Genomic DNA, 72089 nt, shown 5'->3' on the forward strand with positions numbered 1-72089 from the left:
ATAACATACGTAACTGATAACTACACGCTATGGTTAAGCAAACCTGAAATTGGACTATGATACTAATCTGATTTCTAAACTGGTGCTGAGGCTGACACTATATCTAAGACTGTAGCTGAGACTTCAACTAAATCTGTAATTGAGACTCATACTAGGACTGAATGATAGTTTATGATAATTGAGGTTTAGACTGGTACTGAAGTAGTGAATTATGATGTCTAAGTAATTGATAACTTAAAGCCATGGTCCTATAGGACTATCTGAGTCCCTTATTGAATACCAATTACTAAACTGACCCTGCAACTAAGGCCTGAGGGATGGAATATCGACACCACGGATTCACCGAGGGATCTAAACTGAGGGTGTACATGACATAACCTGAGTTTGGCTGATCACTACGAGTGGAATATGAGTAATGTGGGATGAGTATACTGTAAAGTATGACATGAGTACATGAGTCATGAGCTGCATCACCTAAGTCTGAAGGTTTTGTATTCATGGGACATGATCTGTACTATTGAGTAAACTGGAACTCCTTATACTAGGAACTGGAAACATATATGATTTTCACTAATGTGCATGAGTATGTGCACAAATGTTCAATAATTACTAATGTACACAAATATATGCGATAATCATAGAGCTGACAGGTAGGACATGAATATATATCATGATACTTGATGAGTTTTGATGATCTGTAATACTATTCTGAGATGGTCTGCATTATTATCTTCACTACGGGAATAGATGAGGATGTCATCTATAAAGACTATGATAAACATGTCCAAGTACTACTTGAACACATGGTTCATCAAGTCCATGAAGGCTGCTGGGGCATTGGTAAGACCAAAGGACATGACTAAGAATTCAAAGTGACCGTACCGAATTTGAAAAGCTGTCCTAGAATGTTATATTCTCTAACTCTGGGTTAATGATAGCCTGATCTAATGTCTATCTTAGAGAAATAGCTGGAACCCTGAAGTTGTCCAAATAAGTCATTGATTCTGGGAAGTGGATACTTGTTCATAACCGTGACTTTAATGAGATGACGGTAGACTATGTACATTCTAAGAGAGCCATCTCTCTTTCATACGAGCATAACTAGTGCACCCCACGGGGAAATACTGGGCCTGAGGAATCCCTTATTTAAGAGATCATTCAACTGTTCTTTTAGTTCTCTGAGTTTCGCTCGTGCCATTCTGTATGACGGAATAGATAAAGGCTCACTATCTGAAAGAAGATCAACGTCAAAGTCTATTTCCCTTTTAGGAAGAACTCTAAGAAAATCTTTGGAAAATACATCTGAATATTCATTCACTATTGAGACTGATTCAAGACTGGGAGTTTTATAACTAGAATCCTTAACTCGAACAAGATGATAGACATATCCCTTAGATATAATTTTCTTGGGACGTAGATAGGAAATAAGATGACCTCTGAATGCAAAAGTACTACCCTCCACTCTAGGATGGGTTCATTTAGAAATTGAAACTGGACTGTATTTGACTATGGCATAGAAGGAATGAATCCAATCCATGCCGAGAATGACATCAAAATACATCATCTCTAATTTGACTAAGTCTTCTGAAGTGACTTTCTCAGTTACCATGACCGGAAAGTTCCTGTATACTCATTGGTCTATGATGGTTTTACCTACTGGGATAAAGACTGAAAAGGGCTCTGCTAGAATTTTAGGACTGACTCCAAAATCAACTGCTATATAAGGAGTAACAAAAGACAAGGAAGCTCCTGCATCTAGCAAAGTGTAAACATGCAAGTGAAAGATTTGTAATGTACTAGTAATCATATCAGGAGAATTTTACTGATCCTGCCAGGACTAGAAAGCATAGAGTCTATTTAGGCGTTGCCTACTGGTAGCACTTGAGGTGGTATCCTACTGATTCAGGCGACTGGACTGAGCTGACGAATGGTTATGCTGACCTTGGAAACCTGACTAGGGATAATCTCTGACTCTATGCCCTGGTTTACCATATCCTAAATAGATATCGTTTCCAGCTCTGTAAATAGCCTGATAGTTTTTACCACATGTATGACAAAAGGGATGGGTTCGGGCATTACTAACACTGCCCTGAGGTTTAGGGCCTGGCGCCCTATCCCTGTTGCCGTCTATAAATTTCGGGACTGGAGCACTGGCTAAAGAAGGGGCTGGGACAACAACCTGCTAATTGCTATGAGCTACTACTGAGTAAGATAAAGTGAGGGATTCAGTTCTGAATTCACCATGAAAGGCATGCTCGTCCATGGAATCTGCCTGAACGAGCGAAGGTACTGACTGATTTTTGGTTCTCCTTTTGTTAGCCCTTTTGGGATACATATTCTATAAATGAAATGGAAAAACGAATTTAGACTAGGAGTCTACATTTGAGCTTATGCTCACTGGCATGATATGAATACTGAAAGAAGGGAAACTATTCCTAAAATATCTCAAACCTTCTGTCCATAAGTGTGGTCCATAACACATCCATGCACAAGACTCTACTAGATGCGACTTTTCAAACTTCATAGGACACTGTTAAATAGGCTCTGATACCAGTTTGTAAAGCTCCAAATCTGGTACCTAGAATGCTACATGATGCTCGTGACCCCAAAGGACCACAAGCTAACTCATGACTGATATCTGTACCTTTACACTGCATAATATACTGTATAAATGCCAAATAAAATGCTAAAAGGCCATAAGGTTCAAATATCTGATAAAACACAACATCTAAAAATATGGTATATCAATACAAAAACAACTGAAATATTTGTCTGAACATATTATAGTCTAAAAGCCTCGAACACTGTACTACTTGAATAAGGAGTTAATGGGACATGTCCCCAACTAACTCCAACTACTATAATAAACTAAGTACTATAAAAGTGAAGTAATCAAATGATAACATCCTCGAATGATGAGGACTCACTGCGACTCTGACTGCTGAAACTGGAATGCTACTGATGTTTTGGAGCTCGTACTTCTGAATCTATGGTATAAAATACCATAGCGCAAATGCGTCAGTACAATTAAATGTAATAGTATGCTAGTAAGGTAGGCTAAATGCAAAGGGTTCTTATGTATGAACAACGCTAACTGACTGTATAAGATGAACGTGAGAATACATGTATAAATAAGTAACTGTTACTGAATTCGTGATAATGCTGACTACTGAGTCTGAATACTGATATCATGAGTAACTAATAACTGATGTAACTGATACTGAGTTTTTGTATATTACAGTCTAGATTCTGATGGAATTAGCTGAGTTTCGTACTGTACTGGGTGACTATATCTGACAGTACTGAATTATGTAGAACTGTCTGAGTTCTATTACTAAGACCTGAGACTGAGACTGTGGGAAGTAGTCCTTTAACTGACATGCCCCTAATAAGATATTATAGATGAGTTAGGGTCCAATCATAATATAATGCAAAATACATGGAACTGTAAGGCCATAAGGTTCAACTGATTACAATCATGTGGGAAAAAATACCCAAAACAACTAAATTTGAACGTAAATCTAAAAGTAAATCCGAAAGCCTCTAAACTGTTTGAATAAAGAGTTGAAGGAACATGTCTCCAACTAACTCCATAAAACTAAAATAAAGAATAAATAAATGAATCAAATCATATTATCCTCGAATCAACGAGGACTCACTGTGTCTCTGCGACTGGAATGCTACCGCTACTTCTGGGCTGGAGCTCATGTCTCAGAACCTATGGTGTAACATGAAAAGAAAGAACCGTAGCGCAAATGCATCAGTACAACTAGAGTACTGAGTATACGAAGAATGTAGGCTGAACATAAAGGGTTTCATGCATGAACAACACTGACTTACTAATATGAACGTGGGAGTGCGAACACACATATATAGAAACTGGGACCATGAATACATAATAGCATGACTTGTAAGCTAATATATGGTTTACTGATAACTGTCCTGACTGATACTGAACTAATAACATGGATGACTTTATCTGACAGTCCTGTATATACTAAAATCTAAAGAACTATCTTAGTTCTTTTACTGAGACTGATATTGAAATTGTGGGAAGTAGTGTTTAACCGATATGCCCTATGTATGCTGTTATGGCTAAGCTGGGGTCCAATCTCTGCCCCGACTGGAGGGGTGTCAATACCGCGCCACTGGTAAGGACAACTGTGAGACCCTATACTGGCAGATACTCAAAAGAGAATGGTGGGAACCCTAAACTGATGCGTTAAGCCACCTCATCAATCCTAAGTTGACGGATTAAGATATCTCAACCTACGCTAGCTACGTAATTCTGAAACACAAGGATTGCTACTAAGAATCACACCCTAAACTGGCGGGTGAGTTCCCATCCTTGGGTTCACTCGGTGCTAACCTCTACTCCCATCTGGAGGGACTGGACATAAATAACTGACTGTGCATGGCTTGATCTTACTAAATTCTGTTGACTGGCGGAATGTTACTGATATCTGACAACTGACTAAGATCATGAGGTTTTTCTGAGTCACATGAATGACTGAAGTCTATGGAATCATTGCTTGAGTTCAGATATCGTGAAACATAACATGGATCTGGGCACACAACTATAGTTTTCGGGTACAAGTACCCTCAAGACTCGATGGAAGGAAACTGACACACATGACTGACTTAATCATAAGAGTAGAGTCCATAATTTATAATATCATAAGTAGGGATCTCAGACTAAGCATGGTTATCAATAATTTATTGCATGGAAAGGATTTCATATCACATGGAAGTACTTGCACAATCTTAATATCATGTTCATTGCATAATCATATTGGTAACACATACCAATAACATGGAAGTTCATGTGGATTTCATGGTTATCATGCATTTTGTTCATAAGTAGGATTTGCAAGTAAACATAGCATAATCTTATAAGAATAGTTCATGAGTATTTCAACAACATTTACAAGGCACATTAACAACATAGAAGTCATTGAAATATAAGGGCATATCATGAATCCTTCACTTAGTCACAATTTAGCTATATTGCATGATTTCTAGTTCCTTAGGCATTTTATAAAACACCTTACATGCACATCTTAAGCATAGGTGAATTCATCAAATTATACATCATGAACAACCAGATTTACATGTTTCCAACTCATATGATATCATGAATTCACAAAAACATATAAAGATTCCATCTTGGGAATCACCCAATATCAACAACATGATCATCAACACCCAACAATATAGAAATCATACTTTATAATGAAAGAGAGGAAAACAAACAAGCATCAATATGGGTATGATCATATCACCATAATCAACCAAGCTTTTGTATTTTAAATATTGATTCTTGAACTCCATGGACGAAAGAAATTCATGGATAAATACTATGCATACATTAGAGGGAAGATTCTTGATGATTGACGAAGAAATTTCCTTGAAATCGAATCTTCAAGCTTAATTATGCAACCCTAGTTGTTTTTCTCCTTTAGTGCTCTTGAATGATGAGCTTTGAGATGAAAATAGGGTTGCAGTATGTTTAGAAGATATATATTTTGTAGAGTTAAGTTTAGGGATGTGTAAGGAGTATTTAAAGACTTAATTACCTTTAAAATAACTCAAGACGGAGTGTTATTGAAACCTGGAGTTTACTTAGGCGGCGCCCAAGTGATCGCCTATACTTGGGTTGGGCGGCGCCTAACCAATCGCCTATGCTTGGGTTAGGCGGCACTTAACCAATCGCCTATGCTTACTGTCTCTCACGAAAATGGGCATAACTTTTCATTTGTGTATTGGACTAACGCGAAATTGGTATCGTTGGAAAGCTAATTCGATTCTCTGCAATTTGGTGGGCCTAAATCAGCCAAAATACCATATTAACATTGAGTTATACTTGTTCAAAGATGACCCTTGCAAAATCAAACACCAAAACTTCATGGATTCAAAAACTCTTAGCTTGTATTACCTTAAGTGACTCATATGAATATGCTTAATGGATCATAAACTATCCTATCTCTAGGATATTCATGGTAAGTCATGTACTCAAGTATGAGTCACAAGATAGGAGATTTCATACATAGGAATACTTATTCACTTCCTAGCTTATAAACATGCGGGGTATTACAATATCTCCCCCTTGGGAACATTCGTCCTCGAATAAGAATTTACTGAGAAGGGATATAAGACAATAGAACCTAAACTGAACATGAAGAACTGAAACTTGATTTCATGACTGACCTGCTAAACATACTGAACTCGTGCATATCTGATGCACGGATAACTGATACATAAATGCATGACTGAGTATAAAAAGGTTAATAGGTACCAAGTTTATACTGGAAACATGAACATGAAACTTAATAAGCTTAAGGAGAACTGTTACCTAGAGCTTGATCTAAATTGGCGGGGAAGAGGTGAGGATACTTGGTATGCATATCTGGTTCTGCTTCCCAAGTAGCTCCCTTGTGAGACTGATTTTGCCAAAGAACCTTGACTAGAGGGACTACTTTGTTCCTCAATCTACGAGCCTGATAATATAAGATTTCAACTGGAATCTCTTCATAAGAGAGGCTGTTCTGAATGTCGAAGCTCTGAAGAGGGACAATAACTGCTGGGTTACCTATGCACTTCTTTAGCAAAGAGACATGGCAGACTGGATGGGCTGAGGCTAGATCTGAAGGCAACTCAAGCTCATAAGCTACCTTGCCAAAGAGACAAAGAATTCTAAAGGGACCGACATATCAGGGACTGAGTTTCCCTTTCTTGCCGAACTTCTTCACTCCCTTCATGGGAGAGATCTTATGATAGACATAGTCATTGACCTTGAACTCGAGATCCTTTCTATGAACATCTGCATAAGACTTCTGTCGGCTCTAAGCAGCCCGGAGTCTCTCTCTGATCAACTGAACATTCTCTAAGGCGTCGAATACTAAGTCAGGACCTATGATTGAGTCTTACTAACTTTGAACCAACCAATCGGAGATCTATATCTCCTACCATAGAGAGCTTTGAATGGAGCCATCTGAATACTAGAATGATAGCTATTGTTGTATGCAAACTCAATCAAAGAAAAGTGGTCGTCCCAACTTTCCTTGAAGTCAATTGCACACGCCCTTAGCATATCTTCAAGAGTCTGAATGGTCCTCTCTGCTTGACCATCTGTCTGAGGACAAAATGTTGTGCTGAGATGGACTTGGGTACCGAGACCCTTTTGGAATGCTTTCCAAAAGTGAGAAGTGAATTAGATACCTCTGAGATGATAGATAGTGGAACACCGTATAATCTAACTAACTCCCTGATATAGAGTTTGGCATAATCCTCGGCGTAATAAGAAGTACAAATAGGAAGGAAATGAGCTGACTTGGTCATTCTATCTATAATGACCCAGACTGAATCATGCTGATGATGAGTTCTAGGCAAACCTATCATGAAGTCCATGTTAACTTCTTTCCACTTGGTGAACTCTTGCATGGAATTACTAGGTTTTTGATGCTCTATCTTAACCTGCTGACATGTAGAGCACTTAGCCACATACTCTGCAATATCTCTCTTCATCCCACTCCACCAATAGATCTCCCGCATATCGCGGTACATCTTAGTGGCCCCTGGATGAATAGAGTATTGCGCACCATGCGCTTCTTCAAGTATTCACTGCCTCAATTCATCTACACCTGGAACACATAAATGACCCTGACAATGAAGAACACCATCTCCCCCTTGGGAGAAAACCTCAACTTTCTGATTCTGAACTGACTCTTTGAGATTGATAAGGCTAGGATCCCTGTCTTGTTTCTCTTTCACCTCAGAAACTAGAGATGACTCTGAACTACTATGAACACATACACCTCCCTCTGAAGAATCGACTAAGCAAACTCCTAGTTTGGCAAGCTGATAGATCGCCTGAGCCATCTTTTTCTTACTATCCTCAACGTGAGAAATACTACCCATGGAGAGTCGACTGAGAGCGTCGGCCACACCATTGGCCTTGCCCGAATGATAAAGAACACTCATGTTGTAATCCTTCAAGAGCTCTAACCACCTTCTTTGGCGAATATTGAGATCTTTCTGGGAAAAGACATACTGGAGGCTTTTATGGTCTGTGAAGACATCTACATAAACTCCATAGAGATAATGCCTCCAAATCTTCAAGGCAAAAACTACCACTGCTAACTCAAGATCATGAGTAGGATGATTCATCTCATGTGGCTTTAATTGTCTGGAGGCGTAGGCTGTGACCTTACCATGCTACATGAGGACACAACGTGGACCCACTCTGGATGTATCACAATAGACTACAAAACCATCTGAACCATCTGGAATAGCTAGAACTGGAGCTGAGGTGAGTCGAGTCTTCAACTCTTGAAAGCTCTTCTCGTATGAATCTGACCACTGAAACTTAATCTTCTTCTGAGTCAATCTGGACATGGGAGATGCAATAGAAGAAAATCCTTCAACAGACCATTTATAATAGCCATCCAAACCCAAGAAACTACTAATATCTGATGGAGATACGGGTCTAGGCTAGTTTTTTACAGCCTCGATTTTCTGAGGATCTACTCTAATGCCATCACCGGAAACAATATGGCTAAGGAATGCTACAGATCTTAGCCAAAATTCACACTTGCTGAACTGAGCGAATAATTGGTGATCCCTGAGAGTTTGAAGAACAATCCTTAGATGGTCTGCATGATCACGCTCTGTACAAGAATAAACCAGAATATCATCTATGAAGACTATGACAAACATGTCCAAGTACTTCTTGAACACACGGTTCATCAAATCCATAAAAGCTGCAGGGGCATTGGTAAGACCAAATGATATGACTAAAAATTTGAAGTCACATTCTCTAACTCTGAGCTGATGATAGCCTGATCTGAGGTCTATCTTGGAGAAGTAACTGGCACCCTGAAGTTGATTGAATAGATCATCAATCCTGGGAAGTGGATATCTGTTCTTGACCGTGACCTTGTTGAGTTGACGGTAATCAATACACATCCTGAGAGAACCATCTTTCTTGCACACGAATAATATTGGCACACCCCATGGGGAAACGCTGGGTCTGATGAATCCCTTATCTAAGAGATCTTTCAACTGATCTTTCAGTTCCTTGAGTTCTGCTAGTGCCATTCTGTATGGCAGAATAGAAATAAGTTGAGTATCTTTAAGAAAGTCTATGCTGAAGTCTATTTCCTTTTCTGGAGGAATGCCTGAAAGATTTTCGGGAAAGACATTTGAGTATTCATTAGCAATCGGGACTTTTTCAAGGCTGGGATATTCAGAACTATAATCTTTAACATGCACGAAATGAGACACACACCCCTTAGAAATCATTTTTCTTGCCCGAAGGTAGGAAATAAGTTGACCCTTGACCGTTGAAACTCTACCCTTCCACTCTAGGACGGGCTCATTCGGGAACTAAAACTAAACTACCCTGTTTTGACAGTCGACTGTGGCATAGTAGGAATGAAGCCAATCAATGATGAGAATAACATCAAAATCAGTCATCTCTAGCTCCACTAAATTTGCTGACATGGATTTTTGAGATATCATAACCAGGCAGTTCCTGTATACCCGCCGAGATATGATGGTTTTACCCACTGGGGTAGAGATTGAGAAGGGCTCTGCTAGGACTTCGGGACTGATTCCAAAATTGATTACTATGTATGGAGTAACAAAAGACAAAAAAGCACCTGGATCTAGTAAAGCATAAACATGAACATGGAAAATCCGTAACGTACCAGTAACGACATCAGGAGACTTTTCCTGATCTTGTCGGGACTGAAGAGCATAGAGTCTATTTGGGCGTTACCCACTGGTAGCACTGTAAATGGCACCCTGCTGGTTCGGGCAACCGGACTGAGCTGTAGAATAATTTTGCTGACCCTGAAGACTTGACTGCAGACACTCCCTAATCCTGTGGCCTGGCTTGCCACAACAAAAACAGATATCACTACCGGCTCTGCAAATGCCCTTGTGGTTCTTACCATAAGTCTGACAAAGGGGATTCGTTTGGGCACTGCTAACACTGCCTTGAGATTTAGAGCCAGGCGCTTTGTTTCTAATGTCGTCTCTGAAATTCGGCACTGGAACGCTAGCAGAGGAAGGAGCTGGAACGGCTGACTTGGAGCAAAACTGTGAACGGTTTCCTCCACCTGACTTGGGGTGAGCAAAGTTAAAATTACCTGACCTTTCTCTCTTGTTCTGCCTCTCCCTTATCTTAAACTTCTGCTCTTCTACTTTCTAGGCATGGGTCATGAGTCTTGCTAAGGTCATATCACCGATCAGCATCGTAGACCTACACTCATTTATCATGCTATCATTGACCCCTGACACGAACTTGCTCATCTTAACTCTATTGTTTGCAACCACATGAGGAGCATACCTGGCTAGCTGAGTGAATCTGAGAGAATATTCCCTAACCGTCATATTCCCCTGCCTAAGGTTGATGAACTCAAGAACTTTAGCTTCTCTCAGCTCTTAGGGGAAAAATTTATTTAAGAAGGCCGTGACAAATTCCTCCCACTCGATAGGGCCTGTATCATCTAACCTTTCAGACTTCCACTGTTTGTACCAATCATGAGCAAAATCCTGTAACTGGTAGGTGGCTAACTCAGCACTCTCAATAGAAGTAGCACCCATGATGTCAATGACCTTCTGGACTTGGTCAATGAACTCCTGAGGGTCCTCATCAGACTTAAGACCTATGGAAAGATGGAGGGTACATCCGGGTGAAGTCCCGAACCCTAGCTACTTTGGGAGTGGCCACTAGATTGGCTGAAATGACTGGTGGCCATTTATTCTATGCATAAGTGGATTGAGCAAGTGTGGTAAATGCGGCTCTAAACTCCGCATGGGAAACATGTTTGCCCAAAGGATCTTTGGGCTGAGGAGCTGGCTGGTTTCTTCTCTTTGGGGCCATGGTCTGGAATAAGAGAAGAATGGATTAGAATGAGAGTTTAACTTGTGATTATACTCACTAGCATGACATGAATAATTAAGAAAGGGGACTGTTCCTAAAACATCTTATAGCCTCCCGCACATAAATGTGGCGCGCAACACACCCATGTACAAAACTCTACTAGATGCAGCTTTCAGACTTCCTAGGAATCTATTGAACCATAGGCTCTTATACCAAGTTTGTAACACCCCGTTTTGCTGAACCAGAATGTTACACCATGCTCATGACCCCGAGGGACCACAACCTAACCCATGATTGATATTTGTACCTATATACTACAAATCATAATATAATAATGCGGAATGCATGGAACTGTAAGGTCATAAGGTTCAACTGAATACAATCATGTGGCCGAAAATACCCAAAACAATTAAATCTAAATGTAAATCTAAAAGTAAATTCGAAAGCCTCTAAATTATCTGAATAAGGAGTTGAAGGAACATGTTTCCAACTAACTCCGTAAAACTGAACTGAAGAATAAATAAATGAATCAAATCATATTGTCCTCGAATCAATGAGGACTCACTGTGTCTCTGCGAATGGAATACTACCACTGCTGCCAGGATGGAGCTCGTGTCTCAAAACCTATGGTGTAACATGAAAAGAAAGCACCATAGTGAAAATGCGTCAGTACAACTGGAGTACTGAGTATACGAGAAAGGTAGGCTGAACATAAAGGGTTTCATGCATGAACAACACTGACTGACTAATATGAATGTAGGAGTGCGAACACACATATATAGAAACTGGGACCAAGAATACGTGATAGCATGACTTGTAAGCTAATACATGGTTTACTGATAATTGTCCTGACTGATACTGAAACTGATAACATGGATGACTGTATCTGACAGTCCTGTATATACTAAAATCTAAAGAACTATCTGAGTTCTTTTACTGAGACTAATACTGAAACTGTGGGAAGTAGTGTTTAACTGACATGCCCCATGTATGTCGTTATGGCTAAGCTGGGGTCCAATCTCTACCCCGACTAGAGGGGTGTCAATACCGCACCACTGGTAAGGACAACTGTGAGACCCTATACTGGCAGGTACTCAAATGAAAATGGTGGGAACCCTAAACTGACGGGTTAAGCCACCTCATCAACCCTAAGCTGACGGGTTAAGATGTCTCAACCTACGCTGGCTACGTAGTTCTAGAACACAAGGATTGCTACTAAGAATCACACCCTGAACTGGCGGGTGAGTTCCCATCCTTGGGTTCACTCGATGCTAACCTCTACTCCCATCTGGAGGGACTGGACATAAATAACTGACTGTGCATGACTTGATCTTACTGAATTCCGTTGACTGGCAGAATATTACAGATATCTGACAACTGACTAAGATCATGAGATTTTCCTGAGTCACATAATTGACTGAAGTCTATGGAATCATAGATTGAGTTCGGATATCATGAAACATAACATGGATCTAGGCACACAGCTATAGTTTTCGGGTACAAGTACCCCCAAGACTTGATGGAAGGAAACTGACACACATGACTGACTTGTTCATAAGAGTAGAGTCCATAATTTATAATATCATAAGTAGGGATCTCATACTAAGCATGGTTATCAACAATGTATTGCATGGAAAGGATTTCATATCACATGGAAGTACTTGCACAATCTTAATATCATGTTCATTGCATAATCATATTGGTAACACATACCAATAACATGGAAGTTCATGTGGATTTCATGATTATCATGCATTTTGTTCATAAGTAGGATTTGCAAGTAAACATAGCATAATCTCATAAGAATAGTTCATGAGTATTCCAACAACATTTACAAGGCACATTAACAACATAGAAGTTATTGGAAAGTAAGGGCATATCATGAATCCTTTACTTAGTCACAATTTAGCTATATTACATGACTTTTAGTTCCTTAGGCATTTTATCAAACACCTTACATGCACATCTTAAGCATAGGTGAATTCATCAAATTATACATCATGAACAACCAAATTTACATGTTTCCAACTCATATGATATCATGAATTCACAAAAACATATAAAGATTACATCTTGAGAATCAGCCAATATCAACAACGTGATCATCAACACCCAACAATATAGAAATCATACTTTATAATGAAAGAGAGGAAATCAAACAAGAATCAATATGGGTATGATCATATCACCACAATCAACCAAGCTTTTGTATTTTAAAGATTGATTCTTGAACTCCACGGATGAAATAAATCTGTGGATGAACACTACGCATACCTTAGAGGGAAGATTCTTGATGATTGACGGAGGAATTTCCTTGAACTTGGATCTTCAAGCTTAATTATGCAACCCTAGTTATTTTGCTCCTTTAGTGCTCTTGGATGATTAGCTTTGAGATGAAAATAGGGTTGCAGTATGTTTAGAAGATATATATTTCGTAGGGTTAAGTTTAGGGACGTGTAAGGAGTATTTAAAGACTTAATTACCTTTAAAATAACTCAAGACAGAGTGTTTTTGACACCTGGAATTTACTTAGGTGGCGCCCAAGTGATCTCCTATGCTTGGGTTGGGCGGCACCTAACAAATTGCCTATGCTTGGGTTAGTTGGCGCCTAACCAATCGTCTATGCTTACTGTCTCTCATGAAAATGGGCATAACTTTTTGATCGGGTATTGGATTAAGGCGAAATTGGTATCGTTGGAAAGCTAATTCGATTATCTACAATTTAGTGGGTATAAATCATCCAAAATATCACATTAACATCGAGTTATACTCGTTCAAATGTTAACCTTTCAAAATTAAACACTAAAACTTGATGGATTCAAAAACTCTTAGCTTATATTACCTTAAGTGACTTATATGAACATGCTTAATGGATCATAAGCTATACTATCACTAGGATATTCATGGTAAGTCATGTACTCAAGTATGAGTCACAGGATAGGAGATTTCATACGTAGGAATACTTATTCACTTCCTAGTGTAGAAACATGTGGGGCATTACAGCTTCACTAGTAAGTACAAGTTGTAAGTGATCCCTCATCTAACAGGTACTCTAAGAAAAACGGTGGGACCCTCATCTAATAGGTTAAGCCACCTCATCAACCCTTATCTAACAGGTTAGATGTCTCAACCTATGCTAGATATGTAGTTCTAGAGTGCAAGGATTGCTTCTAAGAATCACACACTCTACTCGCAGGTGAGTTCCCATTCTTGGGCTCACTCGGTGTTGAATCCTACTCTCATCTGATTAGACACTGAATTAATTATACTGAACTGACTGCACTGAGTTTACTGAGTCTTGTTAACTGACGGAGTATCACGGAGATCTGATAAATGACTGAGATTACTAAATTTACTAAGTTTTCCTGAGTCATGAGACTGATTGAATTCTACTGAACATGGCTTGAAAGTGAGTATCTTGAAAATATGACACTGGCTCTAGGCACACAGCTAAATTATCGGGTACAAGTACCCCCAGGTCTCAATAGCATGAAACTGACAAGACTTGACATTTCTCGACACATGACCATAGTCAACAATTCATAGTACAATCATCAAGGATTTTCATGAAGTATTTGCATGCCATAAGCTCACACATGAATAGAAGTGCATGTAAATATGTCATAATTTCATAAGCCTAATCTCATGAGCATTACATCAATACATCACAAAGCATAACAATAACATGAGAGTCATTTGAACTTAAGGGTGAAACATAGGTTCATCATTTTGATCATAAGTGAGTCATAAGGCATGTATCCTATTCTCTTAGGCATTTTATCAAACACCTTGCATGTATAATTATAAGCTTAGGCGTGGACATTAAATTAATTCATCATGGTTGCATAAATCAACACAATTTAGTATATTTCAATCCACATGCTAGCATAAATTAATGAAAAAATATTTAACGATTCCAACTTGGGTATCATATACAACATCAACATGATTGTAATCAATCCACAACATAAACATCACAATTTATAATTTAAAATTGGATTCTTGGGCTTCATGGATGAAAGAAATCCATGAATGAACACTTATCATACCTGGGTGGATTATTTCTTGAAGATTCACGGAAGAAATCTTCAATTCTTGAATTGGAATTAATCACCTAGGGCTTTTTGTTCTTGGGGATGGATTTTTGAGAGAAACCCTAGTTGGATCTTATGAATGAATAATAAAGCTATGAGCTATTGTCTTGTATAAGTCAGGGTTAAAACGGGTATAAAAGACACAAATACCCATTTAGAAATGGCTTTAAATTTCTAAATGGGATCTTCAATGGCCATCGTTCTGACCATCGCACTTGCGCCAGAATAGGGACTCACTGCCTTAGTAGCGATGGCTTGGGCGATAGTCCGTCACTAGATCGACGGTCTGTCAACCTGTCTTTCACACCTCAGCCAGAAGATTGACTTACTTCCTTAGCTGCAGTGATTTAGGTGACGGTCTATCGCTTGCTCGACGGTCCGTCAACCTGCCCGTCACAGCTGGGCAGTTTTAACAGCTCTTAGTAAAACATCCATAACTTTCTACTCAAATACCAGATTTGGATGAAACTTGTATCGTTGGAAAGATAATTAAATTTTCCACATGATAAAAGTTAAAATTGTGGAAATGCTATCTGGTTTAAACATTAATCATATAGGAAGTCATCAATAACTCTTTTGGAGACTAGATTGGACTTAAAGAAAGTTCGGGGTATTACAATATCTCCCTTTCTAATCACAAGAACTTGAACTCCCTTCCAAAGAGGTAACAACTTGTCCATCCACATATGTGTGACAAAAAACAAGAGACAAGAGTTGTTTGTCAAGTTTAATCCATAAACTCTTCATGGAATGACAAATAGGCTTGTAAACCGAAATAGGAAGATCATACATTCTATACACATTCAAGTTATCATCATAAGCAAAAAGATAGTAAAGAAAAGTGTTAAAGGCATCATTCTCATCAAAATTACCCTTAAACATGAATTCAAAATAAAATGAGACAAGACATTTGAATTACATTACATCTTTTCTCTTCAAGCAACTTCCCTCAAGAAGTGCATTCTCCAAAGGAATAATGCTATTAGAGGAATTAGAGAATCTATGAGAAACCGAATCACTCCTAGCCAAATTGTATACCTAAGAAGTTGCGTAACTTCTTTTCATGGCACTTAGCATGCTCCTAACAATCCTTCCTATTAGTTCAACTTGTCCAACTATACAAGTGTGACAAGGATTAGGAAACCAAAGTTGTACGTCAAGAACACACCAAGGACTCTTCCCTAAGCAACAAATAGATTGGGCATTAAGAATGTAAGGCCCACACAATTCAAGCACCAAAGGCAAATGCCATAAAGGATTCATGAAGACACTAATACTACCAACATAATTTCAATCATCCTCAATGATCTATTCAATATAAGAAAAATATCATCATGTCTCCAAGGATCACTAGGAATAGGAGGGGGTAGATACATACCTTGGGAGAAATAGGTTTGATCCTTTTGCCTCTTTGTAGGAATTCCTTTGGTAGAGAACTCCTTTCTTCGATCCATGGGGTTAGATGCTTTACTCCTTGTCTTAAAGTACCTATCGAACCAGAGGAGTTTGGTTTGGGTCCTTTTTCGAGTCAAGTCTTCATCACCTTTGGATTCCTTGAATAAGAACGTATCTAGGCCATCAATCTTATACTCATGAGGGGTCCTCGTTGAGTCCTCCTTTGGAAGTGTTATCTTATGAACCTGCATGAGAGAAGTATTGGTACTAGGCAAAATGCTAGTTTTGTGGACTGGATGTAACAATGAATTAGGTTTGACAAGTTCCACAACTAGGTGTTCCTTGTCACCCATATTTAGTTTATCCCTTGTCTCAATAATCGCACACAATTCTCCTACTTGAGCCAAGTTCTTCTCCTCATTCTTAGCTTCTTCTTTCCTTATGGCCTCAACTTGATTAGGTTGACCTCCCCTCACGAAAGATCGGTTAGAAAAGCTTGGATGTTCTATCAACATTTCAAATCTTCTTGAAAGAGAGCTTTCCATCCCTTTCAATTTCCCTTCCATCCTTGCTATTGTACTTTCATGAGATTCAAATCAGCTATCTATGGCATCAAACCTTCCCATGATTGATTTAACCTAACTAGGCATTTAAATTTTATCCGCCATTTTACCTATCAAAAAATACTAAACAAAACAACACAAAACATCAAAAACGTTAATGGTTAGAGTAGATTCATGTTTATGACGACTTAAGAAATATTGTTCGAACTAGAATTAAGAATGGCTATGATTCATAAACAAGAAAAGCATAAAAATAATGCTAACACGAAAAGCGTATTCAAAAACTAATTCACAATCTAGTAGGTATTTACTAGTTTGCTAATTAGTAAGAAAGTCAACAAAATGGAAACCAATTGGAAACAATGAAAAGAAACTAAGAATTCCAAGATTTTGAGCCTTTGATGACATGGCACTCAACTATTGCTGTTGAAGTGTTATGAAAGTTGATAATTTTTCTTGTTCCTAAACTTAGTTGTTCAATCTTCACAAGAATGAAGGAATTTTCTATTTTGGTAGGTAGACAAACAAGGTTTTTAGGCTTTATTTTCAAGATTCAAAGAGGTTGACCTACTTTCACTCTTTTGGCAAGACAACCTTTTTGCAAGTCTTGTCTCCTTTCCTCTGTTAGCCAACCTAGAAAATTGCTCTCCTTTCCTCTGTTAGCCAACCTAGAAAATTGCTCTTACTCCTTTTTTGTAATAAGGCCTTATGGGAGCCTTTTGTTCTTTTACCACATTGGTGATGTCTTTAAAGTTTTTCCAAGACAAACAAGGAGCCTTGATCTTCTTCCTTTTCAAGATCAAACCATTTCTTTTGAAAATAATTCTTCAACACAACATGAAAAACAACAACATTAGCAGTCCACAACCTTCAACAATAAATTGTAAAATAGCTCAATACTTGGATTTAGACCCTAAGTGTTGGTGAGAAAGAAACCAACACTAGAAATAGCCTAGATAGACAAAAGAAGCCTAGATCTACACCCAAACTTTTGTCCAAGACAACAACAACAAGAACACACTTCTCGGCCAAGAACACCAACACGTAGTACACCCTTTTTTTAATTTTCATCTAACCAAGCCTAAGACTGATCTTGTGGGAACAAAATCAGCCTTATCTTTGATACCAAATGATACTAGACACACTAAGAACATATCAAAAGTGGCAAAAAATAGTCCACAAAACAAGACACAAACCGAGGACCAAGTTAGAGCTTGTCTCAGCCAATAACAACAACACAAGAATAGCAAGACAACAAGGTGTTCAACACCTGTTTCAGCCACCACAAACTAGATTAACAACAAGAATACAAAAAAAAAGATGAACAATAATAAAAATGGAACAACAATACATGGGTTTACTACAAACAAGAACAAATGAGTATAAGAAAGTAAGATAGGTAACTTGACATACAAATGCATAAACCCTATGAACCTAAGCGTGTATCAAACACAAAGACCCAAAAATTCATACAAGATAACACCAAGTTCTTACGAGACCTCAAGGGAACTGGAATTCCCAAGGAACCACCATTTCTAAGCTAATTACCAACACAAGTGATGTCCACACTTGTCACAAGTGAAATCCATACTTGCAAGAAACTCTCAAGAGCTCTCAAAATATACCATAAAAGTTGTGGAAAAATGACCTAAAAGGTTCTACTTATAGTCTAGGTTAAACTTATTACACAAAATAACCAAAAGGCCCTTAATGAGCCCATCGCATGGGTCGGCCTTGTAGTGTGCCATTGGGATGGCTTTGAAGTTTTAGAAGGCCTCCTTCACACTTCAAAGATGGTTCTCTTGATTGGGCAGCCCCCCAAGCTCGAGTCTTTACTTATTGACTTCCAATCATGTCCTCAAAAGCTAAGGTACTTCTTTTACCCGTATCAATGACCTACGTACGTAGGTGACCAATGCAGATCATTTCAAATTCACGATAAGGTGACTTGCGAAGGCCACACGTGCCAGCAGATTCCACATGCGGCCACATCTCGCTTGGACGCACCCCAAACACTCCAAAATTAATTTTGTTCAAATTCCAACTTTATAATTTCTTTTAATGATTCTTAAATACTAATTAACAACTAGTAATCGATCTATTAGTTGATTAATTAGTTTTAGATCCTATTTTCTTTCTTTGTTCATTTCTTGTGTGCTTTTCTTTTTTGTTTGGTTGTTATTTGTTTGTTCAAGTCCTTATTTATTTATTCTTTAGTCAGCGAACAATAATCTATTCTAACCAAGAATAATAATTAATACTTCATCAATCACTGGAGTCACTCCAATTGTGAGGCATATAAAGGTCAGATTCTTTTGAGTGTTGGTGAGGACCTTTACTACTAACCTTGTTTGTTCATTTTGTGGGTACTTGGAGTTATAAGGAGGTATATCTTTGATAGCCTCGAATACTTGTGACTATGACATAGGAGACTATAATTGTAGTAATAAGGACTATGGCTATTATGGAGATGACACTTATGAAGGCTTGGAATATAGCCATGATCAAGAGTAGATTAGGAAGGGAAGCTATTATTATGAATAAGAAAATGATGAATATAGATCTTATGGTGAATTTATAGAGGATGAAGAGTCTATTGATGGTTCTTATGAAAAAGATAGGGAATGTGAAGAGCCTTCCCTTTCCCACTCTAAGCATAAAGATGACAAGAGTTATACTACCTACTCCTATGCACCTTGTCCAACTTCTAGAGGAAATAATGGGAATCATAACCTCCCTAGAACCTCTTATCCTTCTAGTCCTAACACTCAAACATTTGGAAATGGGAACCAAAGTGGATATAAAGGATATAGTAAGAGTCATGATGTTTCTAAAGTACCCCTTCCCATTTTTAAAGAAGAGAGAGATCCCTAGCCTTATCTTTATTAGAAATGACAATTTGATACTTTTTTCAAGAGTTATGATATAAGTGAGGTTCAACAAGTCACATATGCAATTAAGAACCTTCAAGGTCAAGCATTGAGATGGTGGTAACTTGCAAAAGAATCCACTTGAGTATGAAGTGCCTTGAAGAGGTACATGAAGGCTATCTATGTGCCGGAAGGGTATAAGAAGCTCTATAATGTTAATCCAAGAAGGAGAGTCTTCAAATAGGAGGTGGAAATTTATGGGATTCTGGGATTAATGCATGTTCTAGACAATTAGTGCTATGCAAACTATATCAATCCTTCTACGGTGAAGTATTTGGGGATACCTCAAGTAGTAAAGCGTCATCCATATACCATGGAGGGATTCCAATTTACTAAAAATATGAAGGTTCAGTTTAGGAACTATATTCAAAAGATTACTGTGATTAGTTGTGAGCAGGATAATTGTAAGGACAAATTAATATCAGCAAAATCTGCAGGGATCTAATTGTTTTAAGAATCCAATTGCCATCTTTTGCATTTTTATAAATTTAACTTTCTTATTGTTGGACAGGAGTGGCAAGTTGTTTTTATCCTCTTTTTGATGTTTGTTTTAAGGAAAAAGGGTCAAAAATACACCTCTACTTTCATTTATGGCTACATTTACCTTTCGTTATACTATGTGGCTATTTATACCATCTCCATTATACTATGTGGTGAATTATACCCTCACCATCACTAAACTTAAAACATGGACCCCTCACATAAATAATTCTCACCCAATCTACCCAAAATTAACCAATTTCAATCAAAATTATTCATTTTAAACAAATTCTTAAATAAACCCGACCTGCAACCCACTAAATTAAAACCCAAACTAAATTAAATCAAAAGATCCATGACCATTATAAACAAAAAGAAAATATGATTTTCAATTTCATCAAAACCCACCAAAGTACTCTCTAACTTCAACCTTAAGACAAACAAATCAATTTCTCTAACTTCCTCAAAAACCACCAAGTTAATCTCTGATCCAAATGAAAATTCAACCCCATTATCTACAACAAAAACTCTTTGATTTTTGTAGTTGGGTTTTTCAAATAAGCAAATAAGAAGGTTGGAAATTTTTTGTAGTTGTTATTCCTTGTGTAAATGTCTTTGAATAAAAGCATTTAAGTGTGTTAGTTACTTAATTGGAGCTTAAAACTTGAAGAACCAGACTAGAGAACTCCATTGACAGTCATTAATGGAGCCTGAAGCTTCAGTTCGAATTTTGGGTTTTTACCAACACGCATTGTTTAAAATGAGTATGTAACCCATGAGGTGAAGAAGAACAAATTGAAAATGCACCTTTTTTGGTCGATCCAGTGCCTCGGTTATAACAATTTTGGATGAACACTGATCTAGAACTAGACTAGATAGTTTAAAGGTGGTCATGATGCATCTTACAATTAGAAGGGATCGATGAATTCTTGGAAACAAAGAACTTTTCTGAAGAGCTAATAGACCATTTAGTATTTTTATTCAGTATATAGGAGCTAGAGTTATAAATCATGGTATTACTTGCCAGATAGAGAGTGATGCGGTAAATATTATAGCATGTGGAGGCTAGTAGCTTTTCCATAATTACAACAACGTTACATTCAATAGCGTGAAGGGGGAAATTTAAAAGTGTATCTACTTCAGTTTATAATGGTGGTGGTTCTTTTGATTTAATTTTGTTTGAGTTTTAATTTGGTTGGTTGCGCGGTCAGGTTTATTTGAGAATTTTTTATTAAAATAGATAATTTTGATTGAAATTGGTTAATCTTGAGTAGATTAGAGAAAACCCTTAAATTGAGGGGTACATGTGATAAGTTTCATAATGGCAAGGGAGGGTATAAATAGCTACATAGTATAACGGCGAGGGTATAAATAGCCACATAGTATAGTGAAGGGTAAATGTAGCCAATAAATAAAGGGGTAGTTTGGACCCTTTTCCCTTGTTTTAATTATTTTACCTCTTTATTCTTCTGCGTGTGTTAAGACTGAGAAAGGAACAAGCCATACAATTATGTGAAAGGTTATGAGCATATTTGTTTCATGAACTTGTATTATGTACTTCCATGTTTTATGCTCCGGATCTATTAGATAAAGACATTATTTTAAGTGCTGAAATAATCCCAGGCACACCTTCCAAAGAAAACTTTTGGAAGTCCCTTCTAGGATTCTGAATCCTCTCTAATTTTCTTCCATTGGAGATAACCCTATATGCATAATTTTATTTTCTTCCTTCTCACAGAAATGGATAACTAACTTTTTTTTCAGAATGGGGAGCAAGTCCTATGATAGCATAGTTTCCTTCTAAAGTTTAGGGACTCGGTTTGACTGGGTGGAGGGCTCTAAACTCTTAATGAGAAGGATAACTATTAGCAGGGGAGTTTTTTTATAGTTGTCTAAAGGGTTGCAAGAATTCTTTAACCACGAGGGGGAAATCTTTAACTCTTGGGGATGCAGAGACTTTCAACTTACATTTATTTCTCTCAAAAGTTTAATAAATATGGTTGCTTAATGTTGATAATATAAGTCAAGGGTCAGAATAGGACAATTAATTATAGAATAAAACCAACTTAATAAGGTTTGGGGGAGATTGGCTTGGTAAATTAAAGACCTCATCAATAAAGTGTCAAGTACACATGGTGGATTTATTACAAAAGGGGCTGCGAACATTAATAGACTTGTTTGGTGGGTCAGTGGTGGTGTCGGGGGAGTGGCTACGAGGAAGCTATTTCAAAGAGCAAATGGAATAAGAACAAGATCAAAATCCTACAAGACACCATAAATATGGCGAAAGCTTCCATCCAGGAGGAAAGAAAATGCTCTGCTACAAAAGATGTCATGTTGGTAGATTCATTGGTAGTGAATAGGAACCCATTCATAACGACGTTAGAAGGTTGGCAATTAAGACGTAGGAGAGGCGTCTCGAAAATTCATGTCTATGAAGTGAATGTCTTCCATTTACTCATTGAATTTAATCAAGAAGAGTTGCTGAATATCTTCTTATGGCTAGATGGAGACGACAAGGCTAAACTCTCAAGCTAGATTGGTGGACTCCAACAAAAGGTGATACAATAAGATTTGAGTGGTACTGGATCAGAGTTTTAGGTCTTCCACTTCAACTTTGGAATTTCGAAACAATGAGGAAAATAGGGGATGAATATGCAGGATGGCTGGAGAATAAAGAAAAATAGAGCTTATAGATCATCTAGGTGGACCAAAATTAGACAAAAATCAGGGTTGAATGTCGTAGGGGAAAAATTCCTTCTTCCATGGAAATCACCGATGAAGATTTGATATATTCTCTCCCGATATGGTGTGAAGAGCCAATAACCTACCAGAAAAAAGAATAGGAGGAGAACATAAAAAGAGATGATTGATTTGGCTCTAGGTTAGTTGTCAGTATTTATATGCCGTCAAAGGAAAAGAGGTCTTAGCCAGTAGATGGTAGTATATTGAATATCGACAATCAACATTTACAAAAAAAAAAGGGGAATGTATTTCTGACAAGGGGCACATGCCTACAGATTGGGTTTTCTAAGAGAGTGGTTGATTTCCTATAGGGGCTATCAATATCTAGCTAAAGAATGGAAGCACGAGAAGGGGATAAATCAAAGACTTGTATTTAAAATGGTGGGCCTATTGGGGAAAAGCCCGTTTCTTTAGATTCAAGTTTGCTGATGATCAATTCAGAAGAAACTACAGGAATAACCCAAAATAAGATAGCTTTCAAGTTTTGACCTCAAATAAAAAAACTTCATAAAAATAACCTTCAACTATTAAGTGATATAATTTCAAACAAAATTGTCCCTAACCAATGGAGTAAATTACATAAATATCTTCATAATGGATAACAACTCCATACTTATTTATTTTTCTCTTTTTAATTTTACTTTGATTCTTATTTTGCCTTTTCTCTTTTTATTTTTGATTTTTCTTGATCCTTACTTTTGTCCTCTCATCTTTTTTTTCTTTTATATTTTACTTTGATTTTTTATTTTTTCTTTCCTCATTTTTTTTTAAATTTTTTTTATTTTTCTCAACCCTTACTATTTTTTCCTTTCCTCCTCTCAATGTCTAATTTTTTGTAAAAAAAGAAAAAATTTCTTTGATCTTTATTTTTTCTTTTCTTTTTAAATTTTTCATGGCCTTTATTTTTATTTTATCTTTTTTATCCACCTTTATTGTTTCCCGTTTCTCTTATTTCTACATTTTCTTTGATTTTTATTTTTTAAATATTTTTCTTTATTTTCTTCTTTTTTCGTAATTTTTAGTGTTTTGTTCTTTTCTTTAATTTCTTCCAATTAAGTTACATCTCATGAGCAAGAGTTGACACTATCACATTATAAAAGCAAGACTTATGACTTTCAAACGATAAGCTATGTTTCATGGGCAAAAGTTGACACTACCACATTGTTGAGGCAAGACTTATGACTTTCAAACAACGAGTAATGTTTTACAGGTAAGAGTTGACATTGCCACATTGTGTTTTGATTTATAAAATGTTCTATAACTCTTACCTTAGAGGCAAGACTTAGCTCAAATACTTTCAAACAACAAATTATGTCGCACGGGCAAAAGTTGACTCTACTATGTTATATTTTTATTTATGAGATGTTATACAACTATTGTCTTAGAGGCAAGACTTAACTCAAGGACTTTCAAACTAAAAATTATGTCCCACAGGCAAGAGTTGACACTACTTCTTTATTTATGAGATGTTCTACAACTCTTGCCTTAGAGGCAAAACTTAGCTTAAGGACTTTCAAACTATAAATTATGCCCCACGAGTAACAGTTGACACTGCCACATTATGTCATTGTTAATGAGATGTTCTACAACACTTGCCTTAGAGGAAAGACACATCTCAAGGATTTTCAAACAACAAATTCTGCCCCACGGACAAGAGTTGACACTGCCACGTTATGTCTTTATTTATGAGATATTCTACAACTCTCACTTTAGAGGCACGACTTATCCCAAGAATTTTCAAACAAGTTACGTATATTGGGCAAGGGTTAACACTAACATATTTTTTTTTTAACTTATGAAATGCTTTATAACTCTTGTCTTAGAGGTAAGACTCAGCCTAAGGACTATCAAATAACAAGTTATGCCCCATGGGCATGAGTTGACATTAGTACATTATGTATTGGTTTATGAGATGTTTTATAACTCTTCCCTTCGCAGCAAGACTAAGACCAAAGACTTTCAATTAACAAGTTGTGCCCTATGGGAAAGATTTGACATTACCACATTGTGTTTTGATTTATGAGATATTCTATAACTCTTGCCTTAGTGGCAAAACTTAACCCAAGGACTTTCAAATAACAAGTTATGCCTCATGGTAAGAGTTGACACTATCACATTATGTTTTTATTTATGAGATGTTCTATAACTCTTGCTTTAAAGGCAAGACATAGACCATGGACTTTTTTTTAAACAACAAGTTACACTCCACGAACAACATTTGAGACTACCACATTGTGTCTTGATTTATGAGATGCTTTATAAATCAAGGACTTTTAAACAAGTTGTTCCCCATAGGTAAGAGTGGACACTACCAGATTATTTCTTGATTTGTGAGGTGTTCTATAACTCTTGTCTTACAGGCTCGAATTAGTCCAAGGACTTTTAAACAACAATTTATGCCCCATGGGTAAGAGTTGACACTACCACATCATGTCTTGATTTATGAAATATTCTATAACTCTTGCCTTAGAGACAAGACTTAGTAGATAAGTTATGCCCTATGGACAAGAGTTGACACTATCATATTGTGTCTTGATTTATGTATGTTGTAATAGTCTTACCTATAAGAAAAAACTTAGCCCAAGAACCTCCCAAAAGAACAAGTCATGCCCAATGGACAAGTGTTAACACTAGCACATTATTTTTTGATTTATAAGATATTCTATAACTCTTGACTTAGAAGCAACACTTAACTCAAGGATTTTCAAACAACAAGTTATGTTCCACAAGCAAGACTTGACAGTACCACATGGTGTATTGATTTATGAGTTGTTCTATAATTTTGCCTTAGAGGCAAAACTTATCCCAAAGATCTTACTAATAACAATTCATGCTCTTAAATTTGCTTTGATGTCAAAAAAAGAAGATTTCTTTGTGGATTATCCAATTTTTATTTATTAGCAAAATATAATAGAAGTTGAGAAAAAAGAAAAAGGAGAGAAAACAAAATAGAGAAATAAAAAAAGAGATTGAGAAAATAAAGGCAGGAAAAAAATAAAGATTAAGAAAAAAGCGAAGAAATAAAAAAAATGAGAAAAACAAAAATGAGAGGAAAAAATAAAAATAAAGTTTAAGAAAAATTGAGGAAAGAAAGATAAATGATAAAAACAAAAAATAAAATAAAAATTAAGATTGAGATAAATTAATTAAAATAAGAAATGAAGAAATAAATAATGTTTGAGACAAAAGAAAAAAGAGAAAAAAATAAAGGTTGAGACTAATGAATTAAAACAACAACAACAACAAACCCAGTGTATTCCTACAGTGTTGGATCTGGGGAGGGTAAGATGTACGCAGTCCATACCACTACCTCCTAAGAAGTAGAGAGGTTTCTGAATTAAAACATGAAAATAAAATTAAAGAAAAATTAAAAAAGTGAAAATAATAAAAATAAAAATAGAATTCGAGAGAAAAATGAGTATGGAAAGTTTAAAAATATTGAGATGTAGAGGGGCAAAATTGTACTTGTAATATACTTAAAAAGGATGAAAAACTAATTTGTAAAGATTTTTTTTTTACTGGGGTCAAAAATCCTAAGGCACCTACTATTAGTGCTATAGCATGTAATTTCCTGAACAATTCATGCCTTGGAATAAATTTGGGCCCAAGTAAAAAATCACAGCCTTTTACAGGATCCGTCACTGAACAAATTACATTGTCAAGGACAGAGGCGTTCAGCAACTCGAATTTTGTTAACTTTAAAAGGGAGAGGGCTTCGTGAGAGAAGAAAAAAGAAGGAAAGGTGGGAAAAAGTGCAGGATGTCTGTGCACAATGAGACATGCAAAACCAAGGGGATGTTTTATTATTAGTGAAGAAAAATTTAGCTCAGAATTAGTATGAAGGGGAGGTGGATTTTTCAGCTCTCTTGGTTATGTATTCTAAGCTGGAGCAATTACTAATTAATAATAGCGCAGAAGAGGAAAATATAGCTTCAAAAATTACTATTGAGTACAAGCAAATAGATTAAACTAAGCCTCCAGTTTGGAGTTGACCTTAAAGTTTGCAAGAATGAAGCCTATACTCTGTTGATGAATTTGGATCAAAGGAGCAAAAAGGAAAAGGTACAAAGGGAAAGTTTGGAGGCAACTAACTCAACCAATACAGTCCCAAAAAAAGTGAGGAATTTATTTTTTATATGAGCTTCAAAGATGGAAAACCAAGGGCCAATGGAAGGACTTTAGCTCCTACCTATCACTGAGAGTGAAGATTTTATCCTGCAACTTTAGGGGTTTGAATGGTGTTAGCAAAAGGGATGTTGGTAGTGAACTTTCATCCTATTGGAGGGAGACGTTTATGTATTAATTGAGACAAAGTTAGATGGGCAATTGATGGAACAATGCAGAACATATGGAGGAACATATGGATGAGGGGGATCTACAAGGGGCAAGGGGGTAGCGGAGGAATACTAATTCTATGGGATAAAAACGTCTGGATATCATTGTATCACTAGAAAATTCATAGGAGCAGATGAAGAATTTAGCTGGTGCCTCAGTGCAGTTTATGCAGATTGTAACAGAACCATTAGGAAAATGCTATCGAAAAAATTTACATCCACAAGAAGCAGGGTTAATGGCCTAATGAGCCATGGGTATTTTGCGGTGATTTTAATTTGAACAAGCACCCATCAAAGAGATCAAATTGCCACAAGCTTAGTAGTGCTATGACAAAGTTCGCTTCTTGTATTGATTAATGAGGATGGTGGTTTTCTATGGTATGGTATAGTATGGTCACTAAGAGAACCATGTTTGTTTTGATTGTTTCTTAAAATTTATGGTATAATATGGTTTAATTTCATGGTTTGGTATCCATGAAAACACTCACTTTATGTAACCACCGATTTGGTAGTATCCCATGGTTTACTAATTTTTCCTAATTATGTTCTTATTTAATATTATATAATCCTAATTTACCCTTTACCCTATATTATTTAACCCCACCTCCTAACCCCCCCCCCCCCCCACACACACACACACCAAAAAAATATTATTTTAATTTTTTTAAAAAAAAATTGAAATTTTTCTCTTATCCCGCCACCTACCTTGACCTCAATCCCCACCCCATATTTCTTTAAAAAGAAACTAAAAAAATTTCAAAACTTTTTCTTACCCCAACCTTACCCACCCTCCCCCTCTCCCAACTGCCAGCTTCTTTCTCGCACCATATTTTTATTTTTTAAATTTGTATTATAAAAAGCTTCAATAAAAAATTTTTAACCCACCACCCCCTCCTACCACTACCCAACACACACAAAAACAAAATATATTTTTTAATTTCTTTTTCGAAACTTTTTTCTTACCCCACCAAATATTTTTTAAAAAAAAATCATAATTTATTTCATACGTCACCTCTCTTATCCTAATCATTCTCATTGTTTTGTGTTAAATATATACAAATATTTTTAGAAAATATTTTCCTATTTGCGTAACAAACAAAATAAAATAAGTAAGAAACAATTTATTTTCCCAAAAAATTTTCTTTGTATTTGATACCGAATACATTCGTAGCATACACAAAAGATACATTCAAACTTTGTACTTTTCGTTGGTGGTCACGTTTTAGAACACCAAAAAGTAATGAAATTTTTTACTATAAAAATTGAATTCGATTACATTTATTTTGATCTACTCTTGCATTAATTTTGTTAAAATTTATATGAATTTAACAACTTAATATATTTACATGGAATAATTTGTGAAAAATTAGTAGGAAGAAAATTATTTTATGAACAATTATTCATACATTTATTATTTATAATAATTAAGGGGCATTTAGTAGACTTACCAATTATGATATAGTATCATACCATCAAACCAAATAATAAAACTGTTATTAAATAATAGTGAAAGATACAATCCATTCAAACATTGTATTGTACTATACTATACAGTACCATATCATACCATACAGTACTGTATATTATGTGTTAGAATATATGTAGAAATAGGAATAGTAAATACAAAATCCTACTTAAAAAAGGATAGTACTATAGTTTCTATAAAAGGGGTCTTGATGTAATTATGTCAACACATCATTCAATAATATTTTTCAATTCTCACATGGTATCAAAGAGTTGGTGAGAACTATCAAGAAAAAACCTCAATCACGCTAATTCTGGTGACTGATTTGCATCATATTTAATTTTGTGGGTTGTGTGAACAATACAACACCATTAACAGGATCAAAACAATCAGGCAACAAAAAACCAACTAAAATCACCAAAAAAAGAACCATCCACGCGCCCCCACGCACCAGTCGGAATTCCAATATTTCGGTGAGATCTACTTCAGTGCCAGCGCGTGAGCACATCTCCGGTTGAATTTTAGTTTTTCTTTTTTCTGTTGGGGTTACCGATCTATTTCGACTCCAACCACATACTCTTTTCTAGATTCCGTCAAGTATTTGGAGATTCCGATCGCCAAACATTAAAATTCAGCAACTTCATAATTTTGGTAACTGTTTTCCGTTTCCAGCAACTTGTTTTTGGGAGTTTTAATGTTAAATTACCAAGATGTCTTTTGGGCATGATATTTTTGGCTCAAAAAATATATGAATTGAAAGTTCAAGTCCTATGATCACTTTCGAACCTTTAATGAAAAGTTCAAATTATATAGCTTGGGTTTCCTTAGTTGAGTTGTGGTGCAAAGGTCAAGGTATCCAAGATCATTTAACGAGCAAGGATAGTGTGGTAAATGAAAAGGGAAATTCTAGCATGGAACATGCAAAAGATAAAGAGCAATGGGAGAAAGTTGACGCTCAACTATGTTGTCTCTTATGGCAATCTATTGATTCCAAGTTGATGCCCTTGTTTTGTCCATTCCAGACGTGTTATTTAGTTTGGGAAAAGGCTCGTGCTTTATACACTAATGATATATCTCATTTTTATGATATGATAGCTCGAATAACCAACTTGAAGAAATAGGAATCCGATATGTCTACTTACTTGGGACAAGTGGAAGCAGTCATGAAAGAATTTGGTACATTGATGCCCACCATTGCAGATGTAGAAAAACAACATGAGCACAAACATATATTGTTTTTAGTTCTTACACTTGTTGGACTTTCTACTGACCATGATGATGTACGTGATCAGATTTTAGCTAGTCCTACGGTTCCTACAATTAGTGAGTTATCCTCTCGTCTACTTCATCTTGCCGTATTTCCTAGTCATGAAGTAGTTTCATCACCAACTATTGACACTTTTATTCTTGCATCTCAAACTATAGAAAAACGAACATAGCAGCATATCGAAAAGCAGAGAGGAGGAGGTTATTTTGGAAAATCTCGATCACAGTGTAGTTATTATCATAAAGTTAGACACACTCGGGATATATATCATAGTTTGCATGGTCCACCACCTAGTTATAATCTTTTTGCTGTAAAGGAATATAATGAGTTCTTTCAGAATTTATCAAGTAAGCAGACATGTCCACAACCTAATCGACCATCTAATAATGCTCATATTGCCCAAACAGAATATGATGAGTTCCTCCGGTATAGAGCAAGTAAGCAGACATCTCCACAAGTAGCCTCAGTTGCCTAGCCTGATGTTTTTGTTGCTGGTAATCATTTTTCTTGTGTTTAACGGTCTAGTACTCTTGGATCATGGGTTGTAGACTCAGGTGCTTATGATTATATTTCTAGTAACGAATCTGTTTTGTTTGATATTATTTATTAACAATCTCTTCCTGCTATTACATTAGCCAATGGGATTCGAACAAAACCAAAAGGAATTGGACAAGCCAAACCCCTATCTTTTATCACTCAAGAATCTATTCTTTATGTCTTTGGTTGTCCTTTTAATCTTGCATCTATTAGTCGTTTGACACGTGCCCTTAATTATAGCATAACTTTTCTTGATGACTCTTTTCTAATACAGGACCACAATACGGGATAGACGATTGGCGTAGGAGATGAATCATAAGGACTTTACCATCTCACCTCTTTAAATTCCTTCACAACATGCTCCGTTACAAACCCTCCAGACCTAATTCACAAATGTTTGGGATATCCGAGTCTATCCAAGCTACAAAAGATGGTGCCTAGTTTGCCTAGTTTATCCACATTAGATTATGAGTCATGTCAACTTAGGAAACACGCCCGTGCTACTTTCCCACATAGTGTTGAGAGTCGTTCAAAGTCTATTTTCTCCTTAGTACATTCTGATGTTTGGAATCCTAGTAGAGTCAGTTCACCTTTAGGTTTTTGTTATTTTGTTAGTTTCATCGATAAGTTTTCAAGACGTACTTAGGTTTTCTTTTCTATATTCCAAAGTTTTTGTGCAAGAAAATACAAACTCAATTTGGTATTTTTATTCGTATTTTTTCGTAGTGATAATGCCTTAGAATACTTATCCTCTCAGTTTCAAGAGTTTATGACTCATCAAGGAATTTTTCACCAGACATCTTTTCCATACACCCCTCAATAAAATGGTGTAGCATAAACAAAAAATAGGCATTTACTTGAGACTGAATCCCATGTTCCACTGTAATTTTGGGGTGATGCAGTCCTACGTCTTGTTATCTAATTAATAGAATGCCATCATCTTCCCTTTAGAGTAAGGATCCCTATTCTATATTGTTTCCACTATCACATCTCTACTCTATCCCCCCTCGTGTCTTTGGAAGCACATGTTTAATTCATAACATAGCCTTTGGAAAAGATAAATTAGCCCACCGTGCTCTCAAGTGTGTCTTCCTTGGTTACTCTTGAGTTCAAAAAGGGTATCACTATTATTCACCAGATCTTTATCGCTACTTTATGTCTATCGATATCACTTTTTTTAATCTCGATCTTACTATATATCTTTTGATCATCCTGATATCTCTGAGATTTTATCTATATCTCCAGTCTTACCCACACCATCCTTGGTCTTACCCATATCTCCAGACTTACTCGAAATAACCTTTAAGAAGTTAATGGTTACTTCTGTGTCTCCTGCTATAGTGCCACCACTTCTGACTTATCATCATCATCAGCATCCACAATTAGTCCCAGATGAGTCATGTTATGCGCCAAATGCTGCTTCTATTGTGGACTTATCTTTTTCTAGCAAATCAGTTGCACTTTAAAAAGGTATGTGTTTCACTCGTAATGCTAACCCATACTATACTTTCTTGAGTTATCATCTCCCCATTATGATTTTGTATCGTCTTTATCTTCTATTTCTATACCTAAGACTATAGGTGAAGCACTCTCTTATTCAGGATGAAAGCAGGCTATAATAGATGATGTCTGCTTTACATGCAAGTGGTACTTCGGAGCTTATTCCCCTTCCTGCAGGTAAATCTACTATTGATTGTTATTGGGTTTATGCAGTCAAAGTTGGTCTAGATGGTCAGGTTGATCGGCTTAAGGTTGGCCTTGTTGCCAAAGGATACACATAAATATTTGGGCTTGATTATAGTGACACTTTTTCTCCCATGGCTAAACTTCCATTTGTCCTTCTTTTCCTATCCATTATTTTTGTTCGTCATTGGCCTCTATATTAGTTAGATATTAAAAATGCTTTTCTGCATGGTGATCTTAAGGAAAAAGTCTATATAGAGCAACCACCTGGTTGTGTTTCTCAGGAGGAGTCTAGTAGCCTTGTATGTCGATTGCGCTAGTCACTTTATGGTCTGAAATAGTCTTCTCGAGCTTGGTTTGGAAAATTCAGCACAGTAATTTAGCAGTTTGGCATGATTCATAGTGGAGCTGATCACTCAGTGTTTTATTGACACTCTCAATCAAATTTGTGTATTTATTTGTTGGTTTATGTTGATGATATTGTTATCACCGTCAATGATGTAGATGGTATCTCTAAATTGAAGTAACATCTCTTTCAGTATTTTCAGACCAAAGACCTCGACAGACTAAAATATTTTCTAGGTATTGAGGTTGCTTAGTCCAAATCTGGCATTGCTATTTCTCAATGCAAGTATGCCTTAGACATTCTTGAGGATACGAGAATGATGGGATGTAGACCCATTGACACCCTTATGGATCCAAATTCCAAACTTTTACCATTACAAGGGGAGCCACTCTGTGATCCTAAAAGGTATAGGTGGTTGGTTGGAAAGTTGAATTATCTCACCGTGACTAGACCTGACATATCTTTTCCTGTGAGTGTTGTAAGTCAATTTATGACTTCCCCCTGTGATAGTTATTGGGATACAGTTGTTCATATACTATGATATATAAAGTCAGCTCCAGGTAAAGGACTACTCTTTGAGGATCGAGATCATGAGCATATCATTAGATACCCAGATGGTGATTGGGAAGGATCACCCTCTGATAAACATTCTACCTTTGGATATTGTGTTTTAGTAGGAGGTAATGTGGTGTCTTGGAAGAGTAAGAAATTGAGTGTGGTTGCTCGATATAGCGTAGAAGCAGAATATCAAGCAATGGTTGAAGCAACTGGTGAGCTAGTTTTGATTAAACAGTTGCTGAGAGAATTAAAATTTTGAGAAAACAATAAAATGAAACTTGTGTGTGATAATCAAGCAGCCCTTCATATCGTATCAAATCTAATGTTTCATAAGAGTACTAAACACATAGAGATTGATTGTCACTTTATCAGAGAAAATATTCTCTCAGGAGATATTGTTATAAAATTTGTTAAGTCAAATAATCAACTTACGGATATTTTCATCAAGTCCCTCACCGTTCCTCGTATTAATTACATTTATAACAAGCTCGGTGCATATGATTTGTATGAACCGGATTGAGGGGAAGTGTTAGAATATGTGTAGAAATAGGAATAGTATATACATAATCCTACTTGGAAAAGGATTGTATATAGTGTCTATAAATAGGGTTTTGATGTAATTATGTCAACACATCATCCAAGTATATTTTTCAATTCTCACATTATGAAACCATGAAAAACCACCACCCAAACAATGTGCAAATTTAAAACTTGGTGCTGGAAGTGGAGGGGATCATGGTGAAGGAATGACGGTGCTCTTTCATTGTGAATGGTACAAACTGTGAATGGTAGAGTAAGGTATGTGTTAGCTAAGAAGTTAAAACTGTTAAAATAAAAATATAAAAAATGGAGGAGTGGAACAAGGACAATAAAGGAAACTAGAAGTAGAGAAAGATAGACATTCTCAACCAGATAATTAATTAGGAAAGTGTCCAGGAACATAAGAACATAGGGTCCTTACTGATGATGAATTGATCCAAAAGGAAAACTTGGCTATGGAATTTAAGGTAGAAAAAAATGAAGAGGGTGTATGGAAACAAAGATATAGAGAAGCACTGTCTAAAACATGGAAATAAAAGTACAAAAATTTGTCATAGAATTGCCACATCCATAAGAGATTTAACTCCATTGAATAGTTATATGTTGATGAGATTAATGTAAAAGACCCTGACATAATCAAAGAGCTAAATGATGTTTCAATGATTATTGTGGAAGAATAGATATGGATGCAAAGAACTTTGAGGAGGAAGAAATTCTGGATTCTATTATAATGAATGTTATGGACAAGACACCTGGACCTAAGTATTAGAATGAATCTTAAGAAAAGGCACCTGGACCTGATGGATTCTAATGGCATTTTTTTAGATTTTTAGGGAAATTGTGAAGGGTGATATAATAAATACATTTCAATATTTCCATTCCAATAATGCATTTGAGAGAAGATTCAATTCAACTTTCATTTTGATCCTAAAAAAGTAGGACCTTCATACTTGAAAGATTTTAGACTAATTAGATTGGTAGTAATCTACAAAATCATTGCTAAACTATTTCTGAAAAGACTGAAGGTGGTGAACAGTTCGGTCTATAAAAAATAGATGACTTTTATAAAAAGGCGAGAAATCATGGATGCTGCTTTGATAGCTTGCGAATGCAATAAATTCAAGGATGAAAGGTGGAGTATTGACTTATAAAAATCCTCCACCAACTAGGGACCATGTCCCTTGTGAATAGTTGAAAAAAAATAAAACAGAGTAAACATAAAGTGCAAAACAAAATAACTCTCGAGATTTTATGTGGAAACCTCCTTGCTTAAGTGAGGAAAAACCATGACCTGTGCTCTAAGGATTTTGCCAACTCTACCAAAATCAAGCCACCAAACGAGTACAGACTCAAGCAATCTCAAGGATTTAACTCTAAATCATATCTCTTGTAAAATACCTCTATTACAAATGAGTATGGCAACTCTAGCATACCACTACCAATCAACTACCTCTAGTTGATGTAACTAGGTAACTCTACCTAAGCTAAGAGCATATTGTATGAAATTTGCTATAATACACTAAAGGAGTAGACTATACTAAAGAAAAGGACTCGAGACTCAAGAAAATAAAGATTAAAACTATTGATTGGCCAGGTCCATTGAGAAGAGTGATTTCTATTTCATGAGAGTAAAACTTTTGCCTTTCTGAATAATTCCTTTTGTAGTACAAGAAATAGGTTTGCTCATTGTCATATCTTTGTTTATTTAGTGATGGACAAAACATATGTTTCCTTCTACTTGAACAGGTGTCCTAACGTCATACGCAACACTACTATCCTGCCATCATACTAGCAGACAAAATAGTACAGTGCATAGCAATGCATAACAGTTTAGGTTTACATTCGTAGATTTAGCATATGACAGACCTGGTCCCTAGATGTCATAGATTGTAGTCATCATCAAAACAAAGCACAACATTTCCCCCTTTTTAACGATGACAAACAATTTATCAAAAGCTTCTCCCATCGACCCGTTCCCCCATCAACAAGCTCTCTTATCTTCTTCCTATATTAGGAACTAGGTCTTTGGAACCGGATCTACCGTAGTCTACCCAGTGATATTATCTTTCCCTTTTTTTATATATTAAAAAAAAAAAGAACAGTAACCAATCAATAAGTCAACTATGGCCTCTTTGGTAATACAAACATGAATAAGCAATACCAAGGGAGGGATGATAGACAAAAGAAGAGTTCCATTAATATTAAAGCAGGAAAAGTAGCATACATAACCATCTTTAAAAACTACATAAAGCACTGATCAAAAATAGCCACATGAACAAGAAGGAAAACTGACATTATTAAGACTTAAGAACATTACAATATGAGGGGCTTATTATGGAGGGGGCTTAGGGGAAAGGGATCGAAGGACCATTTCCATGCGCACACTCTTAGTTGTGTGTGCATTTAAAAGTTCCTAGTCGGGCCCTTTACTTCAACATTTAAACATAAGTTCGTGATTCCATCTTAGAGATTATCCATGGTACCTGGTCCCTTGATTCCAACTTTCTGTAACATTGCGTTGCATTTAACTGGGAGATTTCAGCATCACGCTTGGCCAACGCAAACATCATGTCTTCCAATTGAGCCACCAATTTTACTTTATCCTCAATCAACTTAGAAACTTGGGATTTAGGATTGGTTCTAACCTTACCTTCAACACTCATTTTCAGTTAAGGTTGTCATGGAAAATGTTTGCTTCACAATCCCCATCACCCCATTTGGGCACTGGATCTTAAAATTCTCCAACGCGTAGTTAAGAAGAAATTCATATGCCATCCCATGTTTGCCATCCTTAATATGCATCACTGTATGTATATGCTTAATCATCACTTTTGGGAGATTCATAATTCCAAATTTGCTCAGAGTTTCCATTAGGAATAGGTCTGTTGCAGAGGACATAGTCCTCTTCTCAAATTTGGGTATCAGAACCTTGTACACAAACTCAAACAATATTTGGAGCTCTTTTTTAAGATATTTTTTCAATACCCCAGCCTTGGATTTTCCAGTTAACTTGCACACTTTCTTGACGAATTCAAAAGAGGGCTCCTTGTTTTGATAGATTTGATTCCTTCTACCGGACATCCAAAATTTCACCACGAATATTCTTATCAAGGTGTATTTCAACACTTGAACAACAGCTGACACACGCTGACCATCCTCTGAAAATTTTGAAGTGTGGAAGTCTCTTGCTTCTCTCTAATAAACTGTAGGAACTGGCACAGTGAACAAAAGAAGTTATTGTTGCATTTAATATACTCCACAAGCTCAACCATTCCAGGTTTATCAATAATGTTGGGATCAAATAACCTTTTTTTCATCACTTTCTGTGTTTTTAGAATCTCAATCCTCTCCTCCCTAGACATCATCTTCACTTTCTTTTCAACCTTTATCCTTTTTGAGGAGCTACCCGGTCCTCATACAAATTAACTTTCTTGTGCAGGATTAGGTCTCTCAAGAGCCTTCTTTTTACTGAAATATGTTTCTTAAGAGCAGAGGCTTTGGGTTTTATCTCGAAGGACCTAGTCTGTCTGGAGCATCGACTTCTTTCCTATTTTAGTTATTGTAGCAACAACATCTAAGTCAATATCATTTTCTTCCTCATGTTCTTCCACATCAACCACTTCCATAGTCAGATTTTCTTTACTCTCAACTACTGTGGCTTTCTTATCTTTCTTCTTCTGGTTGTAACAGACTTACTTACCTTCATGGCATCACCTTACAACTTCTTCCAGTACTCCAATTCTATAAATCTTCACCATCTTTCCAATATCATCAAACTTCTCTTTTCCTTTGGACCCATATTGTATTTTTATTTCAAATCACCACTATCATCCTCCTCAATTTTATCTTGCACTGGAGGCAATAAAGTCTCTTTCTGAGTTTGAGCGGTGACAAAATACGTTGTTTGGACTCTTCAAAAATGTCAATGAATTCATGTTAGATTCAACAAAAATAGTGTATCTTTGAAGAATTCGACACGGGTGCGACCTTGAAAATGAAGAATTCATGCACTTATGTGACAGGGTTCCATCATAGGTTGAAAGAGGTAAGCAGATAGAAGACTCATATGAGGAGGGTTCTTCAACATTTCTTTGGAGTTCCCTTTGGTATCTAACCAATAATGTCAAACTCTTTGCCGCCCAATCCTCTCCTTCCATAACACTACCTGAGGGCTTGAATTTCTCAATTGGGAGATCCCTCTCAAATAGTAGTTCATCAATGAGTTTTGACTCAGAGAGTGTAGGGAACCGGGTCTTCGAGAAGGTTCATTAGTTTTCTCTTTGATTAGTGTCTTAGTAAGAGAGAGAAAAAATTTAGACTTGATTGGTAACCCAAAATTCATACTAGAAGGATCTCTAACTGCGAAAAAAGTAGTTTCAGGATATATTTCAGAACTTATAGGAAATGCTTCAATGGGGGTTTCTTTTTCTGCCATGGGTATAGGTTTTTCTTTAAAGAAGGGGTTTTCTTCAAGCGAAGCAGGTTCAAGCGGTGTAGGTACTGGAGAGTATTGAAATTCATCACGTTGAAAAGTGTTGGAAGAGGAAGTAATTTAAGATATTTTTGTGTTTGAGGGAGAAAAAATTACGTCGATTTTTGGTGTCCTGAGGAGAGTTTCTAGGAGAGAGAATAGAAGAGAATGTAAGAATGGAATTGAAAAGGGTTTCAATTCATGTTTTAAAGGGAGTGAAAGGGGGTAACGTTTGAACTTAAAGCTTAGCGACGTGCCTGGTCACTATTAGACACATAGTTTCAATTTTAAATGATTTGACAATTGTATAGAGAGTCGGGAAAAGACACATGACAATTGTGAACAATAACTTTGGACAGATTAAAAAAAGGCACATATGATGCTAACCTTTGAATAGGGACCTGGTCCCTCCCTCATTTGAAAGGAATTTCTTCTTAATGTCTATTTCATCACTTCTCCTTATCAGATTACTCACCATGCATGTATACCTATAGAAGGTGTGGTACTGAGTTAGAAAAATTAAACAAATTAATTCAAGGATACATGTTCCCTAATCATACCCAATATCAGAAGAGACAAAATTAACTAAAGAAACTTAGTTCATCTTAATTAGCCTTAATTTCAACCTGTTTTTCTCAAACTGCTTCCTATGTAAAGCTTTAGTGAAAATATCAACAACTTGGTCTTTAGTTTTGCAGAACTTCGTGCAAATAACCCCTTTATCAACATTGTCCGAAGAAATAATGTTTTATGTCAATGTGTTTAGTCCTCTTGTGTTGTGTAGGATTATTTGTCATATTAAGAGACTAGTATTGTCACACAATAGTGGAATAGTGTCGGTCACAATCCCAAATTTTTTCAACTACTGTTTGATTTAAAGTAATTGAGCATAACATAATGCAACTGCTACATATTCAGCTTCAGCTGTAGAGAGGCTACTAGTTCTTCTTTTTAGATCTCCATGAGATTAGGAAATATCAAAAAAAATGTACTTTTTTAGAGGTACTTTACCTATCAACAAGGTACCCTTCATAGTCAACATCAACATACCCAGTTAGATGAAAGTTGTCACCAGAAGCATGGAACAGGACTAGGTCCCCTATTCCTTTAAAATATCTGAGAATCTGCTTAGCAGCTTTCAAGTGAGACTCTTTTGGATGGCTTGGAACCTGGCACACATCCCTACAGTGAATACTATGTTAGGTCTACTACCAGTCAAATATAGTAGGGATCCAATGATTCCTCTATACATAGTTTTATTTACTGAGGGACCAAGTTCGTCAACATCTATTTTTGACCTTATCCCTATAGGAGTATCAATAGGCTTGACATCATTCATGTGGAATTTCTTTAGCAACACCTTAATATATTTCTCTTGATGGATCATGGTATAATGTGGTGTTTTCTTGATTTGTAGCCAAGGAAGATTCTTAGTTCACCTATCATGCTCAATTTAAATTTACTTTCCATGAATTTTACTAATTCTTCACATAGTAAGTCTAAAGTTGCACTAAAAATGATATCATCAATATTAACTTGCACAATCAGTAGGCTTCTTCCTCTAGATTTTAGAAATAGAGTAGGGTTAATTTTTACTATTTTGGAGCCATTCTTAAGAAGAAATTTTGACAGTCTTTCATACCATGCTGTAGCGGCCTATTTCAGTCCATAAAGAGTTTTATCCAACTTCAGGACATGATTTGGTGGTTGATCAATGTCTTTAAATCCGGGTAGTTGTTTAATGTATACTTTTTCCTTCAAATAGCCATTTAGAAATGCATTCTTCACATTCATTTAGAACACTTCAACAAAGACAATATGAGAATTCTTATTGCCTCCATCCTTACAACAGGTGCAAAGGTCTCATCATAGTCAATCTCTTCTTCCTGATAGTATTATTGTACCACAAGTCTTTCCTTGTTTTTTATGTTAGTGTCATACTCATCGTGATTGTTTTTGTGCACCTATTTTGTCCTCCGTCAGCAGGGATGGGGACTAGGTGTCATACTTTGCTTCTTTTAAAGTCATGAAGTTCTAAGCTTGTGCCTCATGACTTCTAAGCTTGTGCCTTAGTCTAAAGAAGAAGTCAAATTCTCAAGTGGATGAGATGACTTATGCTTCTAGTTAGATCTTCTTATGATTAAGGCTTACCAGCACAAGGTCTCTCAAAGGCTTGGTCTTGACATACTTATTGTGATCCAACTATTCAGATGACTGCAGGTTGCGGTTAAGAACCTGGTTCTCTTCTCCTCCTTCTTCACCATCACTTTATCTTCAGCATCTTATACTTTAGTGTTTTCTTCAATTAGACTATTTATTTTGATGGGGATAAGTTCCTCCATATCTATATCATCAATATTTCCATGTTTGTTTATGTTTCTTGACTCATTAAAAATGATATGAACACTTTCTTCAACACGGTATTGTTTTGTTGTAGATCCTGTAGGCTTTGCTGGTTGGTAAATAGCTCACAAATACTCTTTCATCACTTTTGAATTCAAATTTCCCAGTTCATTCTTAGCATTATTTAACACAAAACACTTGCATCCAAAAGGCCTGAAGTAGCTAAGTTTGGGCCTTTTGTTAAACAACAATTCATAGGGTGTCTTGTTTAGGATGGACCTGATGAGACATCCCAGAAGTTTTTAGGAAGACTACCATCAATTAGCATGGTTCAAGCAATATCAATCAGGATTCTGTTCTTCCTTTCAACCACCCTATTTTGTTGAGGGTTTCTTGGATCTAAAAAATTCTGACTGATTTTATTTTCAGCACAAAATTCCTCAACTCTTGGATTTTCAAACTCCGTCCCATTATCAGACCTGATCTTTGCTATTTTGATGTTACTAGAGATGAAAAAGGTGAAGACAAGAAAGTTGAAGCTATTAATAGACATAGAGTTCATTCACAAAAAGAAATAAAGAGTAGCATCAAAAAGGGAAAAAGCAACCCACTGAACAATTACCTAAAAGAATGGTACCAAAGAGAAATGTTGGGACAAATAAAGTTAGTCAATGATGATGAAATCAATTTTTTGGAACTTTACGCCTGTTAATACTCAACATGCATTTACTAGACTCCAAATACTTAATAGTCATCATAAATTTTTCCTAATAGTTCTTATGGAGCCTTTCCAACAAGCTGGCCAGATTCAGAGATTTATGAGAAAGTTAAATATGCAGAGTGTTGCAATAAATATTTCAGGAAAAGTTTGGTTCTTTTTGAGAGATAATGTTGATATGAAAATAATCAGCGACTCTGATCAGCAAATTTCTATTAAAATAATGATACCACAGGATCTAAAGCACATGCTAATTTCTATGGTATATGCTAAGTGTAAAGAAGACAAAAGAATTCCACTATGGAATACCATATACAATCTGGCTAATATTAATCTTCCATGGTTAGTAGGAGGGTAGTTTTAATTATTTGTTGAATGAAGAATAAAAAATAGGTCGCCTTCCAGTCACACTACAAGAGATGGAGGGTTTTTACCTTTGTGTGAATTCATGTGAGCTTGATGAAATATCATTCAAAGGGACACCATATACATAGTGGAGTGGTAGATCAAAAAGTGATTGTTTATTTGAAAGATTAGACAGAATTTTCTCTAATGTAGCTTGTAGAATTAGTTTACTAGATTGGAGGTGGAATACTTGCCTAGAACTGGGTCAGATCATGCTCCTCTGTTTCTTACAATGTATACAATATCACACCAAGCTGTTAAAACTTTTAAGTTCCTTGACTTTTGGGTAGAAGGCTCCTCTTTCAAAGATGTGGTAAGGCAACATTGAAGGTCAGAGGAACTAGGTAACAGTTTTTGGGTGTTCCATCATAAGATGAAAAATGTGGAAAAAGTTGAGTAAATGAAGTTGAGATAGGTATGGTGATATTTTTCAGTAGCATGCCATTATACGATAAATAATGCAAATTAAAGAGAAGTTATTTGAACAACACCCTTCTTAAGAGAATAAAAGTGTATTACAGTAGGCTCAAGTGAAAAGGTACCTTCCTTCACCTGGAGGAGCACTTTAGGAGACAAAAAACAGGGATAACTTGATTTGAGATGGTGACAGAAACATAGGATTCTTTCATAGTCTTGTAAAGGGGAGAAGAAAAAAGATAACAACTTAGTAGGATATAGAATAATGATGGTGTTTGGCTGAAAGATAGCAGATTGATCGGTGAGAAAGCCGTCAGATATTTCCAGGATCAGTTTACACAAAAGAAAGAAGGTATAAACTTTAAACTGTTGAATCATATTCTAGCAATGGTGAGTAAAGAAGATAATAAGAGATTGGTGGCAGAGCCTACTTTAGAAAAAATGAGACTTGTAGTATTTTCTCTAAATAGCAGCTCTTGTGGTTTTGATGGTTTCTGTAGGTTGTTGTATCAGCATGTTAGGATATTTTGGGAGAAGATGTTCTTCAATTAGTAAGAAGTTTTTTTGAAGGTAATATTTTTCCTAAAAGTCTCGCACTAATCTAGTTTAATTCCTAAAAAGGAGATGAGAGACACTTTCCCAGATCTTTAGACCTATCAGCCTGAGCAATTTCATTAACAAGGTAATTTCAAGGGTTATTCATGATAGACTGAGATTAGTCAGTCAGGATTTGTTAGAGGAAGGAGGATTATTGAGAAATTTTGGTTGACATAGGAAATTATATCACACATAGGTTAAGAGGAAAACCTGCTAATGTGGTATTGAAATTGGCTATGTCTAAGGCTTATGCTAGGGTTTCTTGGTTGTACTTGTTTACGATGATAAGCAGAAATATTCATAGATATAATTTAGAGGTTGGTGGCGAACAACTGGTATTCAATCATCATTAATGGGCAGTCACAAGGTTTTTTTCATTCAACAAGAAGGTTAAAACAAGATGATCCCCTATCACCTACCTTATTTATTCTAACCACTGAAGTATTGTCAAGGTCTCTTAATGCTTTGTTTGAAGATGGAATGTATAAAGGTTATGGGTTGCCTAAATATAGTAGGAACCTAGATCATCTTGTATATACAGATGATACAATAATCCTTACTTCTATACATAAAACTTTGTTGCATTTGGTTATGAATGATTTAATGGGATATCATGACATTTCTGGGTAGCTAATTAATGAGAGTAAAAGTTTTTTTCACATGTATAAGAAAGTTGCAGTCTCTTTGATGAATGAAGTGAAAGGTATAATAGGTTTTAACCAGGGAAACCTTTTCAGTATTTGGTGTGTCCTGTTACCCATGCAAGGAAAAAAGAAGAATACTATAATGTTCTCATCAAGAAGGTGAAAAACAGGCTGCAAAAATAGAAAAGAAAATAAATTTCTTTTAAGGGAAAAGTTGTTTTAATTACCAGTGTACTACAAAGTATGTCTTTGTATTTATTATCACCTGTGGTACCTCCAAAATGCATTATATATGAACTGCATAAGATTTTCAATAGGTTTCTATGGAGTATTAAGGGGAAGGAAAGAGTAAGCACTGGCTATTATGGGAGAAGATATATTTCCCAAAAGAAGAGAGAGGTGTGGGATTCAAGGACCTCTTTGTCATATCTAATGCTATGTTTGCAAAGTTATGGTGGATCCTTAGAACTACTAGGTATTTGTGGAGTAACTATATATGGAATAAGTACGGTAAGAAACTTATTTCAACAGTAGTTCAATGGAAGAATGGTCCTAAAAGTGTGGAAGAAAATTCTAGAGACAAAGGATAACATAGACCAAGAAATCTAGTGGGAGCCAAATGTAGGCTCTTCTAATATTTGGTTTGAAAATATGTCTAAGTTGGGAGCTCTGTATTATGTGGTAGACCCTGATTCCCTATCAATGAAGAAGAAGGTGACATTGACAAGCTGATTACATGTGGTAAATGGGATAATTAGAAAATATAGTCAATGCAGTCAGTGCTTCCTAGTGACATCATTCAACACCATGTACATAATATCGCTATCAGTCAGAATGCATCACCGTGGGACCTTCATTGGGGGATGCCAACATCAAATGGGAAGTTCACAGTGTCTAGTGCTTATCATTTAGTTAGACACAGGAAAAAGTTGAGGTTCAGTGGAAGTGTGTGTATATATATATGGTGTAAAGGGGTACCTTTGAAGATTAATTTCTTTTTATGGAGGTTGTGGAAGTTTAAGATTACTGTAGAAGATATACTGTAAAGATGTGGTGTTAATTTAGTTTCTAGATGCAGATGTTGTGCCACTCCACATTTGGAAACAGTACATCATTTCTTTATTTCTATCAACTTTGCTTCTAGGTCTGGAATTACTATGCTCTGAGTGTAGGAGTTGAAGGACCTTTTATACAATGTCACTGGACATTCTTAAAATGGTGGAACACTAAATTTGCTATAGGATTAAACCTGTTGCTCAGGCAATTCCAAGTTTAATATGTTGGCAGTTATGGAACAGGAGAAACATAATAAATCATTGAGGTTCCATGTCAATGTATAGGGTTATTTATGAGATTGGTGACAATTTACATTTTTTTACCCTAGTTAGGTATCCATGGCTAAAGGAAATACCTAATAAATAGCCTTTGTTGGTTGAATATTTGCAGAAGTACAGGCAAAGAGTACAAACAGTTACATAGAAAAAACCCTGATCAAGGATGGTATAAGTGCAATTCTAATGGCACCTCAAAAGGAAATCTAGGTTCAAGTTGCATTCTATATTGGAAATGATGAGGGTGATTTGGTTTATGCATCATGCAGGAAACTACAGGAAAATACTAGTATTTATGTAGAAGCACTAGCGATGAAAGAAGAGTGCAACTACTATGTTTTGTTGAGCACCATATGGTGCCTCTAGAACTTGAGACTGACTCATTTTCATTAGTCAAAATGATGAAAGGGGAATGGGAGATCCCTTGGAACATAAGAGGAATTATAAGAAGAATACAAAAAATAATGGAGTTGGAATTGATCAAAGTACAACACACCTACAGAGAAGGAAATTCACTAGCAGAATTTTTAGCTAGTTGGTGTTTTAGCTGTGCAAGTACAATAAGTTTTAATACATTCATGGAGTTATCAATGAGGGCCAAAGCAATCACACTACAAGCCAAGCAACAGATTCCCACATCTTAGAATTAGGAAAATGAATCAGCAAGCATCAGATTAGGTCAGGCATTTTCAAGTATCACTTAAAATTCCCAAGAACAATAAAGTAAAGTAAAGTAAGTAGACAGGGGAGCTCAACTAAACGACAAAGTTCAAACAAAAACTCAGGTTTAACATACACAGGACTATAGTGCAATCGAATATTACTAGGTCTTGAAGTCTTTGCTTAAACTTATGTAATATGGTATTAATCTCTACTGAGGTTCATTCCTTTTCTAGAGAAAATTGGGGATTTATCTAATTTAATTTGACATATCTTTAAGTACTTGGAGTAACACTTCGGTGGAATCGATTACACAACACCTAGTGAGATATTTAGGTGAGATGAAGTGTAACCGATCCAAAGTTTACTTAAGTAACTATGTTCAATTTAGTTAGATAGGCCTAATTCATAAATCAGAAGTTTATGAAGCATACGTCAAAATCGAATAGGAAGGTAAGGATGTCCAGTTCTAAGTTTTCAGAAGTACAACAAGCTCCTACAATTATATTAATCGAAGTGTAGGTTTCTAGCTATAAGAAGATTTGGAAGATGGGAGATAGGATCTACTATGTAACTCACAAGCGGATTTTGACCTTCTTAACATTAGCTACATCAAGCTGATTAGGAAAGGAAAGCTCGATTAAGGAAGATGAAGCAACTCTAGAAGCTTCGTAACTGCTACTTTCCAATTTTGTTTGACCTAGATTTTTTATTTTATTTTCCTTTTGTTATCTTTTTTGTTGCCTTTTATCTAGTGGACCGGGTCACTTTTGGGCCCGACCCATAAAAACTTGGTTTTGGATTTTAATAAAATGGGCTACCAACCCGATATTAATTTTTTTAAAAATAAATTTGCTTAGGAAAGATCACCAGCACTTCAAATGTATCATCCTTAAATTTCAAAAACATGGTCCATGTGAACCTGGAAAAGTCATCCACAATGACAAAGTCATATTTCTTCCCTTCTCTACTTTGAATTTGACATGTCCACATAAGTCTATGTGTAGCAACTCAAGAGGTCTAGTAGTACTTGATTTTGCTTGAAAGAGAACCTGATTTGTTTTCTCTTTGACACAGGCACCATATACCTTAGTGCCTGAGAACTGGAACTTTGGAACACCTTGAACCAGGTCCTCTAAGACTAGCTTGTTTAGTTGATATAAGCTCACATGGCCAAGTCTTCTGTGCCACAGGTCAACATTTTCACTTAAGCACTTATTCAGGTTAGATCACTTCCTAGAACTGAGTCTAAATCAACCACATAGATATTTTTGCACCTTTTAGCCTTGAGTATAACTTCTTCAATTTCCAGACTAGTAACAGTTCACCAGTCGGACAAAATTTTACATTATTCCCCTTGTCACAGTTTTGAGACATAGTAAGCAAACTATTCTTCAGTCTACTCACATAGTATACATCTTCAATAGCATGATTTAAAGATTTTCAAGTCTTTCCAACACCAAGAGTATAACCTTTCTTTCCATCTACAAAAGCCACCTCCACCTTGAAGTGCCTTGAGTCAGAGAAAACAGCCAGTTCTGCATGTCATATACTTGGAGCATCCACTATCCATGGATCAACTTTAACTATTTTCTCTTACTCTCACTTGCATATAGAGATTATTAGTTAGCTTTGGCAACCCATTTGAGTTTAAGTTTCCAATATGGGGACAGAGGGAAAATTACAACTTTCTTTGTCCAGCTGGGCAGTCTAGCCTTTTTAGATTTGTCAAGGACTAGGTCCCTTTTTAAGTGGCTTCTCCTGCTGGACATACTTGGTTGAGTTCATTTCAGCTCTTAATTGTGCTTGACAATTCCCTTTTCAATGGCCATTTCATCCACTGTGAGTACATAGCAGATTATTTGTCACAGATACATACTAGGGATTGGAGGGGAGATCATCATGCTGGCAACCAACACCTCTATCATTATTTAGCCTTTGATTTGTCAAATTAACTTAGATTTGTGATGAAATAATCTATTTTAGAGATCTGTTAAGATATTTTTTAATGCAGACTAAGTCCCTCTCTAGTTTGACATTTTTCTCAAGAGAAGCTGTAAAAAGCTCTTGGGACTTGTTTAGATTTTCGTCAAACTCAATTTGAAGACTGCTAGCCTCACATTTTTCTTTAGAGATAGATTCAGACAATTTCTTCAATTTTTCTAACATCTCCACATTTTCAGAGGTTAATTTTTTAGAGTGTTCTCATAGCTCAGAGATTTGAATAGTTAGGGCAGTTTTCTCATTTTGAAAGTTTTCTATCTTCTCTTTAAGAAAATCTTTCTCAATATAGAGAATCAATTATAACTTTGGCAAGTTTCTTAATCTCGTAAAGGAATAATCATTCAGATTTTTCTTAATATCAACAAGAGTTACCTTATTTTCATCATCATCCGAGTTTACCATGATAGCAAAGAGAGTTGTAAATTATTTTATCATCTTCCATAATTAGCATAGAGGCATCTTTAGGGTGTCAGATTTACCAAATTCTCTTGATGAGTCTCCGTAATCAACCAAGGCTTGCTTGACTACATAATATGTTGCAGCTTTCCTATTGGACTTGTCAAGGAGTTGGTCCTTCTTCTTCCCTTTATCTTCTCCAGACTTCACATATTCTTTGTAGTCCATCTTATGTAAGCAATAGTCCTTGATGAAGTGACCAGGTTTACCACCTTTGTGGCAGCAATCATTTCCATCATATGGTTTGCTACTGTTTCTTTTCTTTTGAAATCCACCACTTCTCTTCCTAGATCCAATAAATTTTTAAGCTAAATAAGCAACATCTTCATCAGCCTCACTTGAATATGATTTATGGCCTTTAACGCCAGTGATTTCTCCTTTTTAGGCTTTTTTTTTTTTGTTCTTGTTGCTTCTTCAACTCATAAGTTTTCAAATTCCTAATTAACTTATCCATAGTGGGAGATTTAGGTCTCAAGCCGCAAAGATGACATTGACTTTACTTTTCTATAACTTGGGTAAGACACCCAATATTTTCCTTACTTATTTACTAGGAGGGATGACTTCATCAAGACAGTATAACTTATTGGTCGTAGTGGTGAACCTGGTATGCATCTCTTTTATAGTTTCATTCTCTTTCATGGTGAAAGGATCATATTGAGTGGTAAGCATATCCACTTTGGATTCTTTGATCTGACTTATTCCTTTATGAGCTATTTTTAAGCAATTTCAAATTTCTTTTGTTGTTTCACAAGATGAAATATGATTATACTCATCAGGACCTATTCCACAAATTAGTAGTTTCTTTGTCTTGTAACTTTTCTCAATCTTTTGGCGATCTTCATCGTATTCCCACTGCGTATTGGGATCAATCTAGTAACATTGCATTATTTAACTTCCGTCATTATAACATGTGGAATATCACAGATGATGTCCCATAATTCATCTTCATCATATTCATGTCAAGTGTTGATGCACTTTTGTCTTCTAATAACCATAGTAATACCCATTTAGATGAGGTGGTCTGGCTATCGAGTGTTCTTCTAAATTTGGTGGAGCTACCCTAAATAAGGATCCACTCTAGGTGTTAAATATTTAGAGTGTACCGTTTTGATACCATTTATTGACTTATAAGAATCATCCACCAACTAGGGACCAATCTTTGTGAATATTTAAATAAGAAAATAAACAGAGTAAACAGGAAGTGCAGAACAGAAAAAAAACATTAGATTTTAAGTTGAAACCTCCTTACTCAAGGGAGGAAAAATCATGAAATGTCCTCACAGGATTTCACCAATTCGACTAAAATCAAGCCACCAAACTATTATAGACTCAAGCAATTTCAATAATTTAACTCTAAATTTTATCTCTTGTAATAGCTCTATTACAAATGAGTATGAAAACTCTACCACATCGCTACCAAACAACTACCTCTAGTTGATGCAGCTAGGTAGCTCTACCTAAGCTAACAAAGATACCTAAGCTAACAAAGAGCATATTGAATGAAATTTGCTACACCACAACTAAAGGAGTAGACTACACTTTTAGAAAAAGGCTTAACACTCGAGAAAATAAAGATTAGAACTATTGATTGATAAAGTCCCTTGAGAAGTGATTTCTTAAATGAGAGTGCAACATTTGCCTTTTTGAATAATTCCTTTTGTAGTGCAAAAACTAGGTTGCTCATTGTCACATCTTAGCTTATATAGTGAAGGACAAAATATATGTTGCCTTATACTGGACCAAGTGTCGTAGCATGTTGTACTACCATCATACTAGCAGGCAAAATAGTATAGTTCATAGCAGTGCACAGCTATCCAGATTTACAGTCGTAGACTCAACGTATGATGGACTTTGTCCCTAGATGTCATAGATGGCATAGCAGTGCATAGCTGTCCAAGTTTACATTCATAGATTCAACGTACAACGGACCTGGTCCCTAGATGTCATAGATGGTAGTCATCATTAAAACAAAGCACAACATGGAGTTTCTGGTTTAATGTATAAACTGGATATACAGAAGCTTATAATCATGATAACTGGTCTTTCCTATTAAATACTTTTAAGAAAAATGGGATTTGGCAATAAATGGTTAAAGTGGAATAATTTTGTACCAAAACAATCAGATTATCTATTCTTGTAAATGTAGAACTTGTGGGTTTTTTACTTTAGAAAAGGGATTAAGAAGCGACCCCTATTTCCTTTCCTTCTTATCCTAGCAATGGAATATTTAGATAGCTTAATGAGAATTGCAATACAAAATAAGTGGATCAGGGGCTTCCAAATTAAAGACAGAAGCATGGAGGAAAGGAAATTAGTCACTTGTTTTACGCAGATGACACCATTACTCTATGTGAACCAGAAGTAGAGCAGTTGATTTACTTCAAGATGATATTGGTCTTGTTTGATGTAGTAGCAGGCCTAAAGGTCAGTTGGGACAAGAGCAGTCTGATACCTTTTAAGGATGTTTCACAGATTTAGGAATGGCAGCCATTCTAGGATATTAAGTAAAGAGGTTGCTAAAAACATACTTAGGTATGCCTTCTGGGAGCAATCACAAGTCTTTGGAGATGATATCTAATGGTATTCTAAAAAAAGGATCTAGCGAGATGGAAGAGTTATCATGATAAATTTTGTGTTTGGACACCCTCCCGACTTATATAATATCTTTATTTCTAATCCTTTCAAAAGTTATGAAAAAACTAGATGTACTTGGAAGGAACTTTCTGTGGAAAGAAGATAAAGAAGCAAAGTACTACTTTTAGTGATGCTTAGCAAAGAAAGAGGGGGACTGGGTATTAGAAACTTGAGCTTGCAGAAAAAGAGTCTTCTAATGAAGTGGTTGTGGAGATGCACAGGCAAGGAAAGAGATCTTTAAAAGCAAGTAATAGTGGCCAAGTATGGTGAACTCAATCCTTGGTGCACAAATGTGGTCTCAGGACCTTTTGGGATGCAGATATGGAGAACAATAAGGACATTATGGCCCTTAATAGAGTCGATCTGATACATTAAGAGGGCGGTGGCAACAAGATCAAATTTTGGAAAGAAGTCTGGATTGATCAAATATCTTTGAGTAAGTCATTCTCAGATATTTTCTCAAATTGTAACTATCCTAAAACTAGAATATGTTGGTGCTGGACAACCCAGGGTTAGGACCTGTCTTTCAGAGACTGCTAAATGATTAGGAAGTATACTGGGTGGCCTCTGTACTGAAGAAAATAGGAGAAGCCACCACTATAACAACTATACCATGCAGGATATTTTGGAAGCATTACAAGCATGGGAATTTACAGTCAGTAATACGTGTAAGAGAGGTATACAAGGTGGGGTGGTAGTTACTAATACCCCTGAAGTTACATTTGAAAAGGTCTGACCCCCACTAAAATGAGATGTTTGACATGATTAGTCGACAAAAGAGTCTGCTTATCTCAAGAAGTGCTTCAAAATAAAGTGATGCAATTAGTCCCCAGATGTTTTCTTTGCAATAAAACAGGGGAAACAAATAAGCATCTGTTGCTATGCTATTGCACAACTTTCTTAGCTTTTCCTCAATATTGCTAGCACTAGATGTATTATGTCATAGTACACATCCAATCTACTGAGTTGCTGGGTTAGAAGGGGGAGGAAGCAAGGCACAAAAAATGTAGTTGAAGTTCATAACATCATGCATATGATGGACAGTATGGAGAGAAAAAAATGGAAGATGTTTTGAAAATAGATCCAATTCCATTAAAAAATTAAAATCGAATCGTATTGTACCTCTACTTTTTGGGTGTAAAAAACTTTATGTAGAGGACATAGATCAAATTGTAGATTTAATAGGTAGTTTGTGAGTTCTTGGTTCTGGCTGGAATCTCTTTTTGGAGATGGCCCGTATTTTCTTAATACAGAGGATACAACTTTATTAGTTTCAAAAAAAAGGTCTCTAGGATAAGGGTTACTTGAAATATAGTTATCATCCCTATGAAGAAGAGCTTGTGATTTTACTTTTTATATTGAACATAATCACGACTAATTTCCACGATTCCTGACCCCTAATTGTCATATGTTATTGAAAATGGTCCATGCTTATTGTTTATTATTGTGCGTATCAATTATTAGGGTAAGAGTGAGATTCTCCTGTGGCACAAGATTTATGACATTTTTACTTGGAAACAGTAATGTAAATGTTTGCACTATTTTTTTCAGCATAGGATTCTATTTCCTTCTCTTTTTCATACACAACTACACATACTGAGCTGTTTCTCTAATACCTTTTTTCCCCTTTTCTTTTGGATTGGTAAGAAACTTACTTTGTACTTTTTGGCCTTGACTTAATGATTGGAATATAGATGTTAGTATTGTTGAATGATGTCACATGTTGCTATACACTAGATCTTTACTTTCTTATTTTCTAGAAAGAGGTTCCATTTGCTAATCTTCATGTACCTTTCACAGGAAAATAGTTTTTTTACAGCAGCTACATCTACTAGGGCAATTAATATCTGTTGACCAAGGGCTAAAGTCACATGAAGTTCCTTGTAAATTTCATATAGTTAACTTGGAGACATGAAGCTGAAAAAACTAAGATTAGTGTGTTTTTATTATCTCCATGTTTATGTACATGGTATGTTATTTTGCTACAAGTTCAGTTGTAACTTATCATATCTATTAAGGTGAAGTTCCTTTTTCCCACTTAATTTAAGTAGGTATCATATTAGTTGATGTTTTATGACATCTTGATAACCCTCAAACAATGGCGGTTTCTCACGGACTTATTTGCAATCAGTCTGTACTATCGTAGTCAACACGGAATATTGAGGATGTATGAAATGTTCAACTGCTTTGATGCTTCTTTCTTGAATTATCCTATTATTTGTTATATTATAACTTTGGCTTCTGATGGTAGTCATTGTTTGTCTCATATTTAGTATTTTTATTTATCCTTTTTAGCATTAATTTTATGGATTATGCTTAATATTATATTTTAATGTGTAGGATTAAAATAATGGGAAGATGAAGATATTTAGAGTATTCTCTTTCCCCCTTTTTGTTCAAAGTAAGCAAATCAAAAGCACGAAAAGGAATATCTTAGCATACTCTTACTGTAATTCGAAATTCATCTTTCTTTCTATTCTAATTCCTCTCCCTTCATTCCTCGATCTTCTTGGCCATGTTGTTTTGTTGGAATCCTAAGCCAAGACGCTACGAACAAAGTGACAGGCCCCTTTAGAAGATAGGGTAAATTTAGCGTGCACAGTTTGCTTACATGTTGTCGTAGGCACATCTCTCTTTCTTAGTTTTAAATGAATTAAAGACGAAGAATTATAGAAGAAAATCAATCAGATAGTTTAATGAAATAAATTTAATAAAATATTCAAAAGTGGCCATTTGAATTGCAATTTGAAATGGTGGACAAACAATTGAGCCACCACTTTTTTGGCGTGACAAGAACAAGATGTAGTTCGCTTCCATTTTTTTTCAAGTTAATTTTGTACTTAAGAATTTTATTTAGGGTTTTGTTTTATATCTATAAATATTCTATAAAATTAGTTTTTAAGTCATCGATAGAACCTTAAACTTATTTCGAAATTTCACTGAAACCCCTCAACTCAGGCCTGTACCTATCAGGCCTCAAACCCTTTTAAAATTTGATCCGCCCAAGATCTTTTTGTTCAAATCTCATGAGATCCCCTGTGCGTGTCTCTAAAGCTGCTTATGTGAAAAATTAATCCACTCAAATTAAGTGTTAAAAGGTCAAAAGGTTCAATTTATGGAAATTTTAACCAAGTTTTTCTCTCCCTGACTTTCACTCTCTCTCTCTTTGATTTTTATCCCTAATTTAATAAAAATTAATGCCAAATCAAAGAAGAAATTTAGGGGGTTTTCTTACATCTTCCTCGTGTAAATGTTTTTATGATTTGTATTTGTTAAATTTGTTAAATTTTAGCTTAATATGGTTTTTAGGGTTTGAAATGTCGTTTTAGGAGATGTGTTGTTAGAACTATTCCGTCACTTTCTTCATATGCATTAAAGGTTTTATCTTTTAGATTATTGGTGTGTTCTTTGGGTATATTCCATTTATTAACTTTGATTTTTTATCATTTATTATAGGTGACCTAAAAAATGGTGATTATTTTACAAAATTTCACCATGGGAGGCCTTTTCCAATTCACCTATCCCTATCTATGTTTGAAACCGTGTGCCAGAAATTGTTATTTTATACTAGAGAATTAGGGTATGAAACTCTTGGGGGGAGGGGTTTATTAACAAGATATAGTAACTAAAGAGTTCAAATTGGTTATAAATGACCGACATTTCCTACAACTAGTTAAAGATTTAAAACATGAGGATTCTATTGACTTTTATGTCAATCATGTTTTAGGTGAACCAATACTTGACCCTGATGGACCTGCAAGTTTTTTACCTGGACCTGAAGTTATACATAGTAAGAGGGTGTCAATAGATAAGGTTGGTGAGGGTGTCACCTTAGAGAGAGAGGTGTTAACAAAGAGAGAGTATGTTAACTTAGATTAAGAGATGGGGGATGTTAACAAAAGTGGAAAGAGAGTAACTATGGCTGATGTAGAAGATGTTAACCTAGAAGATATTAATATAGAAGGTGATAAGGCTAATGTAGAAGATATCCATAGATGTTAATATAGAAGGTGATAAGGTTGATGTAGAAGATGTTGAAGAAATTTATGAACAAAATATTAATCCAGAAGTTGAGTTATTAGATTACTTGAGTAGTGATTCAGATCTTGGATATATTCCTTTAAAAGATGGATCAGATGTTGATGAGGAGTATAGGGCTTTGATACAAGAAAGAAGAAACAACAAACCCAAAAACAAAGAAAGAAACAAAAAAATAATATGAAAAAAGGTTGTTGAAACTAAAGAAGTACTTGTGGGAGTTGCTGGTTCTGTAGATAGAGGCTTTAAGGATATTAAAAAAAGTAAGGCTAACAAATATACTAGACAGTTGGGTGAAGATGAGGAATATCTTAATAGTTGTGACTGTTGGAGTGAAGATAGTAAAAAGGAGATAGATCTAGATGTTGGTAGAGGAGCAGATCTACCTAGAAGAAGGAGAAGCAAGAAAGTTAGGTATGATAAAAATTGTGAATTTGCTGTGTTTGAGCTTGGAATAATTTTTTAGGGTGCAAAACAATTTCAAAAAGCTATTGCAGATTATTCTGTATAGTATAGAAGGCATTTGAATTTAAAACCTAATGAAAAACATATAATAAAGGTGAAGTGCATTGTACCTAGTTACAACTAGTTGTTGTTTGCTTCTACTGATAGGGATTTAGGTAATTTTATTGTTAAGAACTATAATCCTTTTCACAAGTGTATTCCTCTAAACAAGAATAAGATATGTGATTCAAAGTTGATTGCTACAAAGTTCAAGGACAGAATTATTTCTCTACTATACATAAGGATTTGGGAAATTCAGAATTTGGTAAGAGAGATATTGGGTCTTTGTGTAGGTAAAACTCTTTGTTATAGGGCTAAATGGATTGTTATGACGGATAATATGGGTGATTGGAAGATGAAATTTTCCATATTATGTGACTATGAAGATATGATCAAGAAAACAAATCCTGAAAGCTCTTGTTGGATAACAATTGATAAAGAAACTGAATCGGGTAAAACAAGGATGGTTATATAGATGTAGAAAAACTATTAGTTTTGATGGATCCTTTATCGAAGGAAATTGTAAGGGTGAGTTGTTGGTTGCTATGGGAAACAATGGGAACAACCAAATGTATCTTATTGCATGTGCAGTTATGAACACAGAAACAAGACATAGCTGGAATTGGTTCAAAAGATATCTAATTGCTGATCTTAATTTGGGAGCTGGTGATGGCTTGACTGTAATGTCAGACCAATAAAAGGTAACATTATTTAATTATTTTTATTATTATTTGACTTTAAATTCCATTAAAATTCATGTTCTAATCATACTTATACTTATTACAGGGTCTTGTTCCTATTTTGATGGATCTGTTACCAAATGCTGAGAGAAGAATGTGTACTAGACATATTTGGAGTAATTGGCATGCGCACTGGAAAGGAGAAGAAAGAAGGAAGCAGATTTGGAGATTTTCAAACGCAACCTTTGAATTCAAGTTTATAGAGGAGATCCAAGCAATGTCAAGACTAGGTAAGAAGGAAATAACTGAGGACGTGTTGGTTAATCATCCTTGTTCTTGGTGTAAAACATATTTCAAAAAAAATTCTAAATGTTATATTATAGAAATTAATATGTGTGAGACTTTCAATTCTTGGATCTTAGCTGCTAGACATAAGTCCATAATCACAATATTAGAGGATATCAATCATAAAATGATGAATAGACATGTAGATATGATTAGATTTGCTGAAACATAAATTTCAGACAATGCACCTATGGCAAGAACTATTTTAGAAGAAATAAGAAATACTTAAATAGGTGTAGAGTACTATGGAATGAAGTTAATGTTTTTGAAATTAGGGATTGGGGGGTCACATATTTGTTGTTCGCTTTCACAAGAACTATTGTGATTGTAAGTTATGGATATTAAGAGGTATTTCCTGTCCTCATTCTATTTGTGCTTATTATTACTTGAATAAAGATCATGATCAGCATGTAGAGCACTAGTATAGGAAAGAAACCTTTCTTAAGTCTTATAACCATTTTATTCAACCAATTCCCAATATGATAATATGGCCAGAAACCACAAACCCATCAATTAAGCATTCAAAACCAAGAAAGATGTCAAGCAGACCTAGCAAGAACAGAAGGAAGAACAAGGATGAGCCAAAAAAGTAGGACAAACTATCAAAAAAAGGTATCAAGATGACCCGTTCAACATGCAATCAAGTAGGCCATACAAGACTATGTGTGCAAAAAGAGTAAGCCTTAAATCAATTTCATAATAGTTAGCAATTGTTGTAAAGTTATCATATTTCTACACTTTTCATATTTCTTTTTGTTTGCTAGTATAACATTGGGAACAGTAACAATACTCAACATACAACCTCAAGGAATCCACTACAACCACCACAATCAAGTTTTATTTGTGGTGACACTAAAGCAATCTCAAGAGATACCTATACTAAAAGTCTGGCAGCAAAAGTAAGTGATATATGTTCTACTTTATATTATAATATTATTATTATTATTAGTGAAAACTTTAGAAAATATTGTGTTGCATATGGGGTATAATACATTCAAGCTCCACCTTCCATACATATGTAACTATACAATTCAACCAATCAGGATCTATTTGTTTTGACACAGTTGTTGTGCCAAGAGCACCTCAAATAAAGGTGTCAAGTGGGGTTGATATAGGTCAAGGTGGTGTTGATAAAAGTCAATGTGGTTCTGGTAGAGGTCAATGCAGTTCTGGTAGAGGTGGAGGAGGAACTAGTAGAGGTCAAAATGGTGCTGATAGAGAAGGTGAATGAGGAACTGGTAGAGGTCAATTAGGGACTAGTAGAGGATTAGGGAGAAAAATAGCTAATTCAAGAGGAACCTCATTTGAAAGAGAAAAAAGTTCTTCTTCTAGTCAAGTTCCACCTTTGCCAACAAACAATAGGCCATATAATGCTACCTTATTTGGTGCTTCTACTGGATGCAAAAGGCCTGCAACTGATTTTGGTGTTTGCTTTGATCCAGCCTAAAAAACTCAAGTGTACAATGTATTTCTCTCTGTCTCAATCTTTATCTATAACTATATTTTCACTAAACTTTTCAATGTTCATTGTCTTACAATTTTATCTAATTTTGTTGTCTGGTACATCAAGTGAGAGGGTTTTTCATAGAGGTACAAATTTAAAGACTGCTTTACCACTTAATATAGACCTCGTGGTCTAAAGTGGAATAGAAAAGATGCAGTTACCCACACACAATTACAACAAGTAAAAACAAATAACAGAAATAAAATGGATACAACCAAATCTTCTTCATCAGTTGGATCTTCCAAGAAGTAGTTTATCTAGAAATGATCTATATGCATGATACTATAATGAGGGTTAAACTCTCATTTTGAACAAATTGTGTTTTTGAAATTTTTTTTACTTAGGTAGCAGTTAATGACTTTGTGGTTTACTGCAGTAGTACTATTATGCTCAATGTTGACCTTTTTATACACTTTTATGTTGAATACCTTATTTTGTGATATGATACACTTTTTAGCTAAACTTTGAGCAGTTTTAATATGATGTGCTTCAAAAGTGTTTTAGTAGTTACTTTTGTTTTAGTTCATTATTTAGCTATACTTTTTGGTAGTTACAAATAGGAAGCCTTACAAATATGTGGTAATGCTTAGTTGGGTGGCAATATTTTGTTGCACAACTAGACAGAACAATGTGATTAAACATGTCAATTCATTCACATTATACATGTCAAAATAATACAAAATAGACTACCCAAACAACTCCATTACATATTACTCAATAGCATAAACTACTAGCTTATATCCAATGTCATAAACTGATATAAACTAGTCAATATAATACAAAATAATTGTCATAAACTACTCAATATCCAATTGTTTATTCAATATCAAAGCTTAACTACTAGCTTACACCATATAAAAGAATCACTTTACAGTAAGAACAAAGAGAAGAAGTAGAACAAGTCTATTAAAATTGAGCTTTGCACATTTCCTTTCAAGTTTAACTTTATTGAGTTTTTACTTCAATGCGATAAACAACTCTTCACTATCTTTCAATTACTCACACAAAGTATCCCTCTCTTGTTCAGCCTCTTTGAGCTTTTTCATTAGTCAATCATATGGATTTTCACCATATTTGCACCTATTCATTAAGCTTGATTCAACTCCAGGAGATTGATGCTCAAAAATTGAAGGTTTTGGATCAATCCATCTAAAGTAGCCACATTCACCATTTTTCAAAAATGCAAAAAAAGTAACATTACCAAAAATTCACCAAAAAAATAAAATTTAAATCTTTAAAAATGTTACAAACCCTTGAAACTTTACATACAAAAATGTACGACTTGGATTTGATGGAGTCCTTAAAGTCCTCAAATGACAAAATTTGGCACAATAACATAAATCGGGTAACTCAAGATTAACTAATTTTTGCAACATTCTTGAATAAAATGAGAAAAAAATTGATTCAAGAGAAAGATGAGGAAAACTATAAGACAAATGTGAGAGTGAGATGAGAGAAATTAGAGAAATTATGAGAGAAGGGGGCTATAGGAGATTAGAAAAAGGTTAGAGAAAGAGAGAAATGTGAGAAAAAGAGAAATTAATTTTTTTTTAATTTTTGGGTGAGGAAGAGTAAGTTAATGTTAAAAATGTTAACTTTTTTACCATATTGAATTATTTTCGATGTTAACGCGCCCCCAGTGAGCAAAAAACACACGACATGTCATGTGGTCAAAAAAGGCTTAGGTGGATCAAATTTTGGGTGGGTTAGGGGCCTGATAGGTACAGGTTTGAATTGAGGTGTTTAATTAAAATTTTTGGGACAATTTTAGGGTCCTATCGATGACTTAAGCCTAGTTTTTACAAAACTTTTAACTTAGGAAGAGTTAGAAGCAGTCGTGGAGGTTAGAGAAAATTAGTTTCATCTTTTCTTTTCTATTTTATTTATTCTTACATTATTTTTTGAACGATTTATAGTCGACAACTTCTCTTTCTAGGATTATGGTAATCAAGAACATGATTGTTTAGTAATTACTTAATTTGAATTATTTGATTATCATCATAGTTGTTATCATATTCTTGTCCTTACTATTTTAATGCTCAGCTACCATTAAAATAAATTTATATTCTTATTGTCAACCCACAAGGAGAATTGATGAGAACAAAAAAATAGGGAGTAAGATTTTTACTTTAGTAAAATAAAGAATTGATTTATGACTAAAATAAAAATATACCTAGATCACCTTACTTGATTTATAAAATGAGAAGATATATAAATGCATTCGGATCAGCTAAGCACATCCTCACTCAACAATGTAGTATTGAGGTCAAATCGGATAGAGGATTAAAGGCTTAGAAGATTATAATCATATAATCAATCTGTAATTACGAATATGAAATTAATGGTCAAAATTGGATTCAATTCTTAACTGTCCATATAAAAAATAAGATTGACTATCGAGAAATGATCTCTCCAATGCATAAATGGTTGTGATTTCACGTTCTCATCATCTTTGGTAAAATCAAGTCCAGTGCGAAGACATTCATAAGCTGCTCTATCATAGTTTTTAGCAGATAACATCAATTTAGATTTAATCAATAATTAGAAAATCAAATAAGTTGATGAAATTGATACTCTACACTATTGGTAGAGAATTCATAATTCTAGATCGATTCATTTAGATTGCATAAAATTTGCTCTTCATCTTGGTTAATTATTCATTAGTTATTTTTTTTAACTTTTAGTTAATTTATAAATATATCTTGATATTCACTTCTTGAATAAATAATTAGCATTAGTCTAATTTAGTAAAATAGTTAATTGACAAGTCCGTATGGGCTTGATATTTGATTTCAAAGAGCCATTTTATTACTTGTATGACCGCGTACACTTGCATGTGCGTTTAGACACAACAATTTGTTGACGCTGTTATTGGGGACTTAGAAATTAATAATTTATCTAGGTTGCATATTTTTATTTTATTTGTTTAAGTTTTTGTATATATTTTATTTTTGTGTAAATATTTTTTTGATTGTATTTAACTTTCTCTTCTTAGGATAACATTTTAAAAAGCGTGGAGTGATAGTTACTCATTTTTTATTGATGCTTGTCTTAGTTGTGGAGGACCCCACCTATGAGAACATTATTCAAATTTTTCGATTATACGAAATGGATCGTGTGGTCCTTCTAAATTATATGATTGAAATTTTTATAAATGGTGTGGTGGTTAATGAAAAGATTGTTCTAAGTGTTATATCCCTCCCTTTAATCCTGATTATGATGATTTTAATAATACTTGTGTTTTGATATCATGGATCTTTTGCAGAAAATTATTAGAGGAATATAAGGGCTGCCTTAAGATAATTTTTAATGGGATAACTGATAACGCTCAAATTACACTCTTAAATGGGTGAAGTGATTGTTGTCAATATAATAACCCAACTTACATTGGGGTCAAATCCACAAGGAGTGAAGACAAAGAATTAAAAGCTCAAGAGTGTTGAAAGTCAACTAGGGGTTGACCCGTAATATGTATGAAACAAACATAAATGTAAAATAGGAGATTTAGTTTTAATGTTTTAGAGTAGCAATTTCTTTGTTTTTAGACTGCTATCTTGAGATTGCAAATGCTAACAGCGTAATCAAAGGCAAAAAGGCCTTGAGGTTATTTAATTCTCAGTGTGAGTTCATGCACGGGTAATTGAAAATTTATTCAAATTTAGTTATGAATCATGGGTAGGCTTAGATTTAGAGGTATTGATGTTAATCTTTCAATAAAACACCAAATTTTACAAATGGGTTCTTTCTAACACCTCATAAGTTTAACAATTTTACCAATTTATCACCTCAATTAACATTTTTATGTCTAAGAGATGTCATTAAATGAGATACTTTAAGTTATTGATTTCATTTATTTCTCACTCATATCCCCTCTTTCAAGGATGATATAGGTTCAAGAGTTATTAGGATTTGCAACCCCCAATTCTTAGTTAAATCATGAAATAAATACAAAATCTATAACAACTAGCTAATTAGGAGAATAGATAAACAACATCCATGCACTACTCACAATCTATTCAAGCATAACCACAAGATTTAGAATTACCTACTCATTGATAAAAGAAGTAGAGATGTATCAAAATATTCATTAAATTTCTCCATGAAAATTTAAGGTAATGTACTTCCAAGCTTTGAGTTTCAACAAATCTTAAACGGAAATCACTAATTCTTCACTTGGAAAGCACTCTAAGAATGTTCTTGACTCAAGAGTAGGTGTAAAAAAAAAATTTCTAAAGCTTCAAAGATAAAAAGTCTCTTCTAGAAATGTTAGGGATTGTGTCTTTTATGTATTGGCATCAAACCACAAGAAATTCAATCATTGCCCCTTAAATTCTACCCTATGATCTCTTTCGCATTTCTTTTGGTCGCGGCCGCGACTTCTGCTTCTATTGTGGAAGTTATGTACGCGACTCAACAGGTTGATTACATGACATTTTTGACTTTTCTGACTTGTCACATTCCTGATCCATATAATCTCGATCACGATCGTGATTTCTTTCATTGTCTTAATCGATCGTGTTCGCGATCCTCAGATCACATATGCCATACTTGAGGGTCATTTCTGAGACACATCTTCAAGATTTTTCCTGTTCAGCTCTTTTTTCCTTCGTGACTTTACTCTTTTTTCACTAGGATCCCCTAAAACACTACAAATATCAGAAATTAGTGCATTTCATAAGGTAACTAGCCTCATATCATCAATTTAGCCACACTAATTTAGAAGAAATGAGATATAAATAAGTGGCAAAATTGTCATTCACGAACAACCCCAACTTAAAACCTTTGCTTATCCTTAAACAACACAATTTCACAACTCAATGCGACTATCAAATTAAGCTCAAAAGAGAAGCCAATACTCTTATATTAAACGATCACAACCATTATGACTTTGGTTAGACCTAGCAATTAGTTAACAAGTATGTGAAGTGCTAACCAAACAACTCCTTCGAATTCAATCATATTTTCAAGAGCAAAATGAATTTCCAAGAACTGAAAAGGGCCTAAAATACCCTTCAACTATGTGAAATTATGCAAAAATGCCCTTCGTCTACCTATTGGACCTAAAATGTCATTCCTGTCTGTCTACCTATTGGGCCTAAAATGCCCTTACCGTCTACCTATTAGGGATACTTTACCCATTTATTAAACAGAAATGAGACCTCATGATTCTTAATCGATTTTACTGACCACTTGGCCACACTCTAGAATGTAAATATCGATATTATTTTACTTTTTATATTTAACTCGTCATGAAACTAGTTGCTCTAGTAACATTGAATCAGAATATAGATCAGTAGGATTAGTTTCTAGAAGATATGATGTGTACAACTACGACATTATGCTCATGGAAACTTTCACAAGGTAATGGCCATATGATGAAAAATTACAAGAAAATTTGAGCATGACGAGTTGGGTACTGATGTTAACAACTGAGGATATTATTAATGTCACATTAATGGAACCAGAAAAGATTGTTTTCCAAAATAAAATGCATTGTGAATCCTATATATTGGAGTTGGCATTGTATTGCACAGTTGAATATCCCAATGAAAGGGTGAACATGAAAGAAGTCTTGACAAATATCAAGAAGATCAAGCCAAAATTTCTTATAAAATATCTAAATTTATATAATATTTTGATGCTATCTACAAAAATTATTTCCTTATTTAGGAATAGAAATGATTATTGACTTGCCTATACCATATATGACTATAGAAATTGATATTTTAGTTTTTTTCATATAAAAACATGTAATTCTATCAGAAACAACCTCTCTACTTCATCTTAAAGGTAGAGATATGAATTGTTTACACTCTACCCTCCCAGACCCCACTTTGTAGAAAAACATTGAATTTATTATTGTTGTTGCGTATAAACACATATATCCCTTCATAAAAGAAAAATCGAATTGAAGAAAAAGTTAATTAAGAGTCCAAAATAAGAAGGGAAATAATAGGAAAATGAAGTCCGATAAAATTAAGAATGAAATTTTAAGTTCAAACATTAGGACTTTAATGTAAGAAAAAAATTATGAATGTTAAACTTAGGTCTACTCCTATTTCACATAACTCGCACGGCGAAACTTTTTATTTCCAAATTGATTACTTCTACTCTAGGCCAAATTGAATTGGGGTAAAATTGATCTGTTAAATAAAAGGGCAAAATAGGCCTAATAGGTAGATTAGAAGGGCATTTTAGGCCCAATAGATAGACTGGAAGGGCATTTTAGGCCCAATAGGTAGACGGAGGATATTTTTGCACCATTTCACATAGCTGAAGGGCATTTTAGGCCTTTTTCCATTTTAAGAATAATCAAGTGACAACGACAAATTCTCAAGAAGTGACTCTCAATCAATAGTAAATCAAACATGCTCCTTCGCCTTATTTTTGGAAGATATCAACTTCACCAATCTATCCTAGTTTATATACCTTCTTATGAAAGAAAGTCTCAAACAAACCATATTTACAATATTCAACAAGGGAAAAATGCTCAAGCACTTACATTCACAAGGAAGTTCTAATGCAAACAAGTATCACGCCATAAACTTGCCCATATTTTCAATCGTTACTAACTCAAAAATACTTAGATGGAGATCTTGGAGAGCTTTTTTATAGCTTGTAATGTAGGCTTGGGGAAGGGTAGGATAAGAATTTGGGATAAAAGTGACTACTCCCTCCTTGAACTCCACAAAACACAAAATAAATCAAACTTGGATCATTGACCACTTTATTTTTAGCCACAAACATGCCTATCTTTTTCATTTTAGCTCACCTTCCTATTGAAAACATTCTCTTCTTCTTTCCTTTTTACATTTTCTTACTTTTTCTCTTTATTTTTTTCCTTTTTGCAATTTCTTACTTTTGTCATTTTATTTTCTTTTATTTTCTCCTTCATTTTTAATCATTGATTTGCTTTAAGGTACTCATTTACAAAACCACAGTACATAATCATCTCTTTTAAATTCCACTACACCCCAACTTATGCTTTTAGCCTCAAGTTAGCAAATTCAAGTTCAAAAAGAGTAGGGTTCAAGAGAAGGACAATTTTCAAAAGGTTCAAGGCTTGTAAAGCGGTTGCCAAAGAAAGGTTAAGAGGCTCAAATAGGGTGACTAGTGATATCATTCATGCACGGGTAGGCTTTTTAGGCTAAAGTAATTTCTAAAAATCACAAAGAAGGCCTAAGGTCATTTCATTAACTGTGTATAATCAAGACTAATTTTGAAAGACCAACGGGGCAAGTTTTAGATGACACAAGTAAGCATAAGAATTATTCAACTAATTCTCACCACACATGGCATGTAAACTATTCTAGAAGGATCGATTTCACTTCCTACTTAAGAATAAAAGGACTTATTTTCAATGTTACCACCAACTAAAGAATTAGGAGTCATAACAAGAGTCAAAGTGTTGTCACAACATCATTCACTTCCATGTCCTTGGTTATCACAAAAACAATTAGATGAGGGGTTATGCTCATTTCATATTTCACCATGCAAGACTAACTATTGTTAGTACCAAGCAAGTCACAATCTCTCATCCCGGTTTTAACAAGGGCAATAATGAAATGACTACTAAACTTTGCTACATTAATTGGCTACTCAAACTTGACCATAATTATAATTTCAATCCCAACGTATAATGCTATGGGTACTACGACTTCGCCTACATAAATGACTACAAAAAGGGCACACAAAATCTATAACCATATATCAAAAACATCCAAATAAAGACATCACACAAATATTAAATATGAATACATCACCCCCAACTAAAAATTACAGTGTCCTCACTACATGACATGAAAATATAAAAGAGTAATGGGGCCCCGTGAATTCGTATCACTAGTTGTCATCACTATCAATCTCTTCTGCCTCAGCACCCATAGTATCAGATTTGTCATCCTCATTCCAATGTGTTGGAATATCTTTATCATACATTTGTCTCATCGAGGGAAGTGGATCCTTTGGCTTTAGCACCTTCTACAAATCCTTCACACCCTTCCATATCAGAGTGAAGAATTTATCCCTCTTCTTCTCTCTTTTTGTTCATCTTTGTGCGTGAGTCACTCAACTCCCAGTGCAACTTGGACTAGGAAGTATGTGCCTTCTCCAACCTCAAAATATAAGCTCCTTGCCGCTTCTGGTCCTCTAAGAGCCTATCAAAATCCCTCTGTGGGACATAGAAGGTGGGACCCTCAGAAGTCTTACCAAGCCCTATGGCCAATCTAGAAACTAGATCTCAAACCATCTGCAACTCATCAGTCTATACCTTGAACGGTCCTACAGATGACTGTCTGCAATAGTCAAAGTCCTCTTGATCTAACTTACTCGTATCAATATTTCTCTTTTCTCTTTTAGAAGCCGCACGTTCACCGCGCATCTTTAGTAGGTAAATCGGCTTCTTTGGTGCTACCTAATTATCATTCTTATACTTATCTCCTTTCGCTCATTTTCATAATTTGGTGATCAAGTAATAAAACACCTGGGTAGGCCCATCTCGTGCCTTGTACACACGAAACTCTGAGATAAAAAAGAACAATATTCAATGGAATATTGAGATTATATAAGCTCTCATTACTAGAATATTAGTTAAATTCCCATATGGAGAGACGTGGCTGCAAATAATAGACAGCCAAATCCTCACCTTAGCCGTGAACTCACATAAGTAATCCCTAACTTCATGGTTTCCCATGGTATATTCTTACCTGGGCAAAGCTTCAAAACCAACCAATATTCGACTACAATTCTTTATGGTAAATAGTGATTGATAGACATCCGACAACCATACGCCCTATTGATATCCTCAAACTGAAATGGATCACCATTCCCCTCACCTATTCTTCATTATCCTGACATAGCTCTGGTGCAAAGCACAACCACCCAGTACTCTCCAACCTCTGATAGAAATTTGGGAGGGTCTCAGGAACCTGCTCAAGAGAGATCACTCTCTCATGGAACAACTTCTTCCTGGTCAAATCTTTATAGTATGTTGCTTGGCAACCGGGAGAGAGGCATCAATTTTGATCATAGTCTCCTTCAACCTCAACTTTATCAATGAGTTGGTGCATATTCTTAGCCTTTGTTTTGAAATCTGAAATTAATACACATGCATGAACTTCCAAGATTGTCATGTAAAAAAAATGTAATGTGACTGAGAAAAGCTAAAGAAATGGTTTAGGCATCACATTTGGGCTTAAACATTAGTTTCCAGAATTTTACTTAGGCCTACAGACGAGCCTCAAATATTACTTTTGTGATCTGAGGTTTCGATCACGAGACCTGCAGCTCAGGCCTGCAGACGACCGCAGGTAAAAATTTCACAATTTAAGGTGGCGATCATGAGACCTGTAGATCAGGCTTGCAAATGGCCTCAAGTATCACTTTTGCGATCTGAGGTCGCGCTCTCGATATCTGCGTACCCGACGTCTCCAGAAATTCCTAACTCAGATTTGTAAACTATTTTACACAAACATGCTAATAAATGATTTCCAAAACAAAGTATTTGAACTATGAAATATAATCACTCCGTACTTGATGAGGTACCACAGAATAATTCTCAAAATTTCACTTAAGAAAATCATCAAACACTTGGTGTGCAATTTAAATTCTCCCTCATTACGAATCCATTTGGGTACTCAAGACTTCCCAAATCATTTACACACCAAGAAATTAATAAAGCAAAAAAAATGAATAGACAGAAAGCACGAAAGAAAAAAGAAATCACACCCTAAAGTTTTTACCCTAATTAATAAATTAAGGAGCAATTTCACCAATTAAAGAAGAGTACAAGATGCATACCTAAAGTTTGTGTGCAAATGATGACGTAGAAGACTTTGAAAGCCTTTTTTTGAGTGATTAACACTGATGGATTTTGGATATTTAAGATATAGGAGAGAAATAAACCATTTGCAACTGTTCACCTTGTTTTTAAACCATCGAGTATCATGATCGCGACAAGCGTATCACATTCATTTTAGTAGACTGAACTTGACGGATTGTGTACACGATCTGTCTATTGCGTTCGCAACACCTGAGGACTCAACTGCTAACTTTTTGCATACGCAATCTGTTTGTCACATGAGAGACACATGAGTCCTTCAGATGCCATCATGAAATTGCTTAATTCCTATTTTTTAAGGTGGTTCACCCCAAACTCAACTCCAACCAACTCTGTGCATCCTAACCTACTCAAATCACTTTCAAAATGCCAAAATTTTATGGATTAGTCAACAATAAAATTGTAAAGTATTCTAACAATTAAAATTTAATGGATAAATGCAAAGTGTTTTTGGAAACAATGGGTTGCCTCCCATCTAGAGCTTGGCTTAACGTCGTGGCATGATGCATATTGATCATCATTTTGAATCCTTGAAGAGACTCGTCTCAACCCTAGCCACTTCGCATCCACCAACAAGGTAATGCTTCAACCTTTGTCCATTTACCATAAATGTCTTCTTCCCAAGATCTGTCAACTCAATAGCTCCATTAGGATAAACATTTGAAACCATGAACAAACAAGACCACTTTGATATAAGCTTACCCTCAAAGAGTTTTGATCTAGAATTGAAAAGAAGTACATTATCCCCCACATGAAACTCCCATTTTAATATTTTAGAATTATGCCACCTCTTCATATTTTCTTTATACAACACAGAGCTTTCATATGCTTTTAGTCAGAAATATTCCAGCTCATGAAATTGATTCACTCTTGATTTGGATGTGTCCTCCCAATCCATATTCAACTTTCTCAAATCCCATAATTCCTTATGCTCCAACTCAATAGGTAAGTGAAAAGCTTACCAAACACCAATTGGTAAGGTTACATACTAATAGGAGTTTTGTAGGCCATTCTATATGCCCTAAAGCATCATCGAATTATCTTGCTTAATTCGTACATTCAATATGAATGGTTTTCTCAAGAATGGACCTGATTTTACGATTTAAAACCTCAACTTGGCCACTAGTTTGGGGATGATATGGAGTAGCAACCTTATGCTTTAACCCATACTTATCAAATAAGGCACCTGAAACCCAATTACAAAAATGAGAACTGCCATAACTAATAATTACTTGTAGTCCCAAATCTTGTATAGCTGTACTTCTTGAAGAAGAAGGTACACTCTTACTTTTGTTGTTCGGTAGAGCAAGGCCCTATACCCACTTGGAGACATGATCAACAGCTACCAAGATGTATTTATTACCATATGAGCTCAGAAAGAGACCCATAAAGTAGATCCCCACACATAAAAAAATTCAACCTCGAGATTAGGCTTAAGAGGCATCTCATGCTTCCTAGAAACACCACATTGCATTTGACATTAAGGATAAGTTTTGACCTACTCATAAGCATCTCTATGAAGGGTAGACCAATAGTATCAACTTTGAAGAACCTTTAAGGCTATTCAGATCCCACCATGATGACCCCCAACTGGGGAAGAATGGTACGCCTCAAGAATATCCCTCATTTTTTACTCGATAACACACTGATGAATCATAACACTAGAACACTCTCTAAACAAGTACAGTTTATCCCAAAAGTACTTTTTAAAATTACATAGAAACCTCTTTTTTGATAAGGACTAAGATCACCGAGAAGCACACCACTAACAATAAAGTTAGCATAGTGGTATACCAAGGTGAAATACTTTCTGAGAGTGACATGACTAATTCATCAGGGAAAGTTTCATTAATATCAATCCATCCAAATTTCTCATAATTGGATTCAAGGCGGTAAAGGTGGTTGGCTACTTGATTTGCACACACCTTTCGATCTTTACTTCAAAATAAAATTCTTGTAAGAACAATATCCACCAAATAAATTGATAGAAGCCGAGACAAAAAGCTCCATGAGACAATTAAAAGACTTTAAACAATCATTATTGAATTCAAACATCACCTCCTTTTCAAGGAGTTTGCTCAAAGGATGAAAAATCTTCAATGAAATACCTATAGAACTTGGCGTAGATAAGAAAACATCTCAACTTTTGCTTGATCAAATTAGATGCCTTTTTTCAAAATTTTGTGACAGAGTACAATGCCTTTATTGACCATAAAATGACATTTCTCCCAACTCAAAATGAGACTAGTCTCCACACTCCATTCGAGGACTTTAAAGTGACCAAGGCAAGACTCAAATGAATCCTCAACCACGGAGAAGTCATCCTTGAAAACTTCTATGGTATCCTCTACCATATCTAAAAAATAGACAACATCCATTATTGGAACGTAGTCAGTGCGTTGCATAGCCCAAAAGGCATACATTTGAACGCAAAGGTTTCGCCGGGACAAGGGAAGGTAGTTTTTTCTTGATCTTCTAGTGTGATAAAAATTTGATTGTACCTCAAGTATCCATCAAGGAAGAAATACCATCCACGATAAGCTACTATATCCAATATTTAATCCACAAAAGGCATGGGGAAATAAACTTTCTCGGCTACAAGTTCAATTTATGATAATCCATATATATCCTCCAACCAGTGACCAAGCAGATGGGAAAAAGATAATTATTCTCATTTGGAACCCTCATCATGCCAGCTTTCTTGGGAACAAATTGTACCGGACTCACCCACGTACTATTAGAAATTAGGTAGACAACACCTTCATCAATCCATTTAAATTATTTCCTTCTTGACTACCTCTTACATCGGTTGATTGAGTCTTCTTTAGTGTTCCATACTAGGAATATGATCGACCTCTAATTTAATTATATAAGAGCAAATTCTAGGAAAAATGCATGTGATTTTCACTATTATCCACCCAATAGCATGGATGAAATTTTTTACAATAGATTTCAAGGCATTTACTTGACAAGGCTCAAGATCACCCACAAAAATAATTGCCAACATATTATTTCTCACCCAAGAAAACATATGGAATGTGGGAAGGCAATGACTTAAGATTAAGTTTGGGTGGTTCAATAATAGACGGTTTGGCAGGTAGACTTTCATAATTTTTCAAATCAAGATCCAATTTGGCTAGGTTCTTGGTATACGAGCCAAGACCTATCAATGAAGCAACCAACTTATCATATTATTCAATCTCCTCACTACCCAAGTTCCACAACACACACACCAAGGGCTCATCTACAAGATCTACTTCTATATTATTAGTCACTTCATCATTTGTCACACTAATCACCAAAACTTGTAAGTCAGAGGTTGCTTAATAGAATTACATACATTGAAGGAGACCTCTTCATTGTTTACCTGAAACTTCATTTCACTATATTCAACATCAACTAAGACCCTTTCGGTAGCTAAAAATATCCTACCAAGAATGATTGAGACCTCATGATCAATCTCACAATCAAGAATAATGAAGTCGGATAGAAAGATAAGCCGGTCAACTTTCACCAAAACATCATACAACACACCAACGAGCTTTTTAATTGTACGATCGGCCATTAAAAGCCTCATAAGTGTAGGCTTAGGAACATCCAAGATAACTTTTGAAACACGAAAAACAACATCAAATTAATACTTTCCGCAAGATCACACAGTGCATTTCCTAATTTACATACCCTGATAGTGTAAGGAATAGTGAATGCACTCGGGTCTTCTTTCTTCACCACTATTGTAGTAGATATTATGGCACTACAATTATGATTTACCATGATAGTGTTAAAATCCTTGACTCATTTCTTTATGACCAAGTCCTTTATGAATTTAGCATACCCGAATATATCTTTCAAAGCTTCTAACAAAGGAATATTTACCGATAAGTTGTTAAATTTTGTAAGGAATTTCTTAAACTTGGTATCATCTTCTTTCTTCTAGTGCCTTTATAGGAATGGGGGAGGAATTTTTATTTATGAAAATGGAATAATTAGAGTTTCATCCAATTTTGGAGCATCACAATAAACTTCTTTAGGAGTTTTCTCACTTTTAACCTTTTCTTCAACTACCTTCAGCTTTTCAACAATTGGCTCATTAGACTTTGGAGCATCATCATTTGACCTTTCTAACCACTTTCTCTTTGTATTTTCATGTTTCTCATTTGTCTTTTTACTGAGCCTTTTATCAAGATCAACAACATCCTTACTAAGAGTTTAACCACTCCTCATAACAATAGCCATGATGTGAGCATTATTTTTAGAATTTACAACCATTTTACTAAGTAATCCACCTTTTGTCCTTTTATTAAGTTGTGCCGAGATTTCACCCAATTGAGTTCAAGTTGCTTGATTGAGGCTGAATGAGATGTCACTATCAGTTCCCTTAACCCCCATTAAGATACGACCAAGCACATATTTACTTTTTGAGCTTCTTCGATTCAATGAAGCTTGACTTTTTACCCTTGGCTTTATCATGTGGAGGTACATACTGGTCATAATCTCTATATTTATCTCTCCAATCCATATCTCTATCATTATCTCTATTTCACCAATCTCTATTATGATCCCTTTTCTTACAACCTTGATTACCAACTTGACTTTGATAGGTAGGGCGGGAATGCCCCAATTGGTTCGAGAAGAACTAAATTTCTTAATCAAGAAACTTAGTTTCATCATCATC

The 72089-nt window shown here is 35.4% G+C and overlaps 1 protein-coding gene across 15 annotated transcripts; it reads right to left on the reverse strand.

The window, feature by feature from the left end:
• Positions 1 to 3363: 3363 nt before the first annotated feature.
• Positions 3364 to 46281, reverse strand: LOC107873286. Of its 15 annotated transcripts, none has more exons than XR_007057174.1 (5): positions 45991 to 46257; positions 39308 to 39478; positions 38684 to 38784; positions 16361 to 17063; positions 3430 to 3718 (listed from the first exon to the last, which is right to left on the reverse strand). XR_007057174.1 is itself a non-coding variant. In XM_047414879.1 (4 exons), the coding sequence occupies exons 2-4, from the start codon at positions 38711 to 38713 to the stop codon at positions 11475 to 11477; spliced, it is 330 nt and encodes a 109-aa protein (XP_047270835.1). In that variant the 5' UTR covers positions 38714 to 38784; positions 46005 to 46271; the 3' UTR covers positions 11341 to 11474. The 15 variants fall into 15 exon arrangements, 2 of the variants coding, with proteins under 2 accessions (XP_047270835.1, XP_016575555.1); XR_007057165.1 differs by lacking the exons at positions 3430 to 3718; positions 16361 to 17063 and adding exons at positions 36001 to 37736; positions 40448 to 41142 and having other exon boundaries at positions 45991 to 46245; XR_007057170.1 differs by having other exon boundaries at positions 3364 to 3718; positions 16361 to 16622; positions 39308 to 46253.
• Between the last annotated feature and the right edge of the window lie 25808 nt (positions 46282 to 72089).

Source organism: Capsicum annuum, chromosome 6, assembly GCF_002878395.1.
Source record: "Capsicum annuum cultivar UCD-10X-F1 chromosome 6, UCD10Xv1.1, whole genome shotgun sequence".
NCBI classification, from domain to species: domain Eukaryota; kingdom Viridiplantae; phylum Streptophyta; class Magnoliopsida; order Solanales; family Solanaceae; genus Capsicum; species Capsicum annuum.

What these genes read in the sequence shown, in the direction of transcription:
- LOC107873286 (XM_047414879.1), bottom strand. Translation starts at nt 38,713, where the DNA reads ATGAGGGAGGGACCAGGTCCCTATTCAAAG. An exon ending in GACCAGGTCCCTATTCAAAG is followed by an intron (nt 16,623 to 38,683) that starts GTTAGCATCATA and finishes TCTCTCATGCAG; the next exon opens with GTTCATAAGATAACACTTCC. An exon ending in TCAAACCTATTTCTCCCAAG is followed by an intron (nt 11,513 to 16,360) that starts GTATGTATCTAC and finishes GTTACACCATAG; the next exon opens with GTTTTGAGACACGAGCTCCA.